At 40.6% G+C, this 72,089-nt stretch overlaps 2 protein-coding genes and 1 long non-coding RNA gene across 5 annotated transcripts in view; 2 read left to right on the top strand and 1 right to left on the bottom strand.

Moving 5' to 3' along the window:
- Nucleotides 1–3,814, bottom strand: part of C6H10orf143 (chromosome 6 C10orf143 homolog) — a 20,204-nt gene extending 16,390 nt beyond the window's left edge. The window contains exon 1 of one of the 3 annotated variants that reach the window (XR_009463098.1): nt 3,221–3,552. Coding sequence is in view for 2 of the 3 variants with exons in the window: in XM_059730020.1 (XP_059586003.1) it covers nt 3,647–3,709 (63 nt within the window). In the remaining variant the exon portion in view is untranslated. Of the gene's footprint in view, nt 1–3,220; nt 3,553–3,646 lie in introns of those variants that run through there. The other 2 variants (XM_059730020.1, XM_059730021.1) reach the window with 2 other exon arrangements.
- A 14,211-nt stretch (nt 3,815–18,025) lies between these two features.
- On the top strand, nt 18,026–53,416 carry GLRX3 (glutaredoxin 3). The gene is made up of 11 exons (XM_059730019.1): nt 18,026–18,134; nt 31,855–31,963; nt 34,934–35,008; nt 35,643–35,844; nt 43,512–43,684; nt 43,871–43,932; nt 47,301–47,358; nt 49,090–49,142; nt 51,352–51,391; nt 51,494–51,586; nt 53,125–53,416. Exons 1-11 carry the CDS (start codon nt 18,070–18,072, stop codon nt 53,173–53,175), a joined length of 981 nt encoding a protein of 326 aa, XP_059586002.1. The 5' UTR covers nt 18,026–18,069; the 3' UTR covers nt 53,176–53,416.
- An 11,157-nt stretch (nt 53,417–64,573) lies between these two features.
- On the top strand, nt 64,574–69,920 carry LOC109282071 (uncharacterized). Its single transcript, XR_002088952.2, has 3 exons — nt 64,574–65,276; nt 67,617–67,806; nt 68,492–69,920. It is a non-coding gene; the product is annotated as an uncharacterized LOC109282071 (long non-coding RNA).
- Nucleotides 69,921–72,089: the final 2,169 nt, after the last annotated feature.

Raw genomic sequence — 72,089 nt, 5'->3', positions numbered from 1 at the left:
CAATATCTGGTGTGTCCTCATGAAGCAATAGTTAGCAACTTAGAAATGACTTGGCTCTTTGCTTTCTGCCAACCATATTGCTTTACATATTTGTATTTGTATCAGCATGCTTTGTCTGCATCCATATTATAATTGATAAAACAATGTTTCCCTTATGCTTATGTTTATTAGCATTCATGGTTCCTCTTGTTCATGTAAGAAAGTGGCATACCATGTTCTAGGTAGCTAGCTAGCTATATTGCTGCATATAAGTTCAATGTAAGGACCACTGAATTCACTTCATTATGAATTTGAGAATAAGAATGAGGGAAGGATAAGGGCCATGGGGTTCCTTTGCCTCTTACCATGACAAATATGTTGTTTTAAGCAGTGCTATACTACAACCTTCCTGGTAGTATAGTACTCTAGGTCTGCTACTGCTACATGTTACTGCATGATTTCTCAGTGTCATACAAATGCTTTGGATAACAAATACCTTTTTGGTACAAGATGTAATAATTGTTTGGGACATATCATGTGCATCTCACTCTTGTTTTGCACTAGTATCTCATACGGACTATGGGAAATAATTTCCCAAACAACTGAATCAGACATGCCCAACCCAGCTGTTGTCTTCAGGGCTGAGCAGTGTATCACTGTAAAAGGCTGTACAGTTTAGTTGCTGGCAGCAGGCCTTTAAAAAGGGGGCTAGTATGATGGGCAATATGTGGGCCCTAGGAAGGGCAATATAGCCAAATATTTTGATTCAGCTAATTCAGTTTCCAGTGCTCATGGCCCATGGTAAGAGTAGTGTCTGTTGAGTACAAGCAGTGCAATTTCTGCTTAGGTATTAAATAGAAGTGAAGAAGGCCAGTCTTTAACAGTGGGTGGTGGTGGTGATAGCCTCTTTATTTTCTGGCTGTAGGATGGGATTATTAAAACTGTTAATAATACCTAAATGAAGCTGTGCAATGTCCCCTTGTTTTGTAGCATTCTAGATGGCCTACTAAAATTGGCAAATATTTGTCATTGTTAATCTGATTTCTCCCCTTAAAACATTTCTTACAATTAACCCTTTATAATGCTGTTAACTTTGGGAATCACAAATTCTGCCATATTGATTTCTATGTTTGCTTCTTCATGCAGTTTGTTTCAATAACATGCAGTGGTAGATGGGCAGAATTATGGAGTAACTGCTGTGTTCTAAAAGACTTGGGGTTTTTCCCTTGAACTTAATTAAATGTACCACAGGAATAATAATAAAAAAAAAGATAGCAGTAATATTAGTAAAATTAGTAATATTCCTACCATTTTTTTCTAATGTACTTCCAGAACAGGGGTACTTAACCCCCGCCTGGCCCATGGGTCAATCCAACCCTTGGTGCTGTCATGCAGCCTGCAATGCTCCCCCTGGGTCTGAAAATTTGGTGGTGAGGGAGCAGTGGCACTGCACTTCTGCTACTAAATTTCTGGACCTATGGGGAGCCCTGTGGGTTGGAGAGTGGTCCTGCATGCTGGATCAAATGAGTAGAGCAGTGCAGGGTCTGATCTCACTTAGTGGAGCTAGGCAGGAATAGTGTGGGGCAATGGGGTCCAACCCTGGCATGCAGCAGCCATTTGAGGCTGCGTGGGGTCTGATCCAGGTGAGCAGGGCCCAATTTGGCCCTCAGGGTCACAATGCTGATCAGCACCGAAGGGGGGCACTACGTTGTTTGATTCTGATTGCTGCATTCTGTGGTTCTGTATAGAAAGATTAATAATGTCATTAAAGAAAGCTGCATGAAGTACCTTGAGCAGGGCAGATCTGCTGTCAAAATGGCAGATCTGGCCGGCGGCCGGACTCCATTTCTCAGCAGTCCCTGCCCATGTAGCTGCAGCTGGTTTCCATGGAGACCCCAGCAGCCATAGGACCATGACAGTGTGTGTCCAGGGTTTCCATGGAGACCAGCCCCAGCAGTGCTGGCAGGGTGTGTGGCTGGGAGGGGAGCTCTTGCAGGGTCGGGGCCAGATACTTGCAGCGGTGACTGCGCGGTCCCCTCCAGGCAGAACTGTGATCCACTGCCCACATGCCCTGGGCAAATCAGCTGCAGTGAAGCAGGGAAATGGAGTCTGCTACGGGCCTGACCTCACCTGTGGGATGGGCTTTGCCTGCCCCTGACTTATAGGGTAAGAAACTCCTAATGTAACTTTTAAGCAACAGCCTCTGTTCAGTGAAAAAGAGCATTAACTACATGCTGATAGTAGAACACATTCCAGGAGAATCTCTTCTTAATTTATTAAAAGGATAGTCTTAAATTTTTTTAGAGTCGTGGAGAAGTAGGGCTGGAAGGGACCTCCAGAGGCCATCTAATCCAACTCCCCCCTGCCAAAAACAGGATCATTTCTATCCAAACTACCCCAGACAAACCATAATCTAAACTCAACATAAGACTGTCAGCCCTGACCCAAAAGAGACCTAACTCCTGCCACAGGTAAAGCAGGGGAACCACAGCAGCCAACGTCCTGCTTCTAGAAAATGTCAATATATGCCCAAGAGATCTGGGTACATGGCCATGTCCCCTGCTACAGAGGAAGGCAAAACCCTCCCGCAGTCTGGAGCGATTTGACCGTACCTTACTGATGCCAATATGGTGATTGGTCTGTCCCCGAACAGAAGGGCAAGACCCTCCAGCCGGGAACCTCCAGCTTTGGTCCCAGCAGGAGCACCGGCATACCCGAGTCAAAGTCCTCAGCCTTTATCAAGGACCAACCCATGTAAGGAGGTTAATGTTAATAAATCGATCAAGGACCAACAAATCAGACTCTGCGGATTTAAAGTCCGCTTGGCCTGGATCTGTAAGTTATGAGATAAAACTCATTCGCAGACTGGAGGAAAAACAGAAGGGCAAAAACTACATCGCATCACCTTGTAACACTGCCCTTAACCTTTGCTTGTAGCCAGCTGGGGGAAAACCAACAATTCAGGCTGCAAGCCAGAGAGGAAGAGGAAGAGGGGGAATGCCCCTCCCCCAGTTTTGCATCCTGTGGGCTGGTAACCTGGGCAAGAGGGACCCAGCAAAGGCAACTCTTTTTATTTCAGTGTTAGTGGGTGTGTGGTTGTAGCCGTATTGGTCTCGGGCCAGAGGCAGGCACGGTTCTTTGAGTACAGGTGATTCCTTTTTTGGCATCTCAGAACAGACACTGCCCAAAGACGGGTGATTGCACCCGACAGCTTGCAAAGAGCCCTTTCCCAACTACTCACCTGGTCTAACAAAAGCTGTTACCTCTACTCAAAGAGCCGTGCCCGCCGACTGCAGGGGGAAGGATTTCAAATTCCGCCGCCCAAACGCCGCGGGCCTGCGAGCCAGGGCGGAGCGGCGCGTCCCCGGACGCAGGCGCTGGCGGCGGAGCTGCAGGGCCTGCCCCGCCCGAGCCGAGCCGAGCCGAGCCGCCGCGACTCGCGGACCTGCCCCTTCCTCCCTTCGCCGCGGGCAGCGCTGGAGCCTCGTCCCTCCGCCCTGCCCCGGCCTCTGCTGCCCGGGGGGGGCAGACATGCAGCCGCCCTGCCCAGGCCCGGCCCCGGCCCGGCTCGGCTGCGGCAGCCCGCGCCCTGCACGTGCTGGGAGCCGCCGTCCCTTCCCGCGTCCTCCTTCCCCTTCCCCTTCCCGCCGCCGCGGGCGGGACTCACGCGCTCCGGCTCCCCGGGCTGTGGCTCCGGCAGCGCCCCCCGCCGCCCGCGCAGCACCCGCATATCGGCTGGCTCCGGGTCGGTCCCCTCCGGCGAGCCGAGGGCGGGCTGGGCGGTGCAAGGGGGCGGCGCTGCGGCTCGGCCGAGCCCCGGCGCCCGCTGCAGCCCCGGCCTGTGCGCCAGTGTCCCCCAGCCGGCAAGAGCCGACTTGCCCCACTCTGCGCCCGCAAACGGGCTGGGCGCTCCAGCACATGAATGAAATCCAGACTTGTATTTATTTATTTATTTTTTTAAAGGAAAATGTTTGGGGGGGCCAACCCAAATCAATTCCAAATCCGTGAGTCATTCAAGAACCAAATGTGGCCTTACTACCGGCAAACACTGGGGGCGTCGGATGTTCCCATATCCTTCAGCAGGCCCAAGCCGGAGGCTTGAGGTTGGGATGCTCCTGAGTTTGGCTTGCGCTCAGCTGTATGACCCCCAGAGCAAGCTAGGGAGGAGTGTCCCATTTCCATACAGTGGGTGTATAGCCAAGATCTTCCCACTGGACGTGGAAATTTGTTTGTTTTATAATTTGTATCGGAGGCCAAATTAGCCCAAACTAATTCCAAATTCAAGAGTCCAGCACCATAAATGGCCTGCAAACATCCATCAAACATCCTTCACCCGCACCTGGGACTTCAGATGCTTCCAAAACCTTTGGCGGGCATCCTACTTGCAGGCTCAAGGCTGGAGGCTTGGGGTTTGGATGCCCCCGAGGTTTGCTTGCCTTTAGCTATAAGGCCCTCAGAGCAAGCTAGGGAGGAGACGCCCCACTTCCATAAACTAGGCTTAAAGCCACTGCACCTCAGTGGGTACTGAACCACACCAGAAGAGCAGTTCTTCCGTGAAGCGATTCAGGAAAGAAGTGGAAGTGGGAGACTAACTACACTTTACCTCCACCTGAGTACTACCCCTTGCCAGAAAAGCGGTTACCCCCTGCCAGTAGGAAAACCGTCTTAGTGGTCATGGTGTTTCTCCAGGTTTAGAGGGTCCCTTGCTAGAGCAGGAGGCCTGCCAGCTGGTTAAAAAAATCCCCTCTTTCCTGGTGTGGCACTGAAGGGAGGAACCAGGTCTCTGGTGAGCTGTAGAAATGAAAAATAAACCTTGGACCCTGAGACAGAGAACCAAAGGCTTCCTACTTGAGGAATCTTCGTGAGAGCGACCTCTGCCGTCTCTTAGGACTTCCACTGTCCCTCAGCTGGGTTGTCACAGCAGGGTGTAGCCTCTGTACGTATGTTGCTGGGAATGTAGTTTCTCATTTCCTAAGAGGCCTGAGATCTGTAGGCTTCCTCTGCCAGAAGTTCAGCTGCATGCATGTTTTACCAAGCATCGCAGTTCTGATCTGGTGACATTTTATCTCCTACTGGATGTTTGTTTGGTTTTCTTCCTGAAAGTTGTTGGCAGAGCACTGTTTTGAATTGAAGTACTTCAAACTGAGCGACTCTGCACTGAATCAGAAGTCAAATGGGACTTCTGTCACTGAGTTAAATGGAAGCAGCGTCAGGCTTATTGTTCTTTTATTTTCAAGGTAATTGATGTGCCTGTAACTCAGAATGCTTATGTTTTTAACTGTGCATTTCCAGAGCTGATGTACAGTGTCGGCCTGACTTTTAAAGCAGTTTTAAAACAAATGGAGCTTTTCTAAACATTTTAAATGCATTTATCTGTATTTGTTCACTTCTATGACACGTGCCCACATAACACAAAATAGGTTATCTCCATCTTCATAATATATGTCTCCTTATAATAATGAATTACAACAGATCCCAAATCAGCAGTTATGAATTACTCTCCGCTGTCAGGCATCAGACCTACTTCTGCTTTCACTGAATTTAAGGGGAACTCTGACATTGGCTTCAGTGAGAGGAGGATTGGGCCCATTATGATAATTTTGATTTATAAAACACATATATTAGTAATTTTATATAGCTTTCAGAGCCTTCCTTAAACCACTACAAATAAATGACTTAAAGGCCGAGCCTGAAATGTCATTGCAGTGGCTTTAAAACCCTGGATGATATTATATACTGTTACCATACGTTCTGCAATGGTGTGGGACAGCATGTTGAATTGAGGATGGGATTTGAAGACTGACTTTGGATTTCACTGCTTTTGTTAAACTAGAAATTTTAAAAGATGGTCTGTGTATGACTGAGTGTGAATATGTGCGTGTGTATATGGGGTTTAGTATAAATTATAATTAATTTTTGTGCCTCCAAGCTTGGGTAATGCTATAACACCAAAGAACAAACCCCATGTGGAAATGTGATTGATGTATGAGGTAAAAATAAAAAGGGTTATAAGTGACATACCAGATGACAAAATAAGGTAAGAAAAGTTATCAGGGAAAAGTAAAAGCCTTGGTCTATTTGTGCACAGACTAAAGAAAGCATCATAAAAGATACATTGCCATCCACCTTGGTTTTATTTGCATGGTATATTTTATTACCACTTTTTTATCAACAGCAGTAAAAGTTAAGCCATCTCAGAACAACAAGATAGAAGTTGAAGTCATTAAGCATAACTACTTCAGTAACTACTCTTTTTTTCTGAAGTTAGGAGCAAACCTCTCCCACAAAATGTTAGCAAATTAATTGGCACACAAAACACCAGTGCAGCAAGGGAGTAAAGTCCAGGTGTTTTTATTGTGCTTCCTACAGACTTTATCACAGAAAAGAAAATGTTTGAGCTGTTTTCAGGGTTTTTTTTCAGAATCATTGTGTCCATCTCTAACAGGGACATTTAATTGGCAAGCAAGGATGCAGTGAAGGAAACTGCATCTCCTAGTCTGAAAGGCAAAATTGGAAAACTAAGAGCAGGGGCCATAGATAATTTTAGGGGTTTTCATTACCCACAATACTTAACAATAGCACCTCTCTTGGTTGCAGCATGATGATTTTGATTTGACATGATAGGCACATGTTTCATCTTAAAATCCTTGAGTATGTTAAACATCATCATTTGAAGATCTGCTCCATTTAGATACACATCTCAGTAATACAGGGAGGCAGTCTCAACAGCTTCAGGAAATGGCCTTTCTCCACTAAACTTCATGGAAACATGGAAAAGTCAAAGTGCTCATTTTCCCTGCTGCCGTGTTGGCCAGAGCATCTTCCAAGTATGATAAGGTAGCAGTGAGTCCACGGGTCAATGTCGTAGATCAGGGGGTACTTGGAAAGGGGCTAGGAGGTACATGTGGGTGGGGGGGAATGGAGCGTCACCACCCACCACCCTGCGCTGCCACCTCCCAGGAGCAGAGCTGGGGAGGGGATGAGGGCACAGCTCCCCTCTGTGGGCTGCACAGGTGCCACCCGGCTGTCCAGATGCAGCAGGGGGCAAAGGGGGGGGTGGCGATGGGAGTTTGCATGCGATGGCTACCACTGCAATGAGCCGCTGCATGCAAGCTGCACCCCCCCACTCTAATTCCAGCTGCCACTACCTCCACTGCCCCTGCTCCACTAGAAGTGTACCCAGAAGGGGTACACTCTTAAAAAAGGTGGGAAACCTCTATAGTAAATGATCACATTTCCTGACCTTTCATAGCGATTTTCTTTTCTTTCTTCCTGGTGGCATAGAGTAGAGCTGCTTCTTATCAACAGGACCTAGAAATTATTCAGAAAGGATACCTTCTTCAATTTCAGTCCTTGTTACTTTCTGGCTCCACTTTTCTTTCTCTCTTTAGCTATTCTTTTAATGAAATATTGCTAAAGGATGAAGTAGTTTCCATTCCCCAGTTATATGCTTCATTGGAGAGCTTTTAGTAATGCTACTCTTCCTATTCCGTTGTTATAAAGAAGGAAATAGGACTTCATTCTACAGTGGATCTAAGAAACGTTCCTAGATACCTCAGAGATTTAAGTTCCACATGGTAATTTTAGCCTATTTTATTCTTCCTTAAATCCATAGGATGAGTTTATAACTTGTATTCAAGTCACTGGAAAATTCTACATGGAAAATTGCTAATTCTGGAACAATGCTATCTCCTGGCTTTTCAATAGTTACAGTGGTCTTCATCAAATGAGTGCTAGTGAAAACTGCACACTGAAGACATCAGTCCACACTGAGATCTAGCCCTTGGATTTTGGTCAGGTAATGCAAAATGTTTAGATTCTGGCCACTAGCAGTCAGCAGGAAATCCTTTTAGTGGTGAAGAACTCCCCACATCTTGAAGAGATGACAGAAAGGACTTTTACACTAAACATCTCTTCCTCAATATAGGGCATGTTGGAGAAGAAAGGGACATTTTATTAACAGGAAGATAATGGGAGCCCAGCTATACATGTTACCTACTGGCTATATTGGGGATTATAAATCCGAGATGTAAATTAGAGCAATCTATTGACTGTTTTTATTGCGTAGGACTGAGGCCATCACAGATTAATTTCCTGAATTGGCTCCTTGCCTCCCCTGCTCTTTTGAGTGAAACTCTCACCTGTTGAGTTATACAGGTACCTAACTTTAGCAATTGAGATCTTGTTCTCCATGAAGGATCTAGTAAGGTCTACAGGCAGCATACATTCTGTTCTGCTCTTTGAGTTTTAAGATGCATCTAAAAAAATCCACATTTTTTAAAATTTATCATGATATGTATTTTACAGAAAAATAATGCCAAGTCTGTGCAATCCAGAACATCTGAAGCATGAGTCCTTTCAGCGTTTGAACCAAACCCAAATCCATCCACATCAATTCAGAGTTATTTAATTATTTTCAAATGACTCTGCCACATTGCCCCCAGAGCCCACTTACATTTCTTGCCAGTACAATTGGCATTGTTAACTGGCTCTCTATTTATATTTACATGTTTAGAACAATAGGATATCATATGAGGAGCATGCATTTTGTGATGCATCTTTCTAAATGTGTCAACATGTAGCAAGGGATTTCCTTTGAGCAGGTGCAAGTTTTGGAAAACGTCAGCTGCATTAGAAAAGGAGTTGCATTTGAAAAAGGCTGGTCTGACTTACCAATTGTGAAATTAAGTTTAAATAATACCTAACTGTAATTTCTTTCCATTGATGAGTATTTTGCCAGGTAAGAAAAAAGTTTATTTCCAGTGGGATGGGGCTTGACATAAACATCGTGCCCTTTTGAAGTACCTTAGAAAGTTGCAGCAACCTATCTACAGGAAAGGGGTTGACCTTGTAAAATGAAAACAATATCAATTGCCCAACACTTAGTATTGTTTGGCTTTAGGTAAAACTGCAAACACTGAAGTTGTAAGATTTAATAACAAACATAGGATATAGATCACGTGGATACTTTTTTCAGTACTGACAGATATGAACATGATGCAGTACATTATAGCAACAAAGAATTTATGGGTAGAAGAGAGATACTAAATCGTTAAGCCAGTGCCCCTGCAAACTGAGTATCTCTTCTTCAGCAATCCCTCACAGCTGAGGATGATTGTCTTCTGTGATTGTCTTATTTATGTGTCCAAAGATGGCTGATGAGGCCCCTCTGGGATTGATAGACTGTACTGCAGCATGGACATGTGTTTCTGTGTGGGGTGGGTGGTTGGATTTTTGATTTGGTCTGTGACACACTGTTTCTGCCACTCCTACTTTTCCACCTCCCATTGTTGTTGTCAAGTTTCAAAGTGCTGAGATCCCTTCAGCACTCTTTCTCCATTTGGGGTGGACCTGGGCAATAGTCTCCCATGAGTTGACATCAGTGTCGCATTTTTTAAAGTTGGCCTTGAGGATGTCCCTGAAGCACTTTCTCTGCTCTCCTCTTGAGCATAAATTGAGTGTATAGTACCTTTAATACAGGGCATGTCAGGTATTAAACTGAAACTAGTAAACCATAATCAGGATTTAAGTTTATGTTGTATAAGGAATGAAGAAAAGTAGGCATATGGTAAAGTAGGCTGGACATGTGCCAGGAGGGGATAATACAGCAATTCAGTTCAGAGTTACAATATTTATGCATAAAAAACTGCTTTTCATTTCACTGCTCTTACTAGGTTGGGTGAGTTTTCATATCTATGTTGTCCACTTTTCTTTTTGTTCCAGCTAACAGACATTAATTTCCTAAGATAGAAGAAGATCAAGGCAAATGTTTTGGTCAGTGTCTTGGGTACTAATCCTAAAATTTCTCCTTTGCAGGTAATTTGATAAGGCAATCTCCAGCAAAGAAACAGGGATTTACCTCAATCTTGAGAGGCTGCTGATGCCACCTACAGACTATCAACTATCTCTACAGCTGCTAAACTTACAAAAAGTCCTTTGTCTTTGAAGACTATTATGAGGTCCATTTGGAGGACTCTGTGCTTTTCTGCATTAAAAGAGAAATTACACTGTGTCCAAAAGTATTTGATTTCTCTTGATTGGGATGTTTTGTGCACTTTTGAGTAACTGGAGGATTTATGTCTCTATGCTTTGATGTTAAAGAAAGCTCTGATAGACTTGTCATGAGACACATTTTTACTTAAATCCTACTAGATTCTATCTCGAAAGAGCATTGCTCCATCTTTGATCTTAGCCCCACCACATAGCCTTTCTGTAGCAGCCACCCCATTTTTATTGTTGCTGATGAAAATAGCCCTTTATCTATTCAACTAGCTTTTCCATGGGTTCCAGTGCATTGTATGTTTTCTAGTTGGTTTAATCCACTCCCATGTCTTCAATTATTAATTTTAGTCTGAGAACTGACAAATCTTCCTCTCACTGTCTGATCTGTCTCCCTCTAACAAGCAGAGCCGTAACCAGGCATTTTGGCTCCTGGTGCATGTCATGTGCAGAGCGCCTCCCTACATGCTAATATGTAACATTACTTCCATTTGATTTGGTGCCTCCTGCACTAGGATACCTGGTACCAGTGCAGTGCTGGCACTACCTTTGCTGTAGTACTGCTAACCAGTTCTGCATCTTAAATTGACTCTCTCATTCTTTGTTTCATCAGAAGCTTCAACATATGGGTAAAACTCTCATCTTTCTAAATTCAATGTCAAATTTCAAATTGTTTCCAGTGGAGCCAGGGTTTCATCCACCATATCTAAAGATGAATCCTGGCTTTTCTTTTCAGAACCTCCCCATCTCTCCCCTTTTCTGTCACTGTTAACAGCAATATCATCTTGCCAGATTCCCAGACCCACATCTTCACCCAAAGAATCTTCTTTGACCAGTTTTATCTTATATCACACATCCATCACAGGCCATTTCCAGTTATGGCTTTCTTACCGCATAAAGATCTTGACTTCTTGTTTTGTCAACAAAAGTTATTTCGTTCCCTGTTGTCATACCCGTTTTTCACTGTTTCATAGTTTCATGGTTGTTAGTGGCTGGAAGGGACCTTACAGATCATCGGGTCCAGTCCCCCTGCACTTGGGCAGCAAAGACTGCTGGGATCAGATGACCCCATCAAGATGTTTTTTGAAGATCGCTAGAGTGGATGACTGTACTGAATGTCTCCTTCCTTGCCTCTCTGACACCTCCTTCAACCCATTTGTAAAGCACCTTCTGTGCTTACCCTTCTTTGCCCATTTCTCTCACCATGTTACAGACCTATAGGAACAATATGTAACAAGGTAAAGTAAAAAATAAATAAATAAGATTGCTACAGTTTTCCCCCTGAAAGCCACATAGTTTGTTATGTATTACAATGTTACATATTTTGTTATATGTACAGAGAAATATGTCTTTGTACAAAATACTGTATCTGCTTTCTAGAGTAATTTTTAACCAGACCATCATCAGTTTCCCATCAGGGCTTGTATCTACTCTTGTCTCTGGAAACTGGCATCATATATCCTCTGTCCATTGTTACAGCTTTGTCTAGTGTTGTATCAAGAAAGTGGTGTCAAGGCCTACTAGCCTAAGTAAATATATTCCTTTGTCCCATATAAAAATAGTGATTCCAGGGGATATACAGAACTAGAATTATGGTTGTGTTCATTTTTAATGGGGAATTCCCTGCCAGAATATTATTAAATAAAACCTTTCTGTTAGAAATACATGGTTTGAGTGCTCCAAAAGGCTCTCAAATATTATTATTAGTAAATGTTTCGAATACACAGACTTTTGTAAACTGACTAAATTATACAAGTTTAGAGAAAAAAGTGCTACATTCTTGAGCGACTGCCCATTTAGCAATTTAAACTATTTTGTATCGTTAGCTTAGATTTGGATACTGCTTCTATAATGGGGTTCTGCACAACTTGAGGTGAGCAGTAGATCAGCTGGGCGCTATGGGAGGTTTGCCAGATTAATTTGGCCTGCTGCCTGTTGTTCAATCTGGAGCCATTGAATCCTTGGGTTTCCCTGGGACCATGCTGCCAAATACTCCATATGGGATGCCCAGAAATATAGCTTAACGTTAGGGAGATTTAGTTCTCCTATGTCTCAATGGGCCTATACATTTTTAACGGCAATTCTTGTTTTTTGCCTGCCAAATGAACCTTAAAAAGGTCTTGTGAAGCTTATTAAAGAATGAGGTTTTAAATTCTCTGAAACAGTTGCAGTTGACATAGGAGACTGGGGATGATATTTATTTTGAGAAGCAACATCCTTCTTATAATTATTATGAGATTCATTCCTAAAATTTAATAGCATGGGGTTAATGTTTAATTTTGGAATAGTCCTTAGATTTAAGAGTATGTCAGCACAGATACACATTTATTCCATTTTGGGGTGATTTCAAAAGAAATTGGGCTATTATCTCAGGTTCAAATTCTACAAAAATTTGTTTAACTCAGTTCATTAACCAAATATTGGCCAGCAGTTATATTTGAAGAATAAGCAACCGGATTATGAAGCAAACAGCAAGAGTTAATTGGACTATAATAACACATTATAATTTTATTGCATAAATCATATTTCTTTTCTGTAATTTGAAACTCATCATTGTTTCCATAAAAGGTTCAATGACTAAATAAAACAGGGGTAGTAACAGAGGGTGTCCTTGTCCAGTTTTATATGATTAAAAGGGAATGATAGTTCACCATTACTACACAGATTTGTTTGTGGGGTCATATATTGTGTTATTATTAATGCCCTCAATTTTGGTCCCAAGCTATTCTACAGGGTTAAATGCCTTTTTTAAAATGGTCATAAAACAGCTGCTGGTATGAGCTTATATGCTTTTAGCTCTATCTGTTAAGGTTTTCACAGGACCTACTAATTAAAATAAAGTCTGCTTATATCTGTTGAAAGAACTTATCTAGCTTAGAGGACAAGTTGCTAGTTAAGATTTTTTAAGTTGTTATAACCAAAATAAATCAGCTTATCAGACAAAATTTAATCCATTGTTCTTAGGTTTATTTATTTTTATAATTTGTTTATTTCTTCTTTGTGATGAAAAGGCTTAATGGAATAGTAACTTTGAAGACATTATTCAACAGTAAAGAATGTTAAAAAAATTACTGGATATTTTTTCTATTTCATTAAAACTTTTTTGATTGTGTCACTCATTTCCTGTAAAATCACAAACCTGTATGGATGGACTTTCATGGTGTGTGTGTGTGTACGTATGTGCATGCACACCTACGTTTCTGATGTCAGAGTCGTATTGCAGCCATGATAGTTGAGGAATTATGCAAAAGGTAAGGATTTTTGTGGTGATATCTTTTACTGGAAAAACTGCGTGGTTGGGCTACAGTCAGACAAGCTTTTGAATGCAAGATATTTTTTTCAGGTCCTGCATCAGGTCCTTAATACTGTGCTTAGGGGTAATTACCATGAAACAAATTGGGAACACTTAAAAGTAAGCATGTCAGGCAAGTCTTTGCAGGAGCAGGGCCTACATCTATTATAATGTAATTTGTACAATAGTAATAATTTTACCTTAAATATAGTAAATTGAGATTTAACTGTTGTGGTGAACAATCAGAAATGATCTGTTTCTACAATACCTGTCTTATGACTTAAGATTTGATTTTTGGTGTAATTTAAAACCATACAGGCAACCTTTTTTCTAAATTATTTTATGTCTTGGGTGATGTATAGGACAGTGTACACATTTAGTACATCATATACTGTATCTGTTTTTTTCTTCTAGTGAGTCATATTAATAAAATATGTATGTATTATATTAGACATTGCAATAGTAGAAGGTCTTTCTGTAAAATACAAAATACTTGCACTTTGTATTTGTAAATGTGTATTTTCCAAGGTCTGTACTGAACACTGTTTAGCAGAATATGCAAGTAAAACTCTCACGTGCTGCTTTATAAAGTCAGCCAAAAGTGACTGACAGAGTAAGTTTCCTTGTTGAGTAAGGAAAAATTAAAGAAGTATGAAGATAGTCTTATGGCAGAATCTGTTTTCAGTGGGCTGGATTTTCTTCTCCCTACAAATGCATAAAACAGGAGTACATTTCTGTTCATATTTCAGGCAATATATTAATGTTTTATGAAGATTGTAAGTGACATTTAAAAAGATGACCTCAGAAAACTTTCTTTAGTACATGGTGTGTACATTATGTGTATACTTCAGTTTGCTTAACTTTTATCAGGATTAGGATTTTTATTTTCTCTAAAGGCACTGCAAGCACATAAGTGTAATTGGAGAAAGCAAAACTAAAATATTCACTCTTAAGACCTTGTTTCATTTCCTCAGAACATGATTCCTCATCACAAGGGGTAATCCTAGCTCTGGGATCATGAATTGTAACAACTGCATATTTATGGCCAGTGAGCATTAGGAGTGAAAATCTAATTTGTGGTTGACATTCTATCTGATGTATTTCAATGGACTAGCTTAGAAAATATGAAGGGAAATGGTAATATGTAGGTTTTGGACAACAACCTGATATGAATGATGAATTCTAGGAGAAAAATCTTGCCTATCAAACTTTGTTCAGTTTTTAAGAGCTGTCTACCCTTATGGGCATAATTTAAATTACCTGCTTTTACATTATACTATGATTACTCCTACTGATTTGAGAGGGTGCATTCCTGGCACTACTTTGAAGTGGATGATTATACAAGAGTAAAATATACATAGTATTATCTTGCATTCCCCTTTTCAGTTGCAGAGTCCTAATCCCAGGGTAAATTTTGATGCGAGTCTTTGTGACTCCTATAAATCTAAAACAGTCTAAAATGACATAATTGACATCTGTCTCCATCTCCTCAGTATGTAAATTACTCTAAATTGGACTCAGCCGCGTCCACATGAGCCCAGACATTTGTTTCTCTGGGGACAAGCAGCAGAACACCTTGTGCCCATGCCATGTGCTCTCTGACGTGTGGCAGGTTACCTGGGGTTCTGGGGGCTTTTGGGGAGCCGCAGCTGCAGTGCTCCTGGGAGACTGGCTGGCAGCTGGAGCATGGCTCTGGCAAGCTAGGTTCCAATTTTGGGTGGCATGCACTTCTGCCACATGCACCACCCCAGTTTTTTAAGGTGTGGGTTTTTTGACCCAAAGCAGCACCGCAGGGATTGCCTGCATGTGTGGTGTGTGGCACCAGAGATGGGTCTGCGGTGCCACACACTGCATGTCTGTGCTCATCTGGATGCTGCTCTTGAGGCCTTTTTCCGCTAGGAAAAGGTTGTGTAACTCACATTAGCTAACATATGGTAACTAACAACATTTTCTCTAGTGAAGATGTAACTTTGCAGTTCATCTACATGGGGAAATTCAGAAAAACTTCATCCAAATTATTAAAGATATGTGGGGAGGGGGGGCTTAAAGTGGCTTTATTTGGCTTAGTTTAACAATGTTGTAAACAACCATCTTTTTAACATTAATTAGTAGTTGCCAATGTTGCTTTCATATATAGCACAGATTGCTTTGTTGAGTATCTTTGTTTAGAAATTTATTTAGAAGCATTTTATTTTACTTCATTCTCAAATAAAGCTGCAGAATTTTAGTCATCAGATTATCTGCACTTGCCAACTTTCAAGTGATACTTGGATGGATGATAGTTAGAAGATAGTGAGAACAAGCATTACTAACCAGTAGGTAAAAGCATCTGGATCCTTAATAAAAATAGGTTTATTATTTTATTCAGGAGAATTAGTTTTAGATTTATGCTTTGGAACCTTGGCAATCTATTTCTTGATGTTAGTGAAATGTGCCACAAATGACTGAAAAATGAACTACAGAAACTGTACACTGTGTATAATAAACACCTTTTTCAGACCACAGTAAAATAATGAAATGAAGTAAAACAACCTCCATAACAGCCCATTCTTCCATGGGTGCAAATGCTGCCAAAGTAGTTAAATAGATGTGAATTTAATGTAAAAGACCTATCTGAATGCTGGGTGCCATGTTGACAATTCACACCCTTGCTAAACAGAAGTGCTTTGAAAAAAGACAGTAGTCATTTGCCTGTGGAGTTTTAAGATCTAGAACTTTATCTAGATCTAGTATAAGATCTAGTATTTTATGTAAAAAATTCTCAATAGATGGTGTTCTATAACATTTTTCAGGGCTAAGAGGTATCATTTTGCGTAGCCTTGCTATTATTTGGAAATGCAGTATGCAGGTCCCTTAGTTGGTCCACATGGGAAATCAACACCAGCATTTCTTGCCACTGAAAGGATGGAATAATATTTTTGTATATTTGCTTCAAGCCTCCTGTTTGGAGAAAACCCTTATTGAGTCCAGTAAGGGTGTGTGCAGCTGAGCTTCTAATAATGATGCTGGGTGGTCAAATATTGACAAGCAGCAACTCATGCCCTTATTTTCATCTCAGCTGAAGTGTTCCTAGGCTGAGTGGAAAATTATACAGGTTTCCCTTGCTTTATGCTGTACATGCGTTCCTGGAAAACAGTGCACAACTTGAATTCGCACAGAGGGAACCCGCTGCACAGTGTAACAAATAGGGACATCTTCCAAGACCTCAACTGTACTGACCCCCACCAGACCCACGTCTACCACTTTTACAAGACAATTTCGGTACTCCCCAACAGCAGACAGTTCCCACAAGCACCTGGTGGTGGTGGTGAACGTTACCATCATGGGGATGGCAACTACAGAAACACGTGTCGCAGACAATGAGTGAGGAGCACAGATCCACACAGGAGACTGTATATTTGGTGCACGCCACTCCCACAACGCACCGCACAAAGCAGCTGATTGCATAAGAGTGAATTTACCTCGCATATCACAAATTTTTGGTGTAAAAAGGGTCATCGCATAAGAGCGAATGCGCACATACAGAACCCACATAAAGCAAGGGAAGCCTGTACTAGGTAAAGCCGAAGTGTGAATTCAAAGCAATAACGGTGTGCTGGTGTATCTTCCCATGTGGTCTCTTATGTCAACTGGTATGAACAAAGTGGTGTTTCCTGGAACAGGTTTCCCTCACTTTATGCGGGTTCTGTATGAGAGAATTCGCTCTTTTGCAATGACCCTGTTTATAACAAAAATTCGTGATACGCGAGGTAAATTCACTCGTATGCGGTGTGATGGAGGCCCGCAGTCAGCTGCTTTGTGTGGTGCGTTGTGGGAGTGTTGTGCACCAAAATACAGTCTCCTGTGTGGATCCATCTGTGCTCCTCGCCCGTTGTCTGCAACGCATTTCTGTAGTCGCCATCCCCGTGATGGTAATGTTCACCACCATCCTGTGCTTGTGTGAACTGTCCGCTGTTGGGGAGTACCGAAATTGTCTTGTAAAAGTGGCAGATGTGGGTCTGGGGGTCAGGACAGTCGAGGTCTTGCAACCTATCCCTATTTATTATGTTGCAAAGTGAGTTCCTTCTAGGCAAATTCAAGTTATGCGCCATTTTTCAGGAACGTGTTTACAGTATGAAGTGAGGGAAACCTGTATAATTTTCTGCTCGGCCTAGGAACGCTTGAGCTGGGATGAAAATAAGGGTGCGAGTTGCTGCTTGTCAATATGTGGCCACCCAGCATATTTACTAGAAGCTCAGCCGCCCGTGTCCCTATTCGCTACACGGCAAGGCGGGTTCCCTCTGTGGCAGACAAGCTTCTTTGGGTGAATCCGACGTCTTTTATCTGTTCCCTCGGTGCAAATTCAAGTTGTGCGCCGTTTTCCAGGAATGCATGTACAGCATAAAGTGAAGGAAATCCGTCTAGAAATACTAGTATACTGTGCTGCCAAAGCAGATAGTATCCATAGCATTAAAAAAAAAAAAAAGCCTCTGTGGAAAGGGAGATGCACTGCCCGGACCAGGTCTCCTCCTCTCTCTCTCAGCTTCATATCCTTGACTAACCAACTCCAGCTGCAACACGGGTGCAGCTCGCTTGGCCTTAACACAAGCAGGGACCCTCCGAAGAAGTCAACGCTGCCCAGGGGGGAGAGGGGCTCCCGCGCCCGGGAAGGCGGGCAATGAGCAGCAAACCCCCCCCTCGCGGCAGAGGAAGGTGCTGTGCGCATGCGCGGGGCGGGGCCGCTCCTGGCTGGGCCGCGCAGACACACGTGCTGCAGGCGCCGCCCGCGCTCCCTCCCGGCTCCGGTCCCAGCCCCAGCCATGGCGGCCGTGGCCGAGGCGGGCTCCCCCGAGCGCTTCCAGGAGCTGCTGCAGCAGAAGGGCGGGTACGTGAGGCCGGGGGCTGAGGCCCGGGAGGGGACACCGCGGGGCCGGCCCGCTTCAGCCCCACCCCGACCCCCCGCTCACCGGCTGAGGGGAGGCCCGAGCGCGGGCGGGACCGGGGCCCAGTGCTCTGCTCTGCTCCCCCGGCGGGTGGCGGGTGGTGGTGCGGGGTGTGGGGCGCTCAGCGCCTCTGTGGCGACGCAAAGGCGACGCCTGTCGGTGCCACCCGCCCCCAGTGCCGGGTTTGGCCTCCTGAGGCCTGCAGTTTATGAGCAGCGGGGCTCGAGGGCCCTGCCGCGGGGAAAGGGACGAGGTAGCTTCATGTGGGAGCTGGAAGGGCCGGTTTTGTTCCCGGCTCCACTCTGGGGCAGGTCCCTTCCTCACGCTTCACACCCAGCCTGCTCCGCCACACCTGCCTTTCCTTGCATGTGCAGTCAAACCAACCCCTGGAGAAACTTGATGGCTGAGGGAAGTGGAAATCCTTTCCAAACCCACTTTACGCTGATTGTTTTGCTTGGTTTCTTTGTTTTTCTGACTTTTTTTTTTAATTTGAGGTTTCGCTGCCATGTGTGCGGCTGCAGCGCTTGGGAGGGGATGCTCTTGTTTTAAAAAAACAGGTTAAAAAAAAATAATGGAAGCATTTGCATCTTTTTTACAGACAGGTGTTTTTTAAGCCCAGGTATGTAAACTTGGGGTCCAACAGAGGTTCGTGGTGTTGCTTTCGTTTTTGAGGAGTTGTCGGGGATTTCTGGGAGGGGGAAGTAAAAGTGCTGCTGGTTTGTGCATGTGGACACAGCATGATTGATATGGAGTGACGTACCCTGGATTTTATTCTCTAGGAAGCTCCCTCTGTAATAAGGAGCAAAGACATGATCAGCTCGTCTGGGCTGACTTCCTGCAGTAATTGGGCATATGACTGGTACCCAGTTGCACCTTGTTTTCTGAAGGAGACTTTTACGTCAGAGTGCAGTGACTTAAATTCGGCAAGGCTGTGCATGGTGTTCCCACTCCACTTTTCCTAAGGAGCGAAGCTGATTTATTCCATAGTAAATGAATTGTGCCTTTACCCAGTATTTATATTAGTGAACCCTTAAAGTTAATGCCAAAATGAAGCTGTATCCATTCATATAGTCAGTGTGCCTAGTACGGTTGTATTCATGAACCAGAGACTCAAACAAGTTTCACCTCCTCTTCCTAAACTCTGAGAAATTTGCTGGATGTTTTTAAAATGGATACTTTCCATTCAAACAAGATTGTGTGTCTGTCTCTGTGTAATACTGTTGGGGGGGGGGTTGGAGGGATGGGGGGTTGTGTTTTTTAAAACAACTCTTATTTATTAAGTATTGTAGAATGGGCCACATCTTCCTTCAGTTTGTTTCTGGGACATAGACAGTAGGAGAAATTTTACAAATTAAGTTCGATACACCTCATCATAAGAGATGTTTCCCTGACCCAGAGAAGGGGAGAAGGTTTAAATCAGCACCTCTGTACAAGTTTGCGGTCCAAGCAGTGTAGCATTCAATTGTCAGTTGAGAAACTAAATGTGAAAAGAACTAAAGAAACAGGTGCTGAACAAAGGTAACTAATCTTCTTACTAATCATAACCAAAGAGGTCTTTAAAACGTATTTAATCTTTTAATGATTGGAAGTGCTAAGCCTTGATTTTGCACTGAGATCCTTTGATGCGGTCCAACATAATCATATGTACAGTGAAACCCAAGCAAGCATTGGAAAGTTAGGCCTTGCCCATGGGCGGAGGAGGGAACTTTTTGTATATTTCTAACTTCAGCTTGTGAAAAATCCCAGTAGACTAATCAGGTACTTAAAGTTAAGTTTGTGCTCATGTGCTTTGCTGAAAAATAGAAGTAGTTTAAAGTTAATTGTGATTCATTGAATCAGAGCTCTAGTTATAGGGGGCCAATAAGGCAATAATAAATAACTACTAGCATGTTATAGGTGATTTTTCTGAGGTGCCTTAAGAGTAGAGGCTGTTTCATGAACCTTTCTTGGTGAACCAAATAATTAAATACCTACTCACTTGGTAACTTTTTTGGCAACATATAGCCAATGGGATAGTTTTTAAAATTAGAAGTTTAAATGGATGACTGAAATTGTTCACCTCATTCCCAAATCATACACATCAAAGTATTGGCCATTGGTAATATTTCTCTCGTGGGAGGTGCAGGTTGTGTGTGTGTCTTTAAATCTTTTAGATTTTTGAGAGCACAGGACTTGCACACTTTTCTTACTGAAACTTCTTCCTTCTGCTGACTTTTTCTGTGGGGCTGCGCATACCTTTATCATTATCTGATCTTCAAAAGGAGACTGGATGCACACCTTGCTGGGGTTATTTGACCACAGAAGTCTTTTCTGTCCAGAGCATTGGGGCTGGACCCAATGATCTCATCAGGTCCCTTCCAGCCCTAAACTTCTGTGAATCATATTTGTAAGATTAGCAGAATTGATTTTACTGGTTTTCTTACCTTTAAGGCGTTAGTGTCACTTGTTTTGTTATCCAGGTTGCCTAAATTAATTTTAGATAACATACATTAAAAAGTATGTAGCTTCTTCATTGCATAAATAATTCCTATCTCTTAAATAAATCTTTTTAACGGAGGAGTTAACATAAAAAAATCCAGAACCTCTTTAACTCTCAGAAAAAAAAGAAAGTGGGCTAAGTCTTAATTATACTGTTGATTATATGGGGTTTTGGACCGTTTGATTTTTCCTAATATCTTTGTTTCAGAAAAGTCTGGGAATTAAGTAGTCTAATGGAGTGGATTGGGTGGTAAACTTATTGTGTGTGTGTGCACGTGCGTACAGTAGTAATAGTAACTCATGGAATGGAATATAAACTTAATATTTTTAAAATTTTTCCAAATGATATTTTGGTTTCAGAGTTGCAGAAACTTAGCAGTGATAAATCGATAATATAGGTATTAAATCTTCTAAAATTCCCCATGAATTCTAATTTTTCATGATGGTGGTTCAGGAGTGTCATAGTGTATACAGACAGTTAATAATAAATATTTACAAATTAAGAAAATGATACCAGTTAAGTTTATTTTAGTACACACAGTGCATATTACTATCAAACACATTAACAAAAAGATAACCTATGGAAGTAGGAATCATCATGTTTTCAATGCTTTATTTGGAGAACATGTCTTTGTCATTCACTAAACTGGAATCAATAAAACGAAGTTCACTTCAGCTTACAATTTATATTTTAGTTTTCTCTGAAACAAAACTTCCACTTGATGAAGCCTTGCCTGGGTGAGCAAGACTGTGTATTTGGCCATAAGTAGATAACAAGGAGATTCATAGGGAATGCCTAGTGTATACTTCTGTATCGTCTCTGCTGCCAATTAAACTAACACCTGTTACGTAAACTAACAGAAAGAACAAGACTAATAATAAAAAATAATACTAGAACTAATACCCATGAAGTATTTCACATTTTATTATTTTTCCTTAGTGAGAAAAAGAATCTGTGAAGGGCAAAGACAAATGTAATAAATTTTCACATTAGCTTATCTATAGATAATTAGTTAAAGTATGTCCTGCCTTGGGCCTGTTGTTTGCTTTGTTTAAGATTAACTGTTGTGTGTTTTCCAGTGTTTTGAATTACTCTAGGTTGCCATTTTCTCAGGCTTTACTAAAAATCTTCAGATTTTAAGGTAGCTTAATTGTAACACTGGTTAAAGTAGACTATTATGTAAATGATTCATAGTAAAGTAGGAGGTTGGTGGTGCTCTTTTATTTTCATTAAACCCATGTTGTTATAAAATAAAACAAATTGCAATGATATGTTATAGTCAAGGGCAGTCTTATCAAATAAGTGGTGTTCTATTCAAAGGGGCCAGAATTACTCAACCATGTGGTTCTTACTCCTGTACTGCTTATGAGATGACATTCATCTGATAAGATGTACCCCTACCATACTGATTAATTTAAATTGGACACATGGGAAATGCTGCTTGGCAGCTAGGGAAAAGAGTGAATTCTCTCTTGTGCTTCTCTAGTGAAAAAGAGAGTGTATCAGATTATTAAATAGTCCTTTGAGCCTAATGCATATCTAGCTAGATTGTTCCTTACATCTTTTTTCCTTTGATTGTTTTCTACACAGTGAATTTAAGGGCGCACTCTCTTTTTTTTTTCCCTTCCCTTTACTTTCTCAGGCCCTGGGGTTTCTTATAATCTGAAAACATGCATTGTGCCGTTGCAAATATAGACTACGGCAACTGTATTGTTAATCTTGTTTTCTAGAAATTCATTGCGGGAACTTAATAGATCAGAACAAACTTATGTAACAGACAGTTGTATTAAGTTTGGAGAAAAAGGATCACTCAGTTATTTTGTTTAGTAATATTTCTGCTTTGGGTGTAAGGTCATGACTGCGTAGCTTTCTAATCTGCTCTGTGGGCTCACCATACCCTTAACTTTAAATGTTTGTACTTCTACTGAGCACAGGGTTGAGCACCCAGATGAACTGCATGGACTTGCATTGATTCTCTTGTGTCTTTGTGTAGACTTGAGGGTCACTCTATATAGTTAGGTCAAGATTGATGTCTTGTTCAGATTTGATTATGTGGTATAATAAATTTGCATATTGCAGGCTGGTGGTATAGAGCTTAAGCTGCCTTTTTATAGCTCTGTGTTTATGAGTTTGATCTTTGTTCTGGGCTTGTGCTGAAAGTTGCCCCCTGACAACCAAGCTGTATCTATGGGTAGTCAGAAGTGACTAACTACATCAATGCCACTGGCTATGGAAGTTGGTCAGAGAGTCATCTAGGCTTGTGCTGACCTTTGACTTTCTGTACATGTTATATTCTAATCTGAGCATATTGACTGTTAATGTAGTAGCAATAGTAACTGTTCTGCAGATTTTTCAATCATTGTAGGTCTTTATAATAATTCATTATAGTTCTTTCATGTAGCAGTATTTGTGTATTACAAAATAAAAATGGAAATTGGACAATAATTTATAACTGCATACTGTTTAGTATGCTTTGTTTTTATAACTTGCATAGAACTAAGAGATATCAGTTACAGGATTCAGGTTTCTAGGATATATCTCAATGTTTAAGTCTTTCAAATTTGATATCAAAAGTGTTTCTGAAGGAAGAAGACTTTAATAACTTGGGTAATATTGCAGAACTGTCTGTAAGGAGTTTAGAACTAATATTCCTGTGTAAACTGGACTATCAGCAAATAACACCCCAGAAATACTCACTTACGCTGCTCAAAAAAAATATGAAAGCTAATTTTAGCATAAGAAAAGTCATATTGGAGCAGGTCTGAGTATCAATATTGGATGCAGGTTCCCCAGTGCCCCTCTCTCAAGGGCAGGAAGAGGAAGTTGAAAGAGGAAGGTAGAGTTCAGAGATCCTGGCAGTAGCAGCAGCCGGAGAAGTAGTGCCCGAGCAAGAGACTCCGGACCCTTAGTTGTGCAGCTCTGCTTTAAAGGAAGAGGCAAAAACTGATGTGGACAGGTCTGGAATAATTCGCCTGTAGAAGAAATTTGCACATAGGTTTCTTTATGCTTTGAAACATGAGAGTTTGTATCCCTTCTTTTTTTTAAATGTAATAGCTAACAACTGGATGCTTTTCATTGTGTGTGTAAATTACCATGCTTTTTCAAACCTGCCAAAATTTTAGCTTGAAAGTTGCTGCCCAGAGTTCCCAAGGTAACTTTGTGTTCTTATGTACAGGGAGAAATGAAGCTTTCACTTTTGTTTTCTCCTTGTATATGAAGAACGGTCAACTTGCTTGACTTGTTTTCTCTATCGTATACCTTATTTTGTATGCTGCTTTTGTCCCTTCTTATTTGTTGCCTCCCAAAGGGTATGTCTGCACAGAAAATTGCAAGTGGGATTGCAGCCAGAATAGGTGTACCTGTACCAGCTTTCATCTAGCTAGCCAAGGGTAAAAATAGCAATAAAGATGTAGCAGCACAAACCTCAGCCTCAGCTAGCAAAGGGCATATCTTGGTCTCTGGAGGCCTTGTTTTGTGGTGTCTTTGCTGATGCTGCAGCCACCTGTGCTGCAATGGCACCTTCATTTTGCAGTGTAGACATACCATAGAAAGGAATTAGCACTATGGATTACATTGCCTCTTGCTGAAATTCAGTTCTTCTCCTGCAGGGGGAAGAGTGGTTCTGTGCGAGTTTGACTTATTCACTATTGGATTGATTCTATTAACAAATAAAAAAAATAAAAGGCCATATTCATCCATTTTAAGTGGAGTTTGCACCAGTGTAACTCTTCTTAACCCTCTAAACATGCTTTTGGGGATAACTGGTCTGCAGAATCTTTGTTAGCTGAGGGAGAGTGAGGAAGTGAACATGAAAGGAAAAGAAACCGGCTGAAGCTGCAAATCAGAAAAAGCATCTTTTTGGGAGGAAGTCATTTAGATTTGTGCTTAAGTGCTTTCCTGAATTAATGATTTACAAGGCTGACTCTTGGAGAAAAGATCATCATTGTGTTAAGTGATATTGTATAGAATTACAAAACCTGAGAAATATACCAATATTAGGATTTTTTTTCTAGAGCGGAACCACACTTGATCATCACACAGTGAAAGAAAACAATCCTAGTAGAAAGTATAGAATTGCTACAGAAAGTTGGCAAGGACTTTTTGTGATATCTTTTATTGAACCAACTGTATAATGTTAGGCAAACTTTTGGGCACTTGATGCTTGAAAGCTTGTCCAAAGACTCTCCAAGCTGTGCAGTTTGTCCAGTAAAGGATATCACAACCTCCTTACCTCATGTACATTTTTCTGGACCATCATAACTATATCTAACCCTATAGCAGAAAGTTGTGAATTCAAAATTTATTCACAGTCACAAAACTGTGGTGGTGCCTTGTGGTCAGGTAACAAACAGTGTTGCATAAGCAGCATTGTCCATGATAGAAAAGCACAAATTGACTGATTTACTATAAACAGAAGAAAATAGCTATGCTTTAGCAGGTGCTTAGTTTTGCTTTCCTTTAATAGAAGGCAGCATGTTACTAGGGGAAAACAAGCTTTTATTTTCAAAGCTCTTATAATATAACAAGTTTTACTTTAATTTTTAATTTTGCTTCCAGTTTACTTCCTAAACCCAAATGTATTGTCACTGCAGTTGTTAATGCATTTTATTTCTTTCTGATTGAGGTGCTTACATTCAAATGGATGTGTTTTCTGTTTGGCTGTAGCATAATGATTTTTAAACACTGCATCTGATTAACTGAAAAATTTCAGGGAATGTTCTAGGTATCATTTGGAAGAACTTTGTTGATGTAGGTAGGGAAGGGAAATGGTAGATGCTGAGTAACGATAGAGTCGTGGTAATTTGTTGTTTGAAGGTACTGATGACCAGGGGTGCAGGTTTTCTGTTTGTGGAAAAATACATATTTTCTCCATTAAAGGAACAAACCATGGGAAAACATGGGTTTCCCTTTGCAGGCTGGCAGCCTTCCAGTCTGCAAGGAGCTGCTTGGGACTGGTGGAAGTGTGAGGAGGGTGATTGGAGGCAGGTGGCACTGGCTTAAACATAGAGGGCAGCCTGGGCGATAGTGACCATGAAACCATTACATTCACGGTCCATCACAAGGCAGACAAATGGGATAGCAGGCTTGAAGTTTTGGACTTCAAAAATGTAAACTTCAGCAAGCTCAGGTCACTAGTAGGGAATGTTCTGAGGAGCCAGGGACCAAAGGCGAAAGGAGTGCATGAAGAGTGGTCATTCCTAAAGGACACGATCCTTGAAGCACAAAGGAAGTCCATTCCCATGTGGAGGAAATGTAGCAAAAGGGCTGGGAAGCCCTCTTGGCTAAACAAGGAAATCATGGTCCTCTTAAGAAAGACAAAAGAGGTATACAGTCAATGGAAGCTAGGGACAACCCCCAAGGAGGACTATCAGCTTAGAAAAGCTAAGGCAGCATCTAAACTAAAATTAGCAATAAGGATCAAGAACAACAAGAAGTCATAGTTTCATAGTTGGTAGGGTCGGAAGGGACCTGAGCAGATCAAGTCCGACCCCCCTGCCATGGGCAGGAAAGAATGCTGGGGTCAAACAACCCCGGCAAGGTTTCTATCTAGCCTCCTTTTGAAGACCCCCAGGGTAGGAGTGAGCACTACTTCGCTTGGAAGTTGGTTCCAGATCCTAGCTGCTCTGACTGTGAAGTAGTGCCTCCTGATATCTAGCCTGAATCTACTCTCCATCAATTTATGGCTGTTATTCCTTGTTAGTCCCAGTAGTGCTGGTCTCCCTTGGCCAGTTTATAGACGGCCACTAGATCCCCTCTCAGCCTTCTCTTGTGGAGGCTGAACAGGTTCAGATCCCGTAGCCTCTCCTCATAGGGCCTGTCCTGCTGCCCCTGATCATGCGAGTGGCCCTCCTCTGGACCCTCTCGATGTTGTCCACATCCCTCCTGAAGTGCGGCACCCAGAACTGGATGCAGTACTCCAACTGCGGCCTGACCAGTGTCAGATAGAGGGGGAGGATCACCTCTTTGGACTTGCTCGTGATGCATCTGTGGATGCATGACAAGGTGCAGTTAGCCTTCCTGACTGCATCCCCACATTAGCGGCCCATGTTCATCTTGGAGTCTTTAGGTCCTTCTTTAGGTACGGAGGGAACAGGAGTATGGGGCCATTGCTCAACAACTCAGGACAGCTAGTCACTGGCACTCAGGAGAAAACTGAACTAAATGACTACTTTGTTTTGGTCTTCCACAAAGGCCAAGGGGAAAATCACGCCAGCTAGGGGACAGAATGAGCAGGGTTCAAATGACCATCTGCCTACTATTTCTGTAGAACTCACGTGTGATCAGTCAAAGAAATCGTACGTATGTAAGTCAGCAGGTTCAGATGAATTTAATCTGAGAGTGCTGAAAGAGCTGGCTGAAGTCATTGTGGAATCCCAGGCGAAGCTCTTTCAAAAAGTAAAAGGAAGTAAAAAGTAAAAGGGAGTAAAAGGAAGACCCAGGCTGGAATAGGACCTCTACTAAATGGGCATAAGCAATTGGTGACGGACAGGGAGGACAAGGCTGAACTCCTCAATGAGTTCTTTGCCTCAGTGTTCCTAAGCGAGGGGCAAGATGAGGCTCTCACTGGGATTGTAGAGAGGCAGCAGCAGGATGCCAGACTACCAAGCGTAGACCCTGAAATGATGCACAGACACTTGGGAGGAACTGGATGTGTTTAAGTCGGCAGGCCTGGATGAGCTCCATTCGAGGGTACTGAAGGCACTGGCTGACATCATTGCGCAGCCACTGGCAGGATTATTTGAACACTCATGGTGCACGGGCCAGGTCCCGGAGGACTAGAAAAGGGCCAGTGTGGTCCCCATTTTCAAGAAGGGGAGGAAGGAGGACCCAGGCAACTATAGGCCAGTCAGTCTCACCTCCATCCTAGGCAGAGTCTTTGAAAAAATTATCAAGGCTCACATTTGCGAGAGCCTGGCAGGAAAAATTATGCTGAGGGGAAACCAGCATGGGTTCGTAGCAGGTAGATCATGCCTGACTAATCTAGTCTCTTTTTATGACCAGGTTACAAAACACCTGGACATAGGAGTAGGGGTTGATGTCGTTTACTTAGACTTCAGGAAGGCCTTCGATATGGTATCCCACCCTATACTGGTGAACAAGTTAAGAGGCTGTGACTTGGATGACTGCACAGTCCGGTGGGTGGCGAATTGGCTAGAGGGTCGTACGCAGAGAGTTGTAGTGGATGGGTCGGTATCGACCTGGAAGGGTGTGGGCAGCGGGGTCCCGCAGGGCTCGGTCCTTGGACCGATACTCTTCAATGTATTCATCAGCGATTTGGACGAGGGAGTGAAGTGTACTTTGTCCAAGTTTGCGGATGACACAAAACTGTGGGGAGAAGTGGACACGCCGGAGGGCAGGGAACAACTACAAGCAGACCTGGACGGGTTGGACATATGGGCAGAAAACAACAGAATGCAATTCAACAAGGAGAAATGCAAAGTGCTGCACCTAGGGAGGAAAAATGTCCAGCATACCTACTGCCTAGGAAATGACCTGCTTGGAGGCACAGAAGCGGAAAGGGATCTTGGAGTCCTAGTGGACTCCAAGATGAACATGAGTTGTCAGTGTGATGAAGCCATCAGAAAAGCTAATGGCACTTTATTGTGCATCAGCAGATGCATGACAAACAGAACCAAGAAGGTGCTACTTCCCCTCTATTGGGCGAAGGTCAGACCGCAGTTGGAATACTGCGTGCAGTTTTGGGCGCTGCACTTCAAGAGGGATGTAGATAACTTGGAGAGGGTCCAGAGAAGGGCCACACATATGGTTAAGGGCTTGCAGGCCAAGCCCTATGAGGAGAGACTAGGGCACCTGGACCTCTTCAGCCTCCGCAAGAGAAGGTTGAGAGGCGACCTTGTGGCTGCCTATAAGTTCATCACGGGGGCACAGAAGGGAATTGGTGAGGTTTTATTCACCAAGGCACCCCCGGGGGTTACAAGAAATAATGGCCACAAGCTAGCAGAGAGCAGATTTAGACTGGACATTAGGAAGAGCTTCTTCACAGTTCGAGTGGCCAAGGTCTGGAATGGGCTCCCAAGGGAGGTGGTGCTCTCCCCTACCCTGGGGGTCTTCTAGAGGAGGTTAGATAGGCATCTAGCTGGGGTCATCTAAACCCAGTGTGCATCTAGCTGGGGTCATCTAAACCCGGCACTCTTTCCTGCCTATGTAGGGGGTCAGACTCGATCTATTGAGGTGCCTTCCGACCCTAACATCTATGAATCTATGAAAACTTGTGGCACTCCGGGGAGGTCCCCGAGGACTGGAAGAAGGCCAGTGTTGTGCCCATCTTCAAGAAGGGGAGGAGGGAAGACCCAGGTAACTATAGGCTAATTAACCTAACTTCTATACCAGGGAAAATCCTGGAAAAATTAATTAAGGAGTCTATGTGCGATAGGCTTGCTGGAGGTAGGATTCTGAATGACAGCTGGCATGGCTTCATCATGGGCAGGTCTCGTGTTACCAACCTCATATCCTTTTATGATCGGGTGACTTGCCACCTGGATAGGAGAGAGGAGGTTGCCATTATATACCTCAGCTTCCAAAAAGCTTTCGATGTGGTATCCCACGACGTTCTTGTGAGCAAATTGGAAGACTGTGAGCTTAATTGCGAGACTGTCAGGTGGTTAGGAAGCCGGCCGTGTGTTAGGACCTAGAGAGTTCTAACAAACAGATCTGTGCCATCTTGGCGGGAAGTGGCCAGCGGTGTCGCGCAGGAGTCAGCGGTTGGCCCAGTTGTATTCAACATCTTCATCGATGATTTGAATGTCGGGGTGAAGAGCTCACTGGTCATGTTCGTGGACGACACCGAGTTATGGGGGAGCGTGGTCACTCTTGAGGATAGGCTACAGATACAGGTGGACCTAGACAGGCTTGCAAGTTGGGCAGACCAGAACCAGATGAAGTTCAACGTTGAGAAATGTAAAGTGCTCCAGGTGGGGACGAACAATCCTGTACACACTTACAGGGCTGGCAATACTAACCTGACCTGCACTACGAATGAAAGGGACCTGGGGATAATAATTGACCACAGTATGAACATGAGCCATCAGTGTGACACTGTAGCCAGCAGGGCCAACAATACCCTGGCATGCAGCTTACTGGTACATCAGAGGTGTACATCAAGGGCTCGGTGAACAACTGTTCACCAGGGCACCCTTGGGGAAAACTAGGAGTAATGGTCACAAACTCCTGGAAGACCGTTTTAGGCTCAACATTAGGAAAAACTACTTCACAACTAGGGTGTCCAGATTGTGGAATAAGCTCCCTCCAGAGTTGGTACAGTTGCCTACCTTGGAAATCTTCAAGAGGAGACTGGACGGGCACCTTCCTAGAGTCACCTGATCCCAGTTGTCTTTTCTGCCTTGTGCAGGGGGCTGGACCCGATGATCTTCCAAGGTCCCTTCCAGCCTTACAATATATGAATCTATGTGCATGTACACTTTCACACAGCTCTGTGCTGTTGCCAGTGGTGCCTGCCCGCCGGTGCCTGTCCCTCTAGTGGAGATGGGCAGCTGCATGGTCAGGCTGGCGGCTCTGGAGGCAGGTTGGTTGGAAGACATTGCCAGGGAGGGTGCCATGGCCAGGTCATCTGGCTCGGTGTGGGGGGTGCACAGGTGTCCTCTCTCCTTCCAATCCTCACTGGGGCCGGACTGGCTCCACTGCTGCCTGCATGAGCTGGAGCTGCCACCACGCTCTGGCTCAGGCGGGATGGGACCTGGAGCCTCTCTCCCTCCTTCTGTTGCCTGCAGCATGGCAAGCCAGAGCTGTGCTTTGCTTCATGCTGCTGCTGTGGAGCATGGTTCTGGTCCTCCCTGCCATGCACCAGCACCAGCCCCAACCCCAGCCAATGGCATGGGGTAGTGTGTGGTGCCCTAGTTGCTGCTGCTTGTAGTTTACCACAGGGTGTGCTTGCTTGTACCCAATGCTGGGGGCCATCTGTGCAGGCCACTATCCTATAGTTCACAGGGGGCTTGGCAGGGTGGGGGTAGTTAAGACAGGGCTGGAGGGGGCAGGGGACTGTGGGTTGGAAGTGAGGGCCACCAGCAGGGTGGTGGGGGGCTGCGGTTTGGGAGTGAAGGGCACTTGGCAGGGTCAGGGGGCTGTGTGGCATGGCAGCTGGACATGTCTTGGTGAGGGAAGGGGGAAGGGGGAGCTCTGGTTTTCCATGGTAAACCAAAGTCAAATGCCAAAATATATAGGTATTTAGAATTTATTTTATTATAGTGATTGAGGTACAGGTAGGCTGCCAAATTGCTTTAAAATTGTAAATATATCAGTAAAACCTTGTGTTCAACTGATACCCATTATATATAGTGTTTTTTCAGTTTAATTGTGGAAAACCTTGGATTTTTGTTTTTTTTTTAACCAGGGAATTTAGGATTTTTTATCAGATAATTTGCAGTTTTTAAACCAAGAAAACCAGGATCCCTGCTAATGACAGAAATAAACACATTTTAACCTAAGGCCATCCCTCATTTTAGCTCTTTTCTCAGTTCTAAAAATGATTCTGTCTTCCAGAGAGTAAAGAAATAATAATGGTGGGAAGGCATGGGGAAAAGGGGGGTCCTTGATTGGCAAGGGGCCACACAGATCCTTTGCGTGGTATGGAAACTGGATGAGAGGTGCACAGACAGGAATCTGTTAAATGTGATATGCCTCATCCTTCTCTCTGGAGAATAACTAAGATTGCTAAGCTTTTTGCATGCTTCAGTTGTTGTCTCAACTTTGTGTGGGATGTTACTTTGCTGCTGCCAAATTTGATTGTGGCAGATGTCAAGGTTCTTCCAATTCTGATTTAATTTCACCCCTTTTATTTTTTATAGTTGCCAGTTGAATGTGTTTTCCAGCATATATCTTGGTTAATAATTCTTGTAAAAATGTTAAGTGGGAAAAACTTTGTAATTTTGTTCTTTTTTAATGCTTGTTTTTTACAGTCCCTTTGCTATGTGACCGATTTATGTGATTCTGTTTTCTGTAAATTGTAATAATCTTAGAATGGGTAGTTTAACTAAGCTATCAGAATTCTTGTTTTCCTGAGCTAATCAGTAATGTTTCATTGTTCCATTATAATTAACCATACTTTTCTAGTCATTGGGGCTTCACTTTTTCAGTATCAAAGTACCATCTGTAAAAATAATCTGCTTTTATTAAAAGTCTTGCTGTGTGTTTCTCTTTTGTTATAGATCCCTTGTAGTTGTCCATTTTTGGGCACCATGGGCCCCTCAGTGCATCCAGATGAACAACGTCATGGCTGAACTAGCCAAGGAACATGTGCAAGTTACCTTTGTGAAGGTAAGACATTATGACCAGTTAGTAAAGTCTATTTTGAAGGTATCAAAGACAAGCTAAAGGAAACACCTCCAAAGCTTGCAGAAACAGTTATTTTTGCAATAGCTTCTGGGGTCTAGAAATAAGAAATACTTATACTGCCTTGAATCCTAAGGTTACTACAGCTTAAAAGTCTTGTCAAAATACTTTGGGTGAAGTTTTTGTTCTCAATCACTCTAGAAAGCTTGATATTGCAGGTTAAAATAACAAATGGTATTTTCCTGCTTTTTGTTAACTGTAATATCCCCTCTCTGTGTTGATTCATTTAGCAAAAAGGATTTTAGGTTTGTCCACAAATTGATGCAACTTGGATGACTCAACCCTCACGTACTGTAACTAGCTGTATTGTTCAGGCCTGATCTTTATATCCCAGGGATTTGAAATTAAAATGCCAGTTCTGCTCTTTTAAGGTTTGCTAGAGCTTTCATTCGTTTCAGCAGTATTGCTGGTTGGGCAAGATGATCTTCTCAGGATTTGTTTAGATGCATTAGTTACTTTCCTATCTGTTATTAAGGATGAACAATAATCTTCACTGAGTTTACAGAAAGATAAATTTAAATCTTTGTGATATGTCATTCTAGTATGCTATACTGAGGAGCAGTAAGCAAATGAGATGCAGTATTTCTGTGCGATCATCTGCATATCCCAGTAAGGGAACAAATATGGAAAAAAATGCACTAGATCTACATGGTGTTCATTTTAAAACAACTTTCTCTCGTTAATGAGACACTTTTGTGATTATGAGGGCAGGGAGTAATGGAATAACCAGCTGTGTGTATGTGCTTTAATTTGATTTCTTACAGCCTTTATGTTTTTTTGGGTTTTTTAATGATTCATCTCACAGTTTGGCCTTTGCTTTTGTAAAGCAGAAAGATGGATCTGTTTTTAATTGTATTAATTTACAAAACCTGTTTAATTAGACTATCTTGAAAGACTGTTTGCTTTTCAAAATGTTGAAAATGTTTCTTGTTGCCTATGTAGTACTGCTGTTCTAGCCTATAGTAGGCCAAAAAATCTCCAATCCAAATGGCTTAGTTATTGTGCAGACTTGACTGAAATATATATATTTTTAGTGTTATGTTTCTGTTTACTGGACAGTACACTGCAGAATAAAATTCTAGCGCCTGGCCTGTAAATGCATCCCAATTATGATACAAAAGCACCAGAGCATTCTGCCAAAGCGATAAAGTATCAACAGCTTTGAATAAGTCTTTTACTTCAATTTTTGGGTTCCCTCATGGGAATAAATAGTATTTTCATAGCTAAAATGATAGAACTTTGATCCATATTCAGGAATAGCTAAGTCTGGGGATCCAGTTATCCCTGGTAGCAGTTTAACAAATCTACCAGCTATTTCAGGTAGCTAGTCACGAAATAACATTTCTGAATTGTACATTGTCATAACGGTTTTAAAATCTATTTGTCATCGAATGGAAACCCTGTGTAAATTCAAAATGTAATAATCGTGAAGAGTCTTTTAAAATATGATTTTGAAAGAATAAACTACCTGCAGCATTTTAGTGTAGTCTTAGGCTAGTAATGCTAAGGTGATAATCTTACTTTTAACCAAAGAAGTTTAAAAATAACTTTTATAAAATGAAACATGCCATGTCTGAAGGAACTTCAAAGTGGAATAAAATGTACAGGTAGTTAGGAAATAATCTGGCAGAATTTAAAACAAACAACCCCTCCCCCCAGTATCTTTCCTGTAACAATCCTTTAGGCGCTTGAAAGAGAATTGATAAATAAAAGTATATTGACAGTGTTTGATTCTCAGTTGACTCTGATAGATCGTTGTGGTATGGGACTTGGGATAGACTCAGATTTCATGGTCATGTTTTGGTGCTCCTGGGCTAAATATGAAGTGTCCCAGATAAGGGAAATGGCAGCTTTATAGTTGGAACAAACCAAAGCCTATTTTTTCCAATGATACTTAAAGGTCCAAATTTTTACTGCATCAGAAGCTGTAAATGAAGAGAACAAAGAAGGCTGACATTACTTGAAAATTTCTAATATTTGGGTGGGAGCCTTCCTTGGCTTCCACATGCTTGTTGTAAACTGTACAGTTTGCAGACAGAAGAGTTTGAAAAGTTTCATGTATCTGTAAATGTACAATGATCAAGCATCTTTGTTTTCTCTTAGTTTGATCCTAATACTGTTATCCCTTTGTTTTTATCCTTATACCACTCTAATGTTGGTGTTATTGAAAAATATCCTAAAACAGTAACTTCCCTCACTAAAGTCAGCTTCTATGACTTGAATCTCTGTTCTGGGCATTGATGAATAGAAGTGCTTATTTTCATGGTAAATAATCACTTCAGAATTTCAAAATACAGTTTTGAAGGAAGAATAGGTTACAGGACTGATAGTCTAACAAGCTTTCTACTTAGTAGCCAGCAGCCTTGCAGGAGTTAAAAGTAAAATTTAGTAGACATCAATAGTTTATTGAAGAAATACTCCTTTTTGCTTCATAATTTGCAGAAGGCTGCAAATGTCAGTCATGATGTACTGCCTCTCGAAATTAGTCAATAGAGCAAACAGCAAGAATTGCTGTGGGCAGAAAATAAGCACTGTAATCATGACATAACTGGGGTCAATGATTTATGGATTTCAATATAGTAGTAGCTGCATATGATTGAAAATTTACTAGGTCACTAGTGCACCAAAAATTTTATTCACAGCCTCCAGGCATCTTTTGAAATGTGCAACAAAATAAAAACCTATGAACCTGTTTTGACACTGTGCAGGCTCAGTGGATGACATGCCAGCCCAGTGAGTCTCATTTAAATGCAAATGTGTCACAAACTTTTGCATCAAACTCCTTTTTAAAACACACAAAATGCCTAGAAGAATGTTATAGACAGGATTGACATGCACAATCAAACTTGAAAGAAGATTATGAAAATAAAACCATGTTTTCTCTGACTTCTTAAGCTGGAAGCTGAAGCTGTGCCTGAAGTATCTGAAAAATATGAAATTAGTTCTGTTCCAACATTCTTGTTTTTTAAGGTAAGAGAAAATGGATTGCATATTATTTGCATGAAAGTGCCTGAGTACAGAATAGTAGTTCTTGTAATTATCTTTCTACTGTTTTCAATATGAGACAACAGAAGCCAATCTTACTAACATTAATTCAGTATCTTTTTTACTGATAGATTTAAAATGGTCAGCCTACGGAAGTGATACTGAAATCAATGTTTAATATTTTAGAATCTCTTTTAAATGTCTTGGGATTTATAGAAAGCTTTTATTATACCTGAGAAGTAAGAGTGTACTTGGTATTGGGTCAAATATGGTTAATGATTCAGCCATGGTTCATTGTAACGCTAGATAATTCAGATGGAACAAGCAAGTAATGATCTTGAGGAAATGACAAGTGTTTGTTTTCTAGAATTCTTCAGAATCTTTTTGCAAAAAATTTTTTTTTTTAAACCAAGTGACTGATCTTTTGCCCAGTACAGGCAGTGTACCGTGGCCAAAATGTGTTTAGTTTGTGAGATGTTCATATTAAAGACCAGCAGGATGGTCAATGAACTAAGTCACCTTATCTGTTATATATAGATACTTTAGTAAATTGTTTTTAGTAGTTCAAAAGACAGCGTGTGAAGCTAATGCTTTTGAGCTATTTTCTTGGCTTCTTTAGAATTTGCAGAAAATTGACAGGTTAGATGGTGCCCATGCCCCAGAGCTGACCAAAAAAGTCCAGCGCCATGCATCCAGCAGTTCTGTTACCATTGGATCTAATGATAATGTGAAAGAGGATCTTAATGTGCGTCTAAAGAAATTGATTAATGCTGCACCGTGCATGCTGTTTATGAAAGGATCTCCACAAGAGCCTCGCTGTGGTAAGAACTTTGCTTAATATAGCAGGTCTTGCTTAATGTATTGGGCTTCTTCTACATTTATTTAGAGCGATTTTGTGGTATACATCTTTACAAAAGTATCTGTTTAAGCACATTAAATAAAATTATTTTCATAACACATGTATAAGGTTGGATGTTCCCTGTCTGTATATGAGACTACTAATGGAGGCACAGAGAAAGATTTAAACGACTTATTCAAGAAGACTTATTGTTAGAGCTTAGAATGCTCTGATTTCCCGAGTGCCTAAGATAAGACTGTTCTCCTGTTTTTCAATTATGCATCACAAACTTAAAATGACTTCCAAGGCAGAAGGGGAACAGACTTGCTGGAAGACTTGAACATTGTCTTGAAAAAGTATGCCTTGACACACACTTCGGGATATTAAGAGGTGACCAGTGAAACCTCCCATTGCCATTCATCAGTATAACAGTGACGCTAGAGTCTGTATCATGTCATCTTTAAAAAGCAAGAGATGGATGTACTACTTAGAGATCTATGAGTAGACCAAATCATGCCTTAGTGGACATCATCATGGGGTATCCCTAAACTTGGAGGATACAACTTAACATAAGTTTTGTCTGATACTGTACCTTGTAAAACTGTGTAGGGATGGCTGCTTGGTTCTGGGATCTTTAGGGTGCATTTTTCTAATAACCTTTGTTCACCTCTTGTGTATAAGTTCCTTGTTCAAAATGGTATCTGCATTTCTACTTACAACATTTTTAGACCTTTTTCTTGTTACAAATACAACAGCTGCTTTGTCTGTCCTGCCTTTCCTTATCCATGTTTGTATGTGTGTCCTAACCAATATACTCTGTGCTTTAGGCATGTCCTGTCAAGCCAGCTTGACAAATTGGTAGTTTTAAGTCAAGGTTTATTTTGGTAGGTGAAGAAATGATCAGGGCTTTTTCTCTTATTTTATTCCCACTTTTGTTAATATAATAAGTTTGTACATAAATGTGAGGCGTTCAGGTATGTTGGAAGAGTTAAAGTGCATGCGTGCTTCAGACAAATTGGAAGGCATTGCATGGATTTCAGCTGCCCCTTCAGCAATTGTAAAAATGTTTTTCAGCACACTTCTTGCTAATTTGCACATGTTAAACAGAATATATGACTAGACAGTTCTCATCCCTGCCCATATACCTTGTGTCTCTCTTCTATTCCAGCACCATTTTGGCAACCAGCAGCACAACAATTTTCCAAGGCTGTTCATTATCTTTTTTGGAATAGAATCATTCTCTGCTTTTTTGGGGTATGTCTTAGCTTGGAGTGGTCCACATTTGATTGCTAGCTTGCTTCTGCTGGGTTTCCTACTTGTCATCACTTATTCCATTGGCAGCAGCAGAAGTCCACATTCATCTACTGTCTTAACTTGGCATTTTTGGGATAAAAGTAAGGTGGACTGCAGGCTGTTACCTTTTCGGTATGAAAAAACAACCCCTCCCCCCCATGCAACACAGGCCCACAGGTCTAACAAGTAGGGAAGAGCATGAAAACATCTTGCCATCTCCAGGCAAAGTTAAAACACTGGAATAGCCTAAGGGAATGGAATTCTAAAATTGGAGGCAGTGATGTTTTATCACTGTTGCCATGGCAACAAGGCACTGCAATTTTCCTAATAAAATCAGTCCTTTAACTCTTTTTCTCATAGTTTACACCTTGCTTATACTTACCTGTGATGAAGGACAAGGGTCTTAGCTTTAGCTTTAAGTGAAAGTTTACTTAAATTGTGTAAGAGGCCGATAATGTTGAGATGTGACAAGCATAAAGAATCTTTATGCACATCTTGGGGATAAAAAGCTTGAGGTCAGGGTTCCTGAAGCCTGTTATCGAACACAAAATAAGTTGTAGTCACTGCTGTTTATTGAACTCATTCTTTCCATCCATGCTTTTGGGGCAGATGGGTCATGAAGATACCCATCCTCATTGCAACTTTGTATTAACTTTCTTATAATTCAAGCATTTGCAGATTTAAAAACCTCCATGTAGAGTATGATAGAAACTTTGTATTGTGGTATCAACACGTGTGGTAGTATTGATTAAGGTTTTTATAAAAGCACAGAATTTTTATTTGGCTTCCTAGGCCATGTTCAGATGAGCAAACACATTCCTATTGTGGTGTCTCAAAGCAGTTTGAGATGCTGCAAGAGGCACGCTGGGAACGGAAAAATGTTGGGCTCTAATTTTAATACTGGGAAATCCTGGTATCAAATAAACATGTTGGGAAAATGCCAGGTAGGAGATTAGCTCCAGGTAGGAGAGGCCGCAACCAGAGGCTGGGTCTTCCAAAGAGATCCACTAGCACCCGGCTGTACCATCTCTATGCCTGACCCCTTCCCCTGCTTCTCCAGCAGGCTGAGCATGCTGTCTCAGTGTGCTGGTGCAAATAGGAGCGGGCAAGGCTGTGGCAGTGGCTCAGACCCAGGTGCTGTCCCACATAAGTAGGGATAAGGGCATGACGGGGGGACTGTTCAGGAGGAGTGGGTCCCTCACCTGCCCCCCCTGCACAGCCCACAGCGCCCTTGTTCCCCCCCCCCCCCCGGAGCAGCAGCAGTTGGGAGCACTCATGTCCTCTCCTGGCAGAGACCCCTAGTGGTGTAGGGCCACGTCAGACTGGCAGCTGCACATGGCGCTGGCCTGGCCTGGCTCGCATGCCCTTGGACAGAACCGAGCCAACTCCTGTCACCCACGGCTTCTGACACCACAGGCAGAAGCTGTGTCCACGGACCTGGCTGGGTGCTGTCTGCATGGAGCTGGCTCAGCCTGAAGGTGTACAGCCCCACATGGAGGCCAGGACCTGACTTGGCCTGAGGGCTTGCGACTTCTGTTTGCAGTGCTGAGAACTGCGGATGACAGGAGCTGTCCCGGTTTTGTCTGAGGGCATGCGGGCTGGGCTGTTGCCATGTGCAGCTGCTGGCCTGAGGCAGCCCCACGCTGCTGGGGGTTGTGGGCGTGAGCGCCCTGATGGCTGCTGCTGCTGTTGCTTCTGCTGCTGTGAGGGGGGGCTGTAGGCTGTTGGGGGGGGGGGGGGGGAGAGGGTGACCCTTCTCAAGCAGTCCCTCCTCCCACCCCCACACCACTCCAAACCCCCCCCCCCCCCCCCCCCCCGGGCTCCTGGTCTCAGAGACCACTTGGAGGTGTGATGGGCTATGGGGAGGAGTGGAGGTGGCAGCAGTGTGTGTGATAGGGCTCAAGGCTGTGAGAGAGCTTGGGGTAGGAGAGGCTGCCAGAACCAGGCTTAGAGCTCCCCTGCTCCATCCTAGAGCAGCCTGGCTTAGAAGGCCATGGGCTTGCCCCGCCTAGTCCCTGAGCCCCAGTTGAAGGCTTCCCAGGAATGGCATGGGGATTGCTGGGGCCTGGACTCAGGGAGCAGAACAGTAAGGGTTGGTACTGCTCAGAGCCACAAAGCAGCAGGTGGGACAGCTGCAGCTGGACTTCATGTCCTGATGCTAGCTAAGATGGAGCTGCTGCCAGGAGGGAGCTAGTGGGGGCAGGCAGGCAGGGGCTGTGGGTCAGGAATGAAGGAAACTGGCAGGGCTATGGGTTGGGAGTGGGGGGGAGGGCACTGGCATCCCAGTGCTGTTCAGGACCCCACATCCTGGTGATTGAAGGGGGTAGAGGGTGCAGGGGTCACTCTAGGTTAGGGCTGCTTCAGCAGTCCAGCTGGCACCAGGGGCTAGTGTCCTTAGATACCATGTGGCCAGGCCTCAGAAGCTCCTAAGGGCAAGTAGCCCTGAGCTGCTCTCCAGGGCAGGATTTTATATTGCTTTGGCCAGCCCAGGTGCTGGCCTCAGCCTCTAGCTCCCTCTGGGTGAAGATCCAGGCAGAGCTGGCAGAGTCAGTTGCCCCAAGTGGCACAATTTGTCCCACACCAAAGTGCATATGTTCAGACACCTGTGTTGAGGCACAAATCTCCTGCATAAATTTGTGCTGCTGCCATTTGAGCTGCTGCAAATGCACATGCCTGGATGCGCACCTAGAGTCTTGAACACCTCTGTCTACCTGTCAGTTTTCCTATGGCATGTTCCTCTGTCATCCTGCTACTCAAAAGTATAGTTCAATAGTTTTTCTACCTATTTGTCTGTTAAGAGGTTTTATAAGACAGAAGCAGAAGGTAACCTGGATGACTGTAAGGAATGGCAATGTCTCTAATGTCCATAGGGACCCACTGGAGCAAAAGCTTTATCACTGTAAAAAAAAAATAGAAGCCTATAACGATTCTGGCATTGTAGATCGTTGGTGACTGGTCCTGCACAGAGCAGTGATGGAGGAACCGATGACTTCCAGGTCATGTGGGGATCTCTCTCTCATCTGAAAGGGGCAGGGGGGAGGGTATCAGGGGGAGACTAAAAAAAACCAAAAAAACCCACACACAGTCTGACCACAAGCTTTGTTAAAAAAAGAAAAACTTGCAAGAGAAGAAAAAAAGTTTGATTAACCCCCCCCCCCCCCCAAAAATCAAACTTTTTTTCTTCTCTTGCAAGTTTTTCTTTTTTTTAACAAAGCCTGTGGTCAGTTAGAATCAAAATCTGTTGAGAAAATATTTCCTTAATGAGGAAAATAGGCATACATTTTCACAGAGAGAAGACTTTTTGTATAAGTTGTCAGAACTGCAACTGAAAATCTTAAATATGAAAGAATCTTAAATAATTTCAAGCTTTGATTCATGTTTAATGGTAAAGATCATTGGGAACGTAGTCTGTCTGGTGCAGCTAACAGACTTGCAATGATGTCTGGTGCAACTAACAGACTCGCAATGATGCCTGAATGCAGTTGATTAGTGTTGTGGAACCCAGTCTTGTGTTGGGGTATGGGAACTTCTCTGGGAATGCAGCTAAGCATAGCGTGAAGTGAAATCTATTTTCTTGGCTTCTGTTTACTGGCTATTTTATCTTGTTTCTGTAAGTGTTGTTTCAACACTGTTGTTCTGTAATTTTATTTAGTCGCTTGTTTCATTGGTATCGTAATTTTCTTTAGTTTCTCATTAGAGTTGTGGAATGCAGAGTGGGTTTTGAGGGTGACTGGATATTCACGCAGAACATTTTGTTCACAGTTTAATTATTCTCTGTAATGCATGTGTGGCATTCCTTCAGAAGTATAACCTAAATCTTTTGTTATGAAAGTAAAGCTGTACTGATACTTTATCTGTGAGTATAACACTTCCAGCCTGCTACTTTAACCCTTAAAAATGAAACGCAACCAATCAATCTTTCTAGTCTGCATGTAATTGCCTACAGCGAAAGTAAAGCTTTTGCTCAGTCTCTTACAGTAGAAATGAGTTAATATATTGGCAACAGAATAACCATCAGCAATCAGCCTTTAGCTGTTTACTAATGAACTCCCAGATGAATGAAAGATTTCAGAATTCGTGTTTTACTCCAGGCTGTACATGAACTTAACACTTCAGTTGTAGAAGAAAAGCAACTTAGATGCCATACATATAAATACTAGTACCTCATATCTCAATAAATTGCAGGTCATGAAAACAGCAGGAGCTGTAGTGCAATTCCATATTTCAAAAACTAATAGGAGGCCTTAAGCTGAAATCAAGCAAAAGTTATTCTTATATGGTACACCTTTGCATTTAAAAAAAATCTTTATTTCATTCCTTATATTAAACATTTAAGAACTTTCAGGTTTTCTTTTTTTCTCTTTCTTATCTTTATAGAATGTTTTTATTCACATAATATTTGGGGAGTTTTTTGGGTTTTTTTTAAGAGAGTTGGGAAACAGTAAGGAAGGGTAAATCCAAAATGGTACTGGCTTCTGTTATATTTTTACAGTGCTTTAAGTATTTGGGGGTCATTCCTGCAGCCATATTCATCTTGTTGATGGGACATGGAAGGAATGTATGTAAAGCTATTACTGCAGATGTGTAAGTGAGTACTCTAATTTTAAGTCATGTCCTCTGCCCTTAAGAGGCGATCCAAAACCTTGCAAAAGATTGTCCAACTCCAGGACATTCCCCACCCCTCCAGTTATTTCTGAAGCTCTGAAAGCCTCAGGATGGCAGTCACAAAGCAAATGATGGGGGTTGTAGAAAAACAATTGGATTAAGCATCTAGACTTGCTCACAGGTTCTACAGATCATCTCCCAGCTTTGTCCTGCCACACAAGATATGGATTGCACCAAAGTACTTCAGAACCTCACAAGGATACCTTACCTACCATTGTCTGTTACACAAATGGAATGTAAAGGACAGTTTTGATAGGTGACAGAAGATACGGCCTCTCTAGTAAACTGCTGCCATTTAAAATTCTTCTCTGGAAGAACAGCCTTTATTTGTACTATGCCTGTAGAAGCCAGGAAGTAGATAATACTCTTGAATGCCAACCCCTAATGATGTTTTTCATTTTACCACACAGAAGGAAAGCCAAATCAATTGTCCAACTTGGCCAGTTATTTATCTTTGAAATAATAGGTTGAGTGTTTCTTTGGAACGGAAATATGAGTGATAAAATTATCCTGCAGCATTTGTGTAGCTATGGCCTGGACACACAAAATGATTCATTAAAAATAATGACTTTTGTTTAAAAGTCAAATAGAAAAAGGTCTAAAAAATCGAACATAGTTTTCAGTTTTAATAAATTACAGTGGTTCTGGCAATTATGACATAGGGTCACTCTTTTAGCATAAAGAATGGTTTGTTATAGGTAAGTTCCATTAACTCCTGTAAAAAGTGTGTGCAATTCCTGGTATACATTTTTTTTTAAGCTAACTACTACTTCTAAAAAAATATATATACCCTAATAAAAAAAAAAAATGTTTCAGCTTTTTCTTTTTTTCCAAGGTAGGCTACATAATAGATTTATAAAATATGGATGTTTTCACTCTAATGTCCAGTACTTAATGTCCTAATGAGAAAGTATTGTCAGAAAAGTACATAACGAAAATGTGTCACAAAAGGATAATAAAGTTATAGTACATAATAAAGTGTCACAAGTGCAGTAAAATAATATTATGTACTCTTGTGCACATAAATAGTTTAAAAAATGGGACTGTCAAGTTGTGACGTGGGAAGGGGTACACTGTCAAAGCAACGGAGGTTGAAACTTGGTCATAATAAGGTCATTTTTAGAGTCAAAATACTGCGACCACAATGGGCTTGAATAATAGTTGTAGTGCTCTTTAGTTTGTCAGTGTCAACTATTGTGGTTGTGGGGTGAGATCAACAGTAGCCAGAGGGAGAAAACAAGGGAAGGAGCAGAAATGTGTTGGTGAGGTTAGGGAAGCAGGGAGGGAGTGGAAGATGTGGACGGAGGAAGATGCTGAAGAAAGGCCTTTCAAGAGACTGAACATGGAAATTTATTTCTCTAGTTTAACTGCATGGTTAGCCAACAGAATGTAGTGAGCTGAGATTACTCACTTTTTCTTTACACAGGCAGGCTTGAAGACTTAACAAGCAGTGTAACACTTAGTGAGGTTTTAAAACCTCTGTAATATAACCAGGTTTATCCATTTTCTCCCTGTGCTATTTGGCAATATTAACATAGTTGAAGAAAAAAATGAAACACTGAAACCTTGTGAAAAGAGGTTGCATGGAATATTTGTAATATCTTTTTGAATTGAGTAAAATTTGTTACATATAGGAGCATTTTGTTTAAATAGTTATAATTTATCTCTTGCTCTTGTCCTTTGTATCTGCAGGTTTCAGCAGACAAATGGTGGAGATTCTGAACAATCATAATGTTCTGTTTAGCAGTTTTGATATTTTTTCTGATGAAGAAGTACGTCAAGGACTGAAAACATATTCCAGCTGGCCTACTTATCCTCAGTTGTACGTAGCTGGAGATCTCATAGGTGGACTGGATATTGTTAAGGTTAGGTCTGTCTGTCTATACACGTGCATGCACGAACTTTTATATATATATTGTGTGCATGTATGTACGTGTGTGTGTGTGTGTATAAAATATTATTATATATAAAATTACATGCCAGTAGCACTTATGAGTAAAACACTTTCTAAATCTCAACATTTTCTGTTTCTCCCCCCCCCCCCCCCCCAGGAACTTGAAGCTTCTGGAGAACTGGACACAATTTTTCCCAAGTCACATAAATTGGAGGACAGGTATGAAGCATTATGTCTATTTTAGCAGCATATAAGAAGTTTTAGTTTTAGGGGTTGCATCTATATTCTTTATCTGAATCGCACCAAGAATTAGTTTTTAAAAAATCATGTAACGGAAGATCCTTTATAGAACTTAACACATTATAACTATGAAAGTGACTTTTTCCCAGATTTGAACTTTATTTGGTGTAGACTTGATTAATGATGTCACTAGAGAATGATTATGATGGCCCATTCTTCACTTTTTTTTTGTCTTTCCTGTTGTCATTACATACTTAGTGATCTATTCTCGGTTTTCAGTCCATGAATTTGGCCTGATGTTTAGAAGTCAATAGGACCATCTTAAGCCTTTCAGTTTGACACTGTTTAAGTTGGGCTGCACCACTGGGATGGGTAACCAGACAAATCATGTGCGCCAGATGTATGAAGAGTCTTTCTGTAATAGTAGGGACTAGCAAGTATCAGCAGTTTCCTTCTCCTTTTATAAGAACTGTGCAGTTAAGGCAATAGTGAGGATGCTGAATTTTAAAGGGTTACAAGGCAAATACTGAAGCGTAGATACCAGTCATGGTCTGAATCTAGTGACTGGGAATCCATAAAGCTGTGAAAATAACTGGTCCTCATCCTTGATGCATTGAACCACTCGACAACCACTGAATGCAACCCCACAAGGTGTTAAGTTGCATAATTTAAACACAAAAGTTGTAGATGAGTGCATGTCCCTTGATTTGCTATGACGTTTTTGCCTCTATATTTTTTACTTAAATCTTACAGTGTAGTAATTTTTTTTATTTTTTTTTTTTGCAAGCCTTATTTAGACTTGGGTGTTACTTTTGTTTTATTCACTGGGGATAACCATATTCCTACATGCAAAGGTCTGTCTCCTCGATGATTCATTTACCGTGTCAGGATTATAGCTTGTATTATTTTCTGTGTGAGAAGTAGTATGTGAAAATTATTGATAGGAAAATGCGCAGTACATTTGGGAAAACTAGATAGTATAGTAAAAAGAATCAATGTGAAGCATTATGTTTTGGAATGTATGCAGATGAACATGGTAAACCAATTTGTGACTCTAAGGATAGAAGTTATGGGCTTCTAAACATCCTTGAGAGTAAATAGACTTCCAGTTTCCATTTGGGGGGGAAAAACAATTCCAGATAGTGGTCTACCTGGAACTAAGTTTATGTCCCTTCTGGAAGAAGGGTTTAGCCACCTCTGCTGAGATCTGAACCACTGGCTCCAAGGGTACTGAATATTTTGAAACCTGGTGTTTAGACTACTGAACCATTCCCTTCAGTAGAGCTGCTGGTAATAAATAAAACTTTCTGAGTTATTTCCTTTAAGTCAGATTCAGTTTGTAAAAGATTATTTTTTTCTCTGTTTTTCTCCTCTTCAACTTGCCAGCCTGGATCATTTCTAATTTGTTTCATCCAGTTTGTGCATGACTTCCTGTAAATCAGGATTTGTTTAGATGGATGTCTCCCTGAACAAGTAGCAAAATCTTTTAAACCAGGATTTGAAATTTCCACTAATTCTGACAATAATGTAACATTTGTACAATTGTCTATTTACTGTATACGCTTGTCTTAGAGCTTGTCTTCAGAAAAGTAAAACTAGAAGTTTTAGAGCTGGTCCAATATGTAGTGTGACAACAAACATTGCTCATTTCACAGCAGTTGTTGTTGCCCAGTTTAATTTTCATCTTTCCATTGATGTCTCCCATATTCCCAGTTCTCCCTTGAAAACATAAGCCTGTTTTTGCAACAGTATAATTAAACTTGTTTTACGTTTTGCTCTCATGAATTTCTGAGCAATTGACATGTCTCTCCATGCTGTTCAATCCAGCAGGGATAGTTACTTCCACACAAAACGGTGGCAGTTTAGCTTTTTGACCTTACTAGTTTTTATTACTGTGATGTTACTATTTCTATAAAAGATAAGTTTTAACAAAGAATCTCTCCTTTTACTGGGCCTCTGATCTGTTCCTAACAGTGAAATGCTTCTCTTTACCTGGGAGGCTGTAGAAAAATGGCACTTCCCAAGTTAGATGAGTTGCACCTGGCAGGTCTTCTCACAGCAAGTGAACGGGCTCAGATTACTGTACCTTGATTTCCATGTAAACTGCCTAATCTTTCTGTGTTCTTTTCCCCCACTTTTCCCCATTGTTGAAATAATAGTTATTTTAGCAGTTTAGACTTTCAAACGTGCAGGCTGTAAGCCAGCCAGAAAACTCTTTAGTGTTTCTGCCAAGAATGTAGACTTAAGGGATTAGATTTTCTAGTCCAAAGTCACTTTGTAAGTGTTTCCAAATAACCTTTTAAAGTGTATGAGCAATAGAGAATCTGTCAGTGCAGTATAATTCTCCACTGACAAAGCTAAAACAGGAGGGTCTTTCACCTGCACCAGTTTTATTCCCAGGAACCCCCTGGTATATTGGGAAGGAGGAGCAAGCATTGCGAAAAGGGGGGCAGCCTTTTGCAGAGAAAAGCAACAGGGTGGAATTATGCTTGCAATCTCCCAATATGAAAAGATTTTTATGACAATGTGGTAAATCAGAGCTGCTCCCCTGATTTTTTTTTAACTTAGACCATGGCTTTTTAGTTAAGGGTACAAAAGAAGAAGCTGTTTCCATGTGCCACTCTAGGGCTCCTGTCTCTGTTCTGTATTAATGGAGGATTCAGCCAAACAGGACTGCTGTTATCCCACATTTAAAATAAAGAAATGTAGAGTGTTTCCTACAATTTGATGGAGCTTATACTGGAAGGTCATAAAACATGATTCCTTACTTATCAGGTGTTTGTGGAATCTAATGTTCTGGATGTACTTAATCAAAATTTCTAATGGAGGGTTTTTGTAAAGAAGTGAAGAACCTAAAAAATTATGCAAAACATACTGTGAGGCTACCACAAATAATGAAATGTCATGTCTTAACCAGTATTTATCAAAGTTGCTTTTATGAAAAGTTCAGACTTCGGTGTCTGAAGAATTTGAACAACTAATTACTTGATTTTGAAGTTTTTTGAAAAATCAAATACGTGAATGTCTGGGTATTACAGATATCTTTGATTTTTTTCCCCTCTTTTTAATTAATTGCATCTTGGTAACAGTTCAGTCTGGAAAAATAAATCATTGCTTTAAAAGTAATACGGTTTACAATGGCATATGAAGAAAATGAAATAAAATACTACAAATGAATGTAGTTGTTTTAGAAGACTGCTTGAAATATACTTGGCAATCTATGAATTATCATCTCCCCATCTTTCATATATTTGTGTTTACTGACAAAGTAAGACAAAAGTACAACTTAATAATTGAACTGATTGTTTCTCTATCATTCCCCCCTCTTCCACTCCCTTCTCCTTTAGACTTAAAGGCCTGATAAACAAGGCTCCTGTGATGCTATTTATGAAAGGCAACAAACAGGTAAGGATCTCAAAAGTGGCGTTATTGTAATTTCTTTATCTGTTCATATCTGCAACAAGGGAATAGTTAAACCTCTTTTTTTGGCTAATGAAATTTTAGCTATCTGTATCTTAATTGGTGCTTCTGTAAACCCTACAAAGCAATCCATATTTTACCTGAATGCTGTCAGTCCATCAGCAGGGCACTATGACATTCTGAAACCATTGTGACAGTAAAACTTTTGGTTATGTCCATTGGCTCAATCCACATTTATAGTCCTCAGCCAATTCTACCTGCTTGTCTTTTGGTTACTGTTACTGGTAGCATCAGTCTTACTTCTCTTACTGCTCTCCTTCTTTCATTGCTGCTTTATTGAGATTTCCACACTTGAGGCCTGCCCTTTGCTTGTTATCTCACGTGTTGATCTTAGGCACATCTTGTGGCATCTCCCTTTGTGTGCTATTCATTTTAATTTGTCTCTGTCTTCATTAAGCATATGTTCAGAACAGCTTAAAAAAATCTGCAGGATGTTTTTAAGACTAAAATATAGCACCACGTACCGTAAAATGATCCACTGTTTTGTTTTCCCATGTGTAGGATGTACTACACCTGGTGTCTCTTTAAGCTTCAATTAATTATCCTACAGACCGGAATAAGTATGATGATCTAAAAAAGACAACTGCTAATAATTAGGATTAAAATGACAGCAAATGACTGTAAATCAAAAGGTCGTCTTGTTTCTCAATGTGCTGCATATACAAACAAACTGGCCAAGGGATAAATTGCACTCTTTGTGAGCAGTGAGACAGGTGCAGCAGTGTGGGTGAAAACTGCTTCAAGTGCACTTAAATCAATTTTCATTGGGATGATGGATTCTAGGCAATGAACCCCCTCTGTTCTGTAATCTGAGTATGAGAGATGTTTGTTCACTATTTTTAGAGAGAAGGGGAAATAGGTGCTCTTCTCCCATTTCATTTTACTGTGCTCCCTGACTCTTTTTTGTATATTAATTGCATTATAAGCATCATATTAAGGGCTCTTTTGCTGATTTGCCATGATGGTGTTTGAGTCCTGGAGGAAGATATTGACTCTGTGGAAGGGGTAATTTAGCTAGTTCCAGGAATATCATATAGTGGGTGGGATTACATCTGTTAGTTGGAAGTAGCTACCTGCTCCCTCACAGAAATGACTAGATTAACAGTCAATTTTGGGGGGAGTGCTTAGCATAAGATTCATAAAGTTGGAGGGTTTTTGTTTGTTGCCAATAGTAAAATCCCCAATAATTTTTTTTGTTTTAATTGGGCTTCTTCGTAGCTTGGGCTTTTTTTGCATACTTGAGTAATAACCTGCACCCTAGCTGTAGTCAGTTTCCAACAACAGTATGGATGGCTGTGGAAAATATGTTCCCTGTGGAATCCATCCAAGTGCCAGAACTGAAGAAATGGAAAACGTGATTTTTTTTTCCCCCCAGTGTTTTATATACTTTTCAGAAGTGAATGAAAAATTGTGTAGCGAAGCTAAACCTGGGCCTGAAAATGGAAGTTTACTACTTAGCTGCTAAAAAGTGGAAGAGAAAGGTATAGCACAGAGATAATGAGACATCAAGAGTGAAGGTTGTTTGTAAGCAATAAAAACGATTCCTAATTGGATTATGGGGGTGAGCATTGCCAAATTCGTTGTTTTAAGATATTTTTCATTTGGAAATCCACAAAAATAGTGTTTTAATTGGAATATCTTCCCTCTTATTTTTAGGTGGCAAAATGTGGATTCAGCAAGCAAATTATAGAAATCCTAAATGGCACTGGGTATGTAGGCTACAGTTAAATCACCTTTTTTAAAATTTTAATTTAAAAAGTGAACTGTTTATGAATAGACTCACAAAAAGTTGGGAAAGACCAGACCCTGCTTCATAGGGGAGAATGGCTTGACTCTACCAAAAAAACCCCAAAACCGAAGCATTTTATAGGCCTAAAAATAGAGGATTTTACCCTAAGAGAAAGGAGGTGGAGTTTGGTATGGTATCCACATATTATTAGCATAATATTAGCATTTTATGATGATTGGTAGAATAAACCACTAAATCAACTCAAAGGTCACTTTTCTGATCATATTAGTAAAATAATACTTTTTCTTGTTACTGCACATATTACATCCATGTTCTTTCTTAAGGCACCACAGTAGTGAGAGCAATTACTAGCTACTTCAAATCCATAATCATCCCTGGCTATTTAGGGCCATAACCACTATTTGGAAGGAAAAACAGCCAGCCTTTGATAATTCCAACTGTAATAGAATTTTATATTCCTTCTTAAATTTATTTTAGCTACTAAATTAAATTTATGGTATATATTGCATTGAAATTTAAGTCATGAAAATAACTAATTGGTGTTGTTCTGCTCTAATTAGCACCAAGCACTATGAAATGTTTCCTCTTCTGATTCTCCTGTTTTTCCTCTGGTTATCAACCATAGAAATCCTTTCACTCTGATTAGCAGCTCTCTTAAAACTCCCTTTTGGCCCACAAAATATATGCTGACCTGAACATCTGATCTTGTCATAGCTAACCTCTGATTTTCCATCTTTCCCTGCAGTTCTTTGTCCAGTGCGGATGGTTTATAGAGCTGGGGGTTCATCCCCACAGTAATCCTAGTTCAAAAGGAAACTTCATTTAAAATCTCCTTCTAGAACAGATGCTGAATGGTGTGTTTAGAGGGGGGTACAATCAAAGCAACTCTGCTTAGAGACGTGTGAACTAGCTCTGAGAACTGTTATCAAAATGGAGAGATTTGTATAATCAAAGCATAATTAAGAAATACGCAGTCATTTATAAATCTTTGTCCTGTATAAGGGCTCCAAAGCCAGAATTTAAGAACTTGCTTACTGGCTGGTTATTAAGAAATAGTTTTATTCAGAGTACAAAGGATTATGTATTAAAAATAATCTGGATCAGTAATCTTGCCTGAGACTGTCTCATGCCTTCTTGGTGACAATGCTAAATGACCACGCAAAAATTAAAGAACCATTTATTTCTACAAGAATTATTATTAGTCTTTAAAATGTTATCTTTTCTTAAACTCTGTGGCTAGGGGCAGAAATTGCAGGTAAACCAGTCTGTACTACAGACCAGTAAAAGTGATTGGAAACCGGGTCAGATCAATAACACAACAGAAGTTCAGTGCATGTAAATTGTTTTCAAAATGGCCAAAACCAGTTTAAGATAGACTTGGATGAATGTAGTATCAGATTTAGGATTTAGGTTAAATTGGTTTATTGAACTTCTGTCTCACATCCTCTCCACATTCAAGTTAACTCACAGTCCCTCAGCATCCCAGGATGCTTTGCATCTCCCCTGCAAGCCCCACCTCCCTCTGCAAGGTGGGTGGGCTAGCCTTGGCCCAAGCTGTCTGCTCCAGCGCTCTGTTGCCCCCTGGCTTCTGGCCTTAGCTACTGCAGGCACGTAACTGCATTTCTGGAATCAAGAGTGAATGTTTGTTTATTCATTTATCGGTTCAATCTACACAGGTTAGACTAATGTGTGAAGATTAAATTGATTCAGCCTTGGGCTTTTTGACTGTCTGTACTTAGCCCAAATTAGTAAATGGTAGATATTGGATACTTGCTTTGTATACCCGAAGTGTCTAGATGGAACTTATACTGTAGTTATTCAGGGTCTTTTGTGCAGCTTTTCCTACTCAGTAGCTTTTCCATTAAATTGGGTGTTGTGTTGGTCACAGTAACTCTTGCTTTTCAGATGTACAGCTATATTATGCTAACGTATGCAATTTCCTTTAAAATAATTAGCATTTTTCTTGAAATTACTAGCTAATGTTCTGGTGTCATTCACCTTACATTTAACTGGTTGGGTTGTTTTACATTCTTTTTCTTACTGACTATAAATAAAAATACTCTCTGATCAGGGAGTTAGCAAGTTATGTGAAAACAAATACGTTGGTTACTTCTTTGACAGTCTTATGTAGGAAAAACTGCATAAATCATTTTGCTTTTTCTTTGTAGTGTTGATTTTGAGACATTTGACATACTGGAAGATGAAGAGGTAAATGTGAGGGTTTTTTTTCCTTCCTATATTGTAGATTATTTCTGTTATACCTAGTAAAGTTGTAATGGAGAGGCTTAAAATTAAGCTTGTTTTCCTTAGGTACGGCAAGGATTAAAAACCTATTCAAAGTGGCCAACATATCCTCAACTGTATGTGAAAGGTGAACTTGTTGGAGGGTTGGATATTGTTAAGGTAAGGGACAAAAAATGCTGTTTAACATGTAAATCAACTGTTATAGTCTGAGAGAGAAAATATTTTTATAACTAAAATATACATAAACACCCATGTAATGGCCCTAGATTTTGAACTAGAATGACTTGGTTGGTTTTACTATGACTTTCATTATTTCAACGTATGGTTGAAAGGAGCTTTAAATCTCTAGCACTCGCACAGACTCTGATGTAGCAGTGAAATGTATTTTCTTGACAGCAGTCAGTTACCTTTACTGTAAAGACCATTTTTACCCCGTGGGTGCATTTTTACAGGTTTCATTTGCTTCTTAGTTTTACTTCTGACATTGCTTTTCTCAAATAAGGTAGGTGAGACATTTTTTCCTAGCAAACTGTCTCATTCCCGAAAGAAAAAAAAAGGCAAGGTTTATTGTAGTATTTTGAACAGACCCTGAAGCAACAAAAATAGATCTGCATTTGTTACTATGGTTTTTGATTTTTGTAACAGAGCAGGCACAGTGTTCTAAACCCCAAATACTCTTGAGCCTATTCTTGTCTGAATGTTTTATAGCCAATTCCATAGGCATTGTAACTCCTGGGAAGATATAGTCAATAAATCTCATTTAGTTCTAAAAATAAGTTGGTATTACTTAAATTGTATAGACGATTTAAAAAAATATTTACTTAACAGGTGTGTCACAATTATAGGTTATCTCTTACAGTAATCAATAAGTATAGTTTTGGGCATTGAAAATAAGTTGCAGTATATTATATTTATCTGTAAGTTTGGGGAAGTGGGGTGGGGAAATTTGGAAGAGTGCAACTGTCATCAGCCTTGTTGGACTGAGCATTTACTCAGCTGATTTTGGTGGTGCATTCTGCTGGTACATAGGCATTACACATCTTAGAGAGTACATTGTTACGTAAAATCACACATGAAACACACAAAACAATATTAGAAATAAGATAAAATTCTTAATATTCAAATTGCTGTTTTTATATAGTTTAAACATATGTTTATAGATTTAAATAATATTTCACATTAACTTAAATCAATTGAGTGCTTTATAATTTAAACTAAATTTTATTCTATCTGAAGTAATGCGTGCACGTATTCCTAATTTCTTTGCATCAATCTCTTGTATCACTTAATTGAATATGGCTTGGTAACAGATTGTGATGGGTGACCCTTTTTAACCTGTTGTAAAATGTTGCAAATGTAGACCAAAATACATTTTGAATGACCTGTGCAAAAAATAACCTTCCTTTAAAATTCATTTGCATACTCATTTTCTGGGTCTTTTTCTACGTAAAAGTTGTTTTTGTTTGTTGTCTTTTTTTTTTCTTTTTAAGACAATAGACCTTCAAATAGAATAGTTTAAATAAAGCATTACAAAAATTAATTACTTCTGCTTGAGAGGGACCTCTGGTGGGTCATCTAGCCCATCCCTTTAATAGTTGCTGGATTGATTTCCTTATCTGTAAACTGTCTGTATTGAATTGATGCCAGTGTAACTGCAAAATATGTGTAGTAAGTTATTATTATATCTTTCTTTACAGGAACTAAAAGAAAATGGAGAATTGTTACTCATTCTGAAGGGAGAAAATTAATGCAAATGGACATGAATGCTAATGATAGGAGCTGAAATATTGCAAAAAATGATTTGTTTATGGATTGAATTGGAACAATACATGATTTACCCTGGGTAAATGGAGCAGGAGTAAAGCTTTTGGCTTGCCCTATATATTTCACAATTTCATGCTAGATCTATATGTAAAATTAATTTTTCACCCATAATGCAACACTGTATTTATGTCTTCAAATTCAATTAAAATGGAATGTTAAAAAGTTTGTTTTTCATTACATTATTGTAAATATCAGTCTGTTGATTGTATCTAGACAGTTAACAGTATTGTAGTGTAAGTCCCCATTCCACTTTCCATCTAAACTAAAACACGTCAGCTTTATGGGCTACAGTTCTTACTAGAAACCTAAATAGGACTGCCTCCATGGCACAGAGCATGACCATTTTCAGTGTGTCTGTTAATAATTGTTCTTAATGTTCAGCAAGCAGAAAAATTAGTATGGAAACCTTAATCTGGAATACTACAATTAAATCATTATTAATGAGTTTCAGATGTGTAATACATATCCATTTTCTGCGTAGTTTACAGTAATTGTTTGTTGACTTCAGGTGATATTCAGCCTATTTAAATGTGACCTTTTTCCATTGGACATATTTAAATTAAGATGGAGATGATTCAATAAATCCCAAACCTTGGCCATTCTTTTGTACCTTCAGTGTTGCTGTTAGAAGGAAATAAAATAGGTATTTACTTCCTGGGAGATGAATATTCAAAAGTTGTTTTTTTCCCCCCCCGGGGTCCTCTATCTCAGAGGATGTGGTTTTTCTTCTTCTTTTTATCCTTCAAAGACCCATTGTCTTCATCCTCTCTACCTCTGTTATTCAGTCTGAATGGGGGAAAGAAGCTTAGGAAGCTAAACCACATGCCTAGCTTTTCCACAGAACATCAGTAGTGTGTAGTGTACACAAACAATACAGGAACTGTTACTGTAGGAAATAGAAGTTAATTCTGTCCATTTCTTGAAACAGTATAGTACAGGCAGTGCAAGGCTCTCTGCATCTGCCTCACTGCTGACTTGGAGGGCGTCACTTCTTGAAGTCTAAGAACATTCAGTCTCCATATAACTCAGTCCTTGACTTCTTTACTTAGACTAATGAGGTTGCTCACCATGGCTGTGCACTTCTCATGATTGTCTAGGTATTGGAATTGAGACCACTTAAATTCATTTCACGTAAGCTACTGAGAAACTGTCAAATGGTAACCAAAAAAAAAGTGGTCACAGCTGCATCTTTTTGAGGGTCCTAGTTCTCCAAGTGTTAGAAGTTCTGAACATGCCTACTGGGTGGAGCTCTTTTGTGGATTTCGGCAGAATAGCACTTAATCTTGAGTTGGTTTAGGTGAGAGAAGGGCTGAGTATGCGTATAGAAACAGAACTCACCAGGAAGATGTCTAAATTCATTTGACATTTCTAGGGTTTGGTGGTAGGTAAGTATGTGCTTTTTAGATTTAGTTTCCTAAATTCTATCAAAATCCATCTTTAGGCACCTGTACCCCTTATTACATCCATCCCTAAGCCATTTGACAACCCCTTTAGGTTTCACTAGATTTATACCTTCACCGTATTTTGTGTCAGAATTAAAAAAAAGTATATATACACATAAAAATCCTTAAACAGATTGCCTTTTAATCTCCTCAAGTATTAATAGTATGGGAATAATTTTGGCAATTTTTTGAAAATAGTTACATTTTTATAACTGAAAGATCAATTTTAATCTCATTACAGAAAATCATGTCCATGTCATGAAAACAATTTTTAATTAATCTTTCAAAATGATTTGCAATATATTCCAGGCATTTGTCAGTAATAATCGTTGCCTACCTCATTAAACAATATTATGCCAAAAAATACACCATCCCAGTGGTCAAATTAGGAATTGGAACCTTTAATTAAATGAAGATTAAATATAAATTGTTGTTTTTCTCTACAATATATATTTCATAACTGCAAAATTTTATTCAAAATTCAGTGGAGTAAAATGTACCTAAACCTTCTCTCACTAATCTGCACAAAATACAGTGGATTGACAACTTTTTTGTGAAGCCTGACTAAACTAATCTTGCTTTGAAGTTTTAAATGTTAAAAGAGTTCATTTGTTCAAAATATACTACCTTGTTTTACTAGTATAAGATGCATCACTGAACTAAAATTATGATTAGTTCATTTTGTGTTTCATTCAATTTATGTATTCACTTAATTTCTCATGCACACAATTCAAAGGCTGTATCCAGCACTGGTGCAAATTAGCAAAGTTCTACTGTTTTTGATAATCCTTATCTTGCGCTGAATTTTGGTGAGTTCCATATATTAGACTTCAGTACCTTTTGCTGATGAAATAGATTTTCTGGGAACAAACTTCTCCAAGTAGTTCATAGCAGAAAGTGTAAATGCTCTGTTTCTAAATATTTAATTTGGATATGGTTGATTTAAATCCTCTAAGTCAAATTGGACCTTATATTGTATAGATGGCTATATTTTGATTTTATTTAGGGTGGCAACATTGACAAGTCTGGACTTGTGAAGAAAAGTACTATATGCTGGTTCCTACAAGTGAGAACTTTTTAACCAGGAGGATTTAGGAAAACGCGGGAAAAATAATGCACCTATTTATATATACTTGTAGTTTAAAATAAAAAGTTATCATATTATCTGTATTCCAATATATACTTTTTTGCTGCTCCAACTTCTACTGATAATAAACTCAACCCTATGTGCATCTTATAAATTGCGCTTACATAGTTTTAAAAGCTTGTATTTATTTGTGATAGTTTTTCTGACTCTCTTCATATAGTTTAGGACAGGTTTTTTTGTGTGGACAGGAAGAAGAAATTTGACCATCATTACCTTATTACCTAAAAGCTCAGTTTGCCATTGAAACACCATCACATTTAGCTTACTTCTTCTACAGCCACGATTGTTGATATAGAAGTAGCTGTTTCTCATAATCAGGAGCCTCAGCAGGAGCATGGTGTGCGTATAAAGTTCTGACATTCCTTCCCCAGACATCTGACAGTGCTATCTGTTGGTGGAGGCTGCCTCTTTGTGGTGGAACACTGTAAACTGTGCAAATACATTTGGCCTGTAATCCCTGGGTGGGTAAGAGGAGGAAATCCCCATAAATATTTGAAGCAAGCATGAAAGGAGATTTTGTCAAATGGTTAAAATCTTCCTTGAAAAAAGTGATTCCACATGAGGAGACTAACACAGGTTCTGCCTTTAAATGAAAGCCTGTTGGGAATAAAATGCTCTACCCTGAGAGTGCTTCTACTAAAAGCTTATACTGTTTATCAAATAAAAAAGGCAATGCTCATGCATTTACACATCTTTCAACACAGAAGGCTCTGGCTGCAGTGACCAAGTTACAAGAAACAGGTAGGAAATACTGGAAAAACATGCTAATTAAAACCTACACCTTTGATTATCTAATCTGGACTTCCCTATGTGCCCTTACATACATAAATATTTGTGAAAATTAATAAATTTATTTTGTCATGTGTTTTCAAATTTGCTTAAATTGGCTTTTGAGTGGACAAAGCTGTTTGACCTTTTGTAGACTGTTCCCTTGCTGACAATGAATTCAACCTTGATAATTTATGCTGCAGTGTTAAATCTGTCTTGCTAAACAAGGTGTAAGGCCTAGTTACCACCGAGGTGATATCCATCTAAAGGAAACTTAACTTCTGCACAAAGAGCCCAAAGCTCCTAGAGGTGCATCTTCCTGATTCAGTTTTTAGTGAGGTCTTGAAGGTTTATGGCTTTTAAAGATGTTTCACAAGAAGAGAGTTTGATAATGTGTCCAAAACTTTGATGTTAATGATGCGGTACAGTGCAGTGTTAAACGGTAGCTGTGTTGCACTCAATAGGATGGCTGAAATGAATATTCTGCTTTATAGTGTCTGTTGTTGCTGCTACTGCTTATCCTGCTGCAGCGGTAATGGATCACAGTACAAGTTTGCTAGTATACATCAGCTTTTTAAAATAGATAACGTCAGTGATTTCCAGGCATTTTCTGTACGTTTGTATAGGAAAAACCTTGGGGCTACTGAAAAGTACTGACATTATCAAAACTCTTTTAATGTCAACTGATGTATAGATTTTAATACAGCTTTTGAATTTGCAGGAAATGTCTGTGTGATGTTGCACTGTGCTTGGGATTCTATGGAAATACCCTGCTCTGCTTGCAATGAAAAATGGGCACACACCTGAAACCCATGAGCAAAAAATCAGCTACTTGACTCTTCTTTGCATGTGGCATGGGAATGGGCACCACATGCTTACAATAGCAGTGTTCCCAAGAAGCACAGTATAGACATAACAATGCACTGGCAGATTAAAAATAACAAAAACACTCACCAATTTCTGTGGAAAAGAATATCAAAGGTCTTTCAGTGTTATGTACCAAAAAGCAGGACATTACAAATATGATGATGCAAGTCAGCCTTTTCTGTTGAGGATTAATTCTGCATGTAGTAGGTCATTTGCAAGACATGAAACCTTTCTAATTCTGTCAGTTTTAGTAATAATAATTTAGCAGGAATTATAATACTGGTGTCCTTTGACCTCCATATCTCTGTTAGATACATGGGGACAGATAAAGGTTTTAACAAAAATATCTCATCTTTTACAGGGAACTAAAAATTGGTATTTATCAAAAAAACAACTCTTTCAGTGAAAGTTGACTTGAAGTTCAAGGCCTATCATTTAGCTTGACAAATGAGGTAGTGAAGAGTGGAATTTATGCATGAGAGGTATGATGCCAGTGTAGCTGCAGTCTACAGGAAACTGATTGCAGTAAGCCCAACTTCATTTTTCTAAATTCAGTTGATTCCTTAGAAACAATTATTTTAAAAAAACTCTAAAATTTAGTTAAGTTTTATATAATCTCTGTAGCTGTCTAGATATAGATACAACTCATCACAACTGTATAAAAAAGCAATACTATAAAAAGTACAGTATGTGAAAGCATCTGACTGGCATCTAGCATTAAATAAAGAGCAGTACATTTAAGCCCATAAATTCAGTGAAATATTAAATATTAATCCTAAACATATCAGTGGTATGTATGAAGGTCTGTAAATGCCAGAGCTATGTTACAATCTTCATTCTATTGAGGTTACTTGTACTATTGCAAACCATTTCCCTGCCACCCCCCACATAGAATTTTTTGGAATATGGGATGGCTAGCTGAAAAAAATTGACAGTGTGAACATATAATTTCAAGAGCATGGGGAAAAATTGATCTTAACTGTGCTGTTCAAACGTAGGGCCTGTCCATATAATAAGTTATATCAGAAATATTTATGGAATAACTCCATGTATGGAAACTTATTCCAGGATAATATATTTTTTTCCAATGTAGCTTTAAGCTAAACTGCATTTTTCTGGAATGTCAAGTTATTCCACTTCAAATTCATACTGTGCTTTCTGGAAAATCTTTGGGTAGATAAGCACTTAATTTTCATTCTGATTTTTTAAACCAATTTATACATTTTCCTTAGTTTAATTTATTACCTAGATTGATCAGTGAATCCCTTTTGTGAGCCCTTCCTTATGGTGTCTTGGTACTACTCTGAATTATACTTTGCCTGCTGTCCATCCACAGGTAAGGCCATCCTCACAGTAATAAAGGGGACACTTGTATAGTTCTTGGGAATGACTCCAGCTGCTTGTATAGTGAGTAAGGGTTGTATCCTAGAGGCATTTAAGCTGTCCCTGTTTGAGATTTTTGCAGTGCCTTTTAAAACACTCTAGAAAGTAGTGAGGGGACAGATGTTAACAGCTAATGAAGCACTTAAATTGTGGTGTTTAGCCTTAAATCGTCCTGCATGAAACAAAAACAGCTCTGAAGTGCTTCATGTTATGTTTGCAGCCTCTATCAGATAAATAGTAGCCATAGGCTACAGTAGTGTCATGGTGGCTGTCTTGACAAACTGATATACACTCAGGCATAAGTGTTCCGCCTTTATATATCATGTTATAATGCAATTGGTTAAGAAAAGAAAAGCAGTTTTTAGTAAACACAAACAAATAAAAATGCATTTAAAGTATGTTCTCCCTTCCCATTTCCATTTTGCTGCCTGACTTCTCCACCCCCCCTTCCTTTTTGTCTGTGGTTTTATCTTACCTCCTGCATCTGTGTGCAAGGAGCACAAGAATCCTCTTTCAGGATTTTTCCTGTGTTTAAAAAATAAGATTTTCTCTACTTCAGAGCCTGTCTATATTACTTGGAAATATTTAATCTTCTGGATGAAAATAAATTCTTCAGGCAACAAATTCAGGAAACATTCATGAGTGAACAGCTGATAGACTCTAGGCATGTCTTAAAAAAATCTCAACTCCTATATAGTCCCATCCTTTCTCTTACAAAATTCTGCTATCAAACTTGGAAAACACAGTAGATAGAATAATCACTTCTGTCAAGTTTGGTCCAGAGGAATTCTTTATCTTCCTGTCCTCCAGTCAGAACTCTCAGCAGTACTAACATTACAGTCATGCTGACATAATATTCTGCTCATTTTAGCATAATGAACTTTACAAAGTAGGCAAAGCAGACTCAGTGGTCAGAGATGCTTCCATTTGTCTTCCCCTAGCATTTTTCCCTACATTTTATAAACACACGCAAGAGAATTCTTAAAAATCTGTGTTCCAGGTTTCCTGATGGCATCTTTACTCCAAATATTTTCAGATACATAGCATTTTGAAGAAGAAAATACTGCCTTTGTTTTGTACCACCTTGAACCTGTATGAAATCTAGAATGTGACAGCCAAGCTTTCCATATTGTTAGTGATGCAATAGGAATTAACATGGTCCAATGAGCTTTTAAGAAGAATAAAATTTAGACTGGCTCTTCAGGTACAAACAAACCTTTATAGGAGCCATCACCATGGTATTGTACATTAATGTACACGGCATCAATTTATAATGAGTTTATTATGTTAATATGTCAACATGGATAATTCTATAACTTTATTGATGTTGTTTGCATGAGTAACTGCTGATCAAGAGGGTCACAGTATCACACATAGAAAGCAATTACTGCTTTCCTTTCTCTTCACTCCATGCGCTAATGCAACACTACAAGCATTAAACAATAAGAACGGTGGATCTCATGAGGTCCCTTCCAGCCCTAAACTTCTGTGAATCTGTGCAAGATAAGTGTAACACAGCTGCATCTTATAATAAGACCAATAAAATAGGAATTCTAGTCTTGCGGACTGTGCTTAGAAGGTGGCTTAGTCTTATTTCCTCTCAGAAGACAATCCTGAAGTCAGTGTTAGTGGACTAGGGCAGACGTTCAGTTTCTCCAGGTAGAGTCCCTGCTCCCTCAGGAGAAGCCATGAGTGTACAGAAGTTCATAATTTTTTTTCTCAGAGTAAAAGTGGCCACTCTGGAGAAAAATAACTCAGGAGCAACCTGAGTGAAGTTACTCCCTGGAGAATATTTCCTGGGGGGACAGAACACCTGTACAGGCAGCCAGTGTGCTTTGCTGCTTCTCCCTCTGCCTTTCCCAGGGGAGGGACAGTGCGTCAGTCCCAGGCAAGCAGGGACCAGAGCACCTCTCCTCTTGCTTCCCCCCCCCCCCCCCCAAGTGCTTTGGGCTTTGGAAAAGCCCACTATTGAAGCACTAACTGGTGACTAAAGTGCTGATGTAACTCTTTTCCAGGAAAGATCCACTAGAAAACAGGCAACACTTCACAAGGGGGTCAGACGTTAATATTGATATCAATGCCCGTTGGTTGTGTTGTATTTTGTGTTGTTTTAAAACTTTTTTTTCTCAAGCTCATGGCATGTTTCTGAACTATAACTAGTGGTTTAATGTGTAGAGGGTGCATGCTTGTGCATGTGCACCCCCTGAGTGTGGCAGTGCACTCCCTGCAAAAGCGCTGCTGACACTGCCGGCAGTGTCTGCGGGCAGTTGCCGCTCACCACCTCTTTTTCCCACTGCCCCCTCCCCCTGCTGTCTGCGAGCAGACCCCAGCTGCTGCTGGCCATTGCCAGTGGCGTCTGCAGGTGTTTGCCTACTGCTGGTTGGCTCTCGCCACCCCCCACTGCCGACAGTGCTGCGACTACCCGCAGGAGCTCACCACTTACCGCCATCATGCTCCTGCCGCCGATAGTGCCACCGCCGCCTGCCAGAGCTTGCCATGCCCCCCCCACCTTTGGGGGCATGCAGCATTTGTGGTTTAATGCTTTCCATTTCCAGTTTAGAATTAGCCAACTTTTAGCAGTATTTTGGATTTGCTCACAAACCGTATGGTGCTCTTTATTTCAGTAGGCAGTTAATTGCATTGTTCCAAAAAGTAATATGACAGGTGTGCAGTGCCAGTAGTTGCAGATGTATGACAATAGAATCAACTTAGCGCAGTTGATTCCTGATACTTTTTTTTTTTTTTCAAACGTGAGAATAATTTCAGGATGAATATTTGAGATGAATTGGCATAATATTGGAATGATAAGGGACCTATTGCAGATTTATCAGTGTTGTGGTTTAATTTCACTGTTCCAGAGGTTATATTTATTCCAATATATGAGTATTGGAGTCTGTTCTCCAGTACTCATTCAACCTTAATGAAGCTGTGTCATGTACATCAAGCACTAAGATCTCTTGAAAGACATGGGTATATACATAAATAAAATTCTACCTATGTTTTCTATATCCCATTTGCAATTCCTGACTATTTGATAATCATTGGACAGTACTGCAAGATTTCCACAAGAGGGTACTGCATACCAGTTACTGAGTTGAGCAAAAAATCAAATGCTTACATGTAATAATGCTTTTCAACACTGGGCGTCAGTACAGGACCGTCTATTGACCGAAACACTATATTATAAACATAGATCTGATCTGTGCTCTAGAGAAGGGAAGTCTGATCTCTGCAGTTAAGAACAACCATTTATTTTTTGTTAAGATAACAGGTAATGAGAGAACAGATTATGTGTTGTGTACCATGTTTTCTCATATATATAACATGCCCCCCAGTATAACACAAATATAAAATATTTTGGGAAGGCCCCAAGAGGGAAAGAGAGAGATTACCTTAGGATACAGATAAGTACCCGAGGTGTGGAGTCTGGGACTGAGGGTCTACTTCTCAGTACTAGGGGCTGGAGATAGAGCCAGAGCCATGCAGTGGGGCCCGATTTGGCCACTGCCAGCAAGGGGGGGGGGGTGGAGCTGCTCAGCAAGGCCCTCACGGCTATGGCAATTCATGCCACGACTCCACCCCCCCCTAACCTCTGCATTTCTGGACCTACAGGGAACCCTTTTCATTGCATATAATTTGTACCCTGATTTCCCTTGCTGGTTTTGGGGGGCGGGGAGTGCAGGTTGTATGCAAGAAAATATGGTATTATAGATGCATCTTTATTACCTGATGAAAATGCATGTATTTTCCACCCAAGCTGTGCTGTCATGACCAGCTGATTCTCTCATAGGAATTTCTGTCTGTCTGTCTCTTGTACTTGCAGAGTTAGCTCAGTTGTTGGTAGAAAGGTGGGAAGTGTGTGACCTACTGATCTGCATGTGCAAAGCTGTTGCTGATCATTGAGCAGGAAAGGATTTCGTATCTTGTACCATGAATGTATTGTGCAAGCTTTCTTTTCCAGACAAAGAAAAGCCTATTTTTCTGTTATTATCTAGGCATGTATGAGACCAGAGGTGGGTCTTGTCCTAAGCATATGCTGGAGATGACTTGGAGCTCCTTATTATTTTGTGCCAGGGACACAAATTAAGAGGTGGGGCGGTAGGTGCAGCAGAACAGCAGTCCATTTGACAATACCAGAACTTCTGGTAGATGGCCACTGCCTCAAGAGAAGCATATTTCTTTTCCTATTAAAAAAAAAAAAAGAAAAAAAAAAGAGGTAGCAATAGTGTGGTCCACAGGTACCAAATGAAGCAGATTTTCTCCATCTACTTGTGTTTGTGGGGGAACTACTCCCAGTGAACTCCTGGAATGAGTCTGTTGCTGTGTTGTCATGGTTCCCAGGGCATCAGATTTGAGAGTTAACGCCACATTTAGATTAACAGATTTTTCTTACACTTCTGGGTCTTTCTCAGATATGTTGCTGCACTGGTTGTGGTCAAATTGTTTTCAAGCTTTTTTTGCAAACACAAAGGCTGGATAGGGAACTTTCTCCTCCGCTTTTCAGATGCCATCACTTGATTGCTGGAGCCAGCCCCTAGAGTATTTATGCTTTAATCTAGCTCTGGGAAAACTCAAGTTCCTTTGAAACTAAAGAATGCAAGCTTTGTTTTTAAACTTCTTAACCCCAACTGTCCAACTTTAAAAGGATCTGTCCTTCAAAAAAACCCAAACAAACCCATTGGTTATAAGTTGATCACTTTCCCTTAAACTTGATTTTTATTGTAATTTTTTATAGCTTTGTCTTTTGGGAACTTCAGTTTTATCAAAAACTTCTGATAGAATAGTTCTGCAGGGGAAGACATTTGGAAAGATAAATAGTGAAATGTATGTATGGGAGCAAGTTAGGTTACTTAAATATATCTTGAGGGGCTTCCTATTTGTAAGGTAAGAATTGGAGACTGTGCCAAAGCTAGAGGAGTTTATTAGCCCAGGATAAAACCTAATATGATTATCAGGTTAACAAGAAACAGTATAGTATTGTATTGGATTTTTTAATTGAAAAACTACATGGAAAAAAGCTGTTGCACTGTTGATAGGTGATTTAAAAATTAAGTTTAGGATTGGAAAGAAAAATGTGGCTAAAGTTGGGCTCCTAAATCCATAGCTAGGGGCCTGTATGATTGATATGACTTGCAATACTTCATGGCTCCTCATAAGTCGTCACTTTATTGGCTATTTGCCATTGGTTTTGAGGGAACTGCTAGATGCTCAGCTCTTTTGGAAAAGAGGCATTTAAAAGTAACTGGTGGATTGTTGCATTTGTTTTGGGGGAGAGACTGTGCAGAGGCAGAAGTGGGTAGAGGAAATTAGATGGACATTTGCAGGATTAAGGGTTATGGATTCATGTTTTTTTGCTTTTGTAAGAGTCCACCAAAAGCTAAGATAGAATCAGTGGTGGCAAACAGTGAGGCTATTGGAACAGAGGGTTTGTAGAGCCAATTAGCACAGAGCAGTTCATATACTCACAAAGCTTTTGTTGAGAAATAATCATATAGGAACCAGGCAGATCCTTGTTTTATTACTGGTAAATATTGGTAGCTGGGCAACCAAAATTCAGAGTTTTTATATACTTTTGCTGGGATTTCCAAAAAGGGCTTCTGGGAGTCAGCCTAATTTAATTTGAAATGTAACATGGTGTGGGTGCTTAACAACTTTAGGGTCCTCTCAGCATTCTATTGTGTGTATATATAGAACCTGTCATAGGAATTATGCTAATCAGACACCCACAGCCAATCAGAATGCATACCTGAGAAGGAATGTTCATATGCATGTGTACATCTTTGTACTCTGAAAGTAAAAGCACAGTTGTCAGCAGGTGCTTGTTGCAGTCCGGAAATTTTGACCAGTCTACCTGAAGCTTTGGTAGTACAAATGAAAGGCCATCATTAAACTTTGGGTGGTATTTTCAGAAGCTGTCGATGTTGGCTCAACTCTGCTTTCATTTAATTCAACTTCCATGACTTTGCTCCACTGAAGTAGGTTTGCTGTGTTGTTATAGCCGCAGGGTCTAGGAAGGTGAGGGGTTTTTTGTGATGTATTTTACAGGACTAGGGGAGAGGTTGGACAACCTTTCAAGCCCAAAGTGCCCTCCTTTAGGTCTGGAAAAGAAGTAGTCACAGACTAAGATAAATACCAGAAAAAAAACAATGGCTTGTGTTTAATTACATGTAAAAGAAGAGAGTCACTTAGAAGAATGTAAGATGGTTGTGAAACAGGAGTAAAGTGAGAAGATCAGAGTGATAAAGATCCTTTTCCCTTTTGAATGGTCTTGTTCTTCTACAAAAATAGTTTCTATTCCACTGCAGCTCACTTGTTTTGAAGCTGCTTCTAATTGCCTCTCTTTGCTCTTGCTTCACAGGCATCCTCCAGTGAAGGCACCTCAACCCTTCCAGCTGCTCAGCCCTTTGAAATCAACCTAGTGAGTGAGTTTAACTTTCAGAACCTTTTTTGAAACTATTGCCTCAGTGCTCAAGACTCTAAAAGAACTTGGCTTTTGTGGTATATTTTACGCTCTTAAATATTTACAGTGGTTTTTTGAAGGGGCACACTAGCAGAATTTTTAAGGTGCCAACAAGAGGTACAAGTGTGAGACTTGCATCAAAGGCCAGCCCCAGTCAACCCAGCTGTAAATGAGTATCGAGTTATTCAGGCTGGATTATTCACAGGTGACTAGATGTGATGCCAGCCACATCACTCCCTTACATACTCTTACTGCAGAAAAAAAGTATGCCTTATCCCAGTTAGCCCAATGATCCGCTTAGGGTCAAGTGGAATTTTGACTTCTTGACATTATTTGAATTCAGTCCTGTAACTATGGGCATGGCGCTCTGCCTTTGGACTGCACTAAGTTGCACCTCAGTGCCAACCTGGAAATACTTGAGCCAGGGAGCTTCTATTTACAGTGTAGGGCAGGGGTCAACAACCTGTGGGCTGGATCTGGTCCATAAAGATCCAATTTCTGTTGAAGGGTGCTCAGAGGTTCAGGCAAAACACAACTGTGCCTTGCTGCTCATTTCATCTACAGTATCCCCCTACCCAGCCTTTCCTGCTGCTCTCTTGTGCCTGTACTTACCCAGCCACACTAATGAAAGTATCTGCAGAAAGGGTAAGTGCACGCATCTTTGGAACTCGGGAGATTTGCAGTCTGGGACAAGGGGCTAAATACTGTCAAGTCAGCAGGGCTGGATAGAATACACTGGGGTAATTGAAGAAATTGGCTGAAGTCATTTCAGAGCTATGGGCTATCCTCTTTGAGAACCATGGAGATTAGGTAATGTTCCAGATGTAGGAAAAATGCCCATCTTTAAGAAAAGGGGAAAGGAGGATCTTGGGAACTACAGACCAGTCAATCTAACCTTAATACTTGGAAAGATGATAGAGTAGGTCCTTAAGGAATCTATTTTGAAGCCCCTAAAGGAGACTAGGAATAGCCAGTATGTATTCATGAAGAGCAAATCATGCCTGGCTAATTTGATTTCCTTCTGTGATAAGGTAATGGTTGGAGAGCTGTGGACTTGCTATATCTCGACTTCAGAAAAGCTTTTGATGCTATCTTCGATGACGTTCTCATTGACAAGCTAAAGAAGTATAGACTAGGTGAATACATAACTAGCTGAATCATTGTGCTCAACGAGTAGTCATTAATGGCTCAATGTCTAGTTGGGAGGAAGTATCAAGTGGGGTTCCCTAGGGTCCATCCTGGGTCTGGCATTGTTTAATGTCTTTAGTAATCAGTTAGAGGATGACACAATTGGTTCATATTCAGCTGAATATGAGCTGGCTCACTGTAACCCTGGGTCCTTCTCTGCAGTACTAAATCCTAGTCAATCATTTACTAGTCTGTATTTGTATATGCAGTTATTCTGAACCAACTGCAGGACTTGTCCTGTTGAATTTCATCTGATTGATTTCATACTTTCTCTAGTGTGCACACACATGCGCACAATGCCCACAGCAACATTGGATTGTATTAACAGGAGTGTCTTTTGCAAGTCAAGGCAAGTGCTTCTTCTGCTCGATTTGGCCTAACCTGGAGTATTGTGTCCAGTTTTGGGCCCTGCACTTCAAAAAAGAGGTGGACACAATGAAGAGTGACAGAAATGATTAGAGGCCTGTGAAGCAAGAATTATGAAGAGAAGCTGAAAGAAGTAGGATAATTATAAAGAGGATGGGGATAGTCTTTTCTCTTTGGCTGTAGGAAAATTGTCTCATACTGCTGCAGAGGACATTTAGGTTGGAGATTAGGAAGAATGTTTTGACTATGAGGGTGGTCCAGCATTGAATCAGGCTACCTAGAGAAGTTGTGTAATCTCCATCCCTGGAAATTTTCAAGAACAGATTAGACAGTTTACTGGGATGGTTTAGTCGGGGATCATTCTGCCTTGAGCAGGGGCTGGACTAGACGATCTGATGAGGTCTCTTCCAGTCCTACTTCCCTATGATCCAGAGCTTGCAGCAGCAAAGGGTTGCTGACCCCTGGTATCAGGCCTAGTATATGTTATACTGCCTCTTAACGAGGTCTGGAGGCAATGTAAACATGCCTTAAGTACTCATTAAATCCCTTCAAAATTACTCTCTTCAGGATTACTAGCATAATATGAAAACAAAGATTGCAAGAAACAGGCTTATATTAAGTTGAAAATGAAACACCATGTTTTTTTTAAATAAAACATGCCCCTTAATAAGGTATGTACCTTGTTTTTGAAAGATTGAAGAAAATGAAGAAGAAAGATGTCTCTCTTTTCCTTTGCTTTTGTAGCAGAAGCCTCTGCCAGGGCTGGAGAGGAAGATGAGGGGCGAGAAGATGTCCACAGCCAGCAGCTATGAAGACCCACATGCAGCACTTCAGAATCGTTTTTGCTTTTCCTTGGCAGAAGCAGAAACTACTATTGTATTTTCTTGCTTATAATGCACACCCCCACTTCCAGGCCATGAATGTTGGAAAAGAGGTGAATGTTTTATGTGAGAAAATATGGTATATTACTTACATTCCAGACTCTATACAAGGATGACTGGTGTGAGATATTCCCTGACCTTGTTTACTTTGAACGGCAGACTGCACGCGTGTGCGTGCGTGTACGTGCGTGCTTACTCCTATCCTTTTCCCAAAGAAGAAAAAAAAGTATCTGTGGTATTATTTCTACCTCTTTGTAACAGATGCTGTGATCTTCCACTTCTGTGGAGCCACGTGTAGGAGACTGGTTAAGTGTGAAGCTTTTAAAACATAATCTGAAATATGTAGTACTGTTAGTAAGCATTGGCATTCACTATGAGCCCAAAAGCTTGGTATGGTATCCTTCCAGACTACTTTTTCCTACCCTGTTTCACCTCTAAAACCAGAAAACAGTCATAAGTAGGAGTGGTTTTATATTATGGAATGTGATACACTTCCATTTTTCTATGGGAACTAACAGTAGGCTTTGTAAATTAAAAAGTCCTCCAAGATTATTTTTTGCCTGGTTTCATTGCTTTAGGTTTTGGACACTGAGCCACAAGGGGGTTGGTTAGAAAGCTGTCATATAAGAACATATGGGCAGAAAATCTGATTATTTTACTAGAATTGTTCTGAAATATACCTGGCAATTTTAGCAATTATTCTAAACTTGTTTATTTTACCATATTGTTTTTTCCTAGATTAAGTGAGTAACACTAGATGGAGCCTTCCTTGTCTTAGAAGCATATGAGACTGCTGCTTTGAATTTGTGGAGTGAATATTTCTTTCATTAAAAGAACTGTGGAGTTTTTTTTAACATGGTTAAAAACACGGTTGTTTCTGATGTAAAGGATGTTATCTAATGAGAAAAATATAATGATATAACCACGTCTTCCATAAACAATTACATAAGGGAAAAATTACATTGCATGATTTCCTTGTACATGAGAACAATCTACAATTCTAAATGCAAAGACCTGAAAAGGTTATTACTCTGTTGGAGTTAGATACAGCAAAATATTATTAAAAATACTCCTTGAGATGCTCATCTGCATGTTCCAGACTTGTTTGGTTTTGTGTAACTGAAATGCAATTTTAGAAAGAGAATGAATTTGTTTGTAAGCCTTTATATAAGACAGTCATTTTACTAGCTGCATTGAAAGCCTTCCAGCTTATTCAAAACAGAGCCCCAAAGTGGTTATACTTTAGAAAATATGCTATGGTTTTAAATCCTCTTGAAAACTGTGTTGCATATATAGGTAGATGGAATTGTTTCTGCATCACAAATATTTGTGGGTTAGCTCTGAATCTCGGAGCAATGAAAAGGAAATATAATGTTGTAGCAGTAGTTGTAGCATTTGCAAATACACGTCTTAGAAAAATCTATTCAGCATATGCTAATTAATCTGGCATTTATTTTGATCAACTGATTATTATTCTGTTATGTCTCATTTGGTGATTCTGAAGTATAAAGACAACACGGGTCTTTCCGGATTGTACGATGCCATGTTCTTAGTATAGAAAACCAATCTCTAAAATATTATAGTTAAGAATTGGACTTGCTTCAACATTCTTTGAACATAGACAGCTTCTATTCAAGAGCACTAGATTACAACTTAATTATGAAATGAACCATTTCTCCTTAATTATTTTTAATGAATTCTAAATTACATATAAACAATGGATGCATACTGCAGATATATAGAATGATGAGAGGATCCTAGCAAAAAGCAAATATAAAATAAATCTCAGGCAAATTACATAAATTTTGTCTAAGAAACCTCTCTCTTGATTAGCATTCTTGACACACACTGCCTGAGAGATACATGAACAATGTTATTCAAAATAGGAAGTCTCTGAACCAAGTGGATTGTAAACAAATGACAAACCTTCCTATGAAATTTTGTGACAAACTAGAGCCTTGACTCTTCAAAGATTTATGCATGTGCTTAATTTCATGCCCTATCAATTGTCCCAGTGATTTTCAGTGCCTGAACTTAATTCCTTGTGTAACTCTAAGCAATTGTTGTAGGGTTGGGGTCTAATTGAATAATACTTATTTTTCCTGTTTCTCCATTATAAACAAAAGCAACCTATATAATATTTTACAAAATCTAGATTAAAAGAATATTTGCACTAAAAAATTGAGTCATATCAGAAATAAGGGTGTCTATGAAACCTTAATTAACTCCTTTCTGTGTGCTCATTTTTAAAAATGTTGTGTTGAACAGGGAATTGGATTTATATGACATTCCAGCCTTATTTCCTATGATTATCCTTAATTACTTGACCACATTTTTTTCCAAGTTTGGTATTTAAAAAAAGGCTAGGAGTGCAAAAGGGGAGGCACTATCTCAGTGCTCAGTTCTGGTCCTCAGCACTACTGTAGCCTGAGGCAGCCAGGACGGGTGTTTCAAGGAAAGTTCTGCTCAACCACTGCAGGTATGGCCTAGAACACAGAATATTAGCATTACTCAAATACTAAGAAGTCTCAACTGAGCATGAGCAAACTGAGATTTTTTTTTCAAAGGCTTTTCCAAATCTGGGCAGTTTTTCACAGAAGCAGTACAAGGCATATCACTGCTTCCTTTAAAGAAGCAGGGAATAAGACTTTCTCAAGGAAGCTGCTGTAAGGAATTTATCTTGGGCAAAACAACCTATGTTGACCTTAACCTCCATTCTGGAAAATGGCTGAAGCATTTTAGCGGAACTTTTCCCAGAATAAACAAAGAAACAAACAAAAAAACCCAGAGTAAAGCAGATCTCTAACATAGGAAGTCTGAGCTCAAAGAGGTCAAGTTTGGCAAAGATCTAAGCAACTGAAAATGGGGTCTTAAAATGGGAATATTAGACAACCTTTATTACAGGCACTGCTATTAGCTCCAGCTATAATAAAATGACAAAGTGCACATAAGTTATATATAAGGGCTATTAAGGTGTTATATATATTATATCATAGCAGCCAGTGTTGCAGTCTCTAGCAATCTCTTTCTAATTCCCATTTGCTTTCCCTTCCTGAACAGTCACATTCTAAATGACTGATTGAGAAGTCTCTTTAAGGACCTATGTTTTAAATTCCTCTTATCAGGTTCTAAATGATGCAATTTAAAAAAAAATCCATTTTGACTTTTTGTGGAGCCACTAGGCTTGCCCAAGAGGATGCAATTTAATAAAAATAAATGTAAGGTACTCCACCTGGGAAGGAGGAACCCCCAGCACACCTATAGGTTAGGGAGTGTCCTCCTCAGCAGCTCGGAGGCAGGGATCTTGGAGTCATAACTGACTCCAAGATGAACATGAGCTGGCAGTGTAACAAGGCCATCAACAAGGTCAATCACACCTTGTCGCGCATTACCAGGTGCATGACTAATAGAACAAAGGAGGTGATGCTCCCCCTCTATGCAGCACTGGTCAGGCCGCAGTTAGAGTACTGTGTCCAGTTTTGGGCGCCGCACTTTAAGAGGGACACGGGGAATCTCGAGAGGGTCCAGAGGAGGGCCACTCGCATGATTAATGGCCTTCGTGATAGACTCTACAGGGGGAGGTTGAGAGAGCTGAATCTCTTCAGCCTTCACAAGAGACGGCTGAGGGGAGATCTTGTGGCTGCCTATAAATTTATTAGAGGAGGTCAACAGGGAATAGGGGAAGCGCTGTTTACTAAGGCGCCCCAGGGAATTACTAGGAATAACAGGTGTAAACTAGTTGAGAGTGGATTTAGGTTAGATATTAGGAAGACATTTTTCACAGGTGGCCAGGGATCTGGAATGGACTTCCAAGAGAGGTGGTGCTATCACCTAGCTTGGAGGTCTTCAAGAGGAGGCTAGATAGTCACCTGGCTGGGGTCATCTGACCTTGGTCCTCTTTCCTGCCAGGGGCAGGAGGGTGGACACGATGCTCCATTGTGGTCCCTTCCGACTCTACAATCTATGAATCTATGAAGAGAAAACTGAAAATATGCAGAGCCACATCTGGGTGAGTGCATTGTCTTCAACTACAACAAACTGGTGGTATCCAGCATGGGCGACTAGTGCTGCCTGAGTCAGGTGGGGCACATGTCCTCCTTCCGACCAGTCCCACCAACTGGGGGGGTCCCCGCAGCTGATCCCACCAACTGGGGGGGGTGGGTGTCCTTCGCAGCCAATCCTGTTACAGTCAATTGCTGCAGCTGTTTCTGGGAGCAGCTGCAGCGATCGGCCAGCGCTTGCACCGGTGCCCCTCCTGCTCCTACCTGCACCCTCTTTCCCCCCCATGCGCTCCTTACACATCACCACTGGTATCCAGGATGCATTCATTTCTGAG

This window comes from Alligator mississippiensis, chromosome 6 (assembly GCF_030867095.1).
Source record: "Alligator mississippiensis isolate rAllMis1 chromosome 6, rAllMis1, whole genome shotgun sequence".
Taxonomy (NCBI): domain Eukaryota; kingdom Metazoa; phylum Chordata; order Crocodylia; family Alligatoridae; genus Alligator; species Alligator mississippiensis.
The sequence above is the reverse complement of the archived record's forward strand: the minus strand, read 5'-3'. Positions and strand labels throughout refer to the sequence as shown.

Coding starts and splice junctions, on each gene's coding strand:
- GLRX3 (XM_059730019.1), top strand. CDS start 18,070: ATGGCGGCCGTGGCCGAGGCGGGCTCCCCCGAGCGCTTCCAGGAGCTG. Junction 49,143..51,351: donor GAAATCCTAAATGGCACTGG/GTATGTAGGCTA, acceptor TTTTCTTTGTAG/TGTTGATTTTGAGACATTTG. Junction 51,587..53,124: donor GAGGGTTGGATATTGTTAAG/GTAAGGGACAAA, acceptor CTTTCTTTACAG/GAACTAAAAGAAAATGGAGA.